Source organism: Helianthus annuus, chromosome 8 (assembly GCF_002127325.2).
Source record: "Helianthus annuus cultivar XRQ/B chromosome 8, HanXRQr2.0-SUNRISE, whole genome shotgun sequence".
Classification (NCBI taxonomy): Eukaryota; Viridiplantae; Streptophyta; class Magnoliopsida; order Asterales; family Asteraceae; genus Helianthus; species Helianthus annuus.
The window spans coordinates 5,429,317-5,490,264 of record NC_035440.2 but is presented as its reverse complement, the minus strand read 5'-3'; the positions used below and the strand labels follow the sequence as shown (position 1 = coordinate 5,490,264).

Genomic DNA, 60,948 nt, shown 5'->3' with positions numbered 1-60,948 from the left:
CATGCGTATCAAAGTCTATCAGTTGGATGTGAAAAGCGCCTTTCTTTACGGAAAATTGCATGAAACTGTGTATGTGTCCCAACCACCGGGTTTCGAAGCTCCAGGGTTAGACAAAAAGGTCTATTTGTTGGACAAGGCTCTCTATGGTCTCCATCAGGCTCCTCGAGCATGGTACGAGACGTTGTCAAAGCATCTTTTGGAGCATGGGTTCTCGCGTGGTGCAATCGACTCCACACTGTTCATTTTGAAGAAAGGGGGAGATTTTCTGATCGTGCAAATTTACGTTGATGACATAATCTTTGGTTCTTCAAATGAAGAGTTGTGTCGTGAGTTTGAGAAGGTGATGAAGTCAAAGTTTGAAATGAGCGTGATGGGCGAGTTATCATTCTTTCTAGGTCTTCAAGTGAGTCAAGAAAAAACCGGGACGTACGTGCACCAGACAAAGTATGTCCACGAGATTCTCAAAAGATTTGGATTGGAAGATAGCTTACCCTATGACACGCCTCTACCAACAAATCTCAAGCTTTCACCCGATGATGAGAAAGATCCTGAAGTGGATCCGACTCTATATCGAGCAATGATAGGTTCATTGATGTATCTTACTGCTTCACGACCAGATATTATGTTCTCTGTTTGTTTGTGTGCTAGGTACCAATCAACTCCGAAGGAGTCGCACTTGAAAGCTGTCAAGCGTATTTTCAGATATCTGAAAGGAACGCCTAAGCTTGGATTGTGGTATCCAGCTGAAGGTGGTCTGGATTTGATGGCGTATGCTGACGCAGATTTCGGAGGGTGCCGGATGAACAGAAAGTCAACCTCTGGCGGCGCACAACTTCTTGGAAACCGTCTTGTCTCTTGGCAATGCAAAAAGCAAGTTTCCGTTTCTCTATCCACGTGCGAGGCCGAGTACATTGCTGCTTCAAGCTGTTGTGCTCAGGTCTTGTGGATTCAGCAGCAAATGAGGGACTACGGTTTGAATTTTACTCGAACTCCTATCCTTGTTGATAATAACTCTGCCATTTCCATAACAAACAATCCGGTAAATCACTCACGCACTAAGCACATAGATGTTAGGCATCACTTTATTCGCGACTGTGCTGAGAAGGGTTTAATTGAAGTGGTTAGGGTAGACACCTTGGATAATCTTGCCGACCTGTTTACGAAAACATTCGATCGGGCTAGATTTGAGAATCTGGTCCGAATGATTGGCATGATCAACCCAGAGTAAAATGCTTTCTAAACTCGCATAGAAACTTTATTTTATTTTTCTGTATAGTTCTTACCGCTTTCGAAAAATTTGAAAAACTCCAAAAATATTTTACTTAGTTGTAGGATAAATTTCAGAAAAATACAAAAACATTTGAAAAATCTAAAATGAAGTCGTGTTGAGATATAAGGGAAATGATAGTACATCGGTTAGTCGTATCTGGTGCAGGACTATGGCTATATATATATGAGATTAACTGTTAAATGTGACAGCTTCATTATACGTTGCATCGGTAGGTTTTACGCGTAAATAAGAACCTGTTTTTGGTATATAAACATAATGAACTGCGTAACTCGTGTGGCGCATCTCTCGGATATATGGTCTTGGTACCGTAATTTCGTTTGATAGATTGCCGAGGTTCTGAGATACGTGGTCTTTATGCTGTTTATCATCTGGGTATCATGGTTGCTTCTTTTACCGAAAAATAACGGGGACGCAAGTCTAGATCTTCCATGATACCATACATACGTGTAAATATCTTTAATACATGATGCATCTGACCCAAATAAGTGTTAAACAATCACATGTCCCTCAAAATCTTGCAGGAGTCAAGTCTATCCTTAATAAGTGATTCTATCACAAATGACTTGCTCTTGTGCCCTTTGCATCTGAAAATCAAATAAGTGAGTATCTCACATTAGCTTATACGTCAAAAACAGATGATAAATGGTATACTCACCAGTAAGATGATCTCTCGCGCATACCTTGATACGGGAGTATATTCTGAGGTGGGTAAACATAGTTAATGTCAGCTTAATACACTTAATTCCATATCTCGAAAACAGTGTTCGAAAGCGTGCTAAAACTTAAGTGGACCACAATACCGTTGAACGTCTTGAACTGTCAACATCATTCTAAAACATTAAAGCTAAAATGCTATGGTTCCTTTGTTCGGTACTGACAGTAAAACCGATATGATTCCTTTGCTCCGATTTCGCAAAAAGATAATTAGTGTAGATACGTTCGTATGTTTAATTTCCATTTCAGTCAAAAATTGAAAAAAAAAAAACAACAAAAAGATTTTGCTTTCTTGTTTCTATGTGCGAGTTATCATATTAAGTATACTCTAGGGTTGTGAAAATTGTTTAAATAAGTTATTAAATATTGATTGTTTAATGTTTCAATTGTTCATTCTGGGGTATTAGAATTATTTTTGGGATTCAGGTTTGGGCCGATGTCTCCAGGGTCAAGTTTCTTAATTCTGGGTTAAGTGTTTCAGGTCTGGATTGTTCATCTCAAGATGGAAGATTTGGAGAAGCTGTGTGCGTTTGGATCGTGCATCTCAAGACTGGGGAAGCAGTGATTTCTGAAAAGAAAGTGACGGTTGAGATTGCTAAGGTGCTGGATCTGATTTGGCTTGCAAACTTAAGGGGAGAACATCTAAAGAAGCCTCGGCGCCTGCCTCTAAAATACAATGAAGAAGATCGTGTTCTAGCTGACCAGTCCATCAAGGTGGTTCAGTTCTGTGTGAAGAACAAGGTCTGGGCAGGAAGCAGCTCTCGAAGAAAGGATGAAGATCTCAAGTCCAATGAAGACCATGCACTGATCAAGGGGGAGTTTGTTAATGCACTTTAGGTGATAAGTGCATGACTCCCATGTTACCAATGGAAGTTTGAAGATCTCAAGTTCAATGAAGACCATGCACTGATCAAGGGGGAGTTTGTTAATGCACTTTAGGGTGATAAGTGCAAGGCTTCCAACATTTAGGGTCTTTATTGAACAATGTCCAAACTTAGTCCCTAAGAAGTTCCTAGGGAGAATTTGTCCCTAAGAAGTTCCTAGGGACAACTTGTCCAAAGTTTTGGAAGAGTTTTTGTTAGTCAGAGTTTTGTATAGTTTAGACTTTGTCTGGGTTTTGTGGCAAAAGCTCTGTGCTTGCTTTGTGCTCTATGTTTTGTCCGAGCTTTCTATTTAGTGTTGAAAGTCCGGGTTTCACCTTGTATATATACTTTAATATGGAATAGACAAGGTAACGATTTCTGTGTGAATTTCTGTGCCCTAATCATTGTGTTTTGTCTGGCGGCGCTTTGTGTGAGTGACGTCATTCATCTTCATCAAGAATACTCTGTGTATTCTTGATTTCTCTCTCAAATCCTTGCATTCTTGTGTTTCATCTACAGTGGTTGATCATCAGGTGGATTCCGCACACCTGTTGGTTGCTTTAGCTGAGTGAGATCTTGGATTAGGAGGCCTTACAATTGATCTACACACGTGTATGGTCAGGATTAGTCCACTCAGTTCGCAAGCTACACTAGTGTTCACTCTTGAACCTAATCCTATATATATATATATTTATATATATATATACACATATACATGTATATTTATACATATGTATTTGTGTTTGTGTGTGTATCATTTTAAAATGAAATGACTAGAGACAAACATTAACATTTAACAATGTTTGGTCCAAGATCCAAATAGAGCTCATTTAATTAATTAGAATTAAAATCCAATACCAATAGTCCATTATCCAATACTTAAATGTCCATTTGAGTAATTGAGTCAAAATTTCAAATACTAAAATGTGAAGCGCCAATCAATACTCAAGTCTCAACCCGTTGATTAAGAAGTGCAAGATCCTAATCAAAACCCCCCATTGGCCATCGTTATTCAATTTCTCCATCGCAACTCGCCAAGACGCCAACTCGTCAGGATTTTGCTTCAATCGATTCATTCAATTTCAAACTTTCGAAAGAACAAGGATATGTTTCAATCGGCAATGATTTATTTTCCCGCTTAGTAAATCTCGATAGAACTAGTTGAGTGTTTTTATATTTCTTGTTATTTGTTAAATTTTTAATTGTGTTCTATTGGACGAAACATCAGGGACGAAAACTGCACTCTATTCTAATAACTAGCACTCCCATCGTCACTTTCCTTGTTTATTCTGCGACGCTCGATACTCGCTCGACGTTCGTTCGAAAAATGCTCGGATCGAAAGACGCTCGCTCGACTTTGGCTCGGTTGAAAAAACGCTCGATTCGGTTCGGATCGGTTTGTAAACGAACCGAGCACGAGCAAAGGTCTGATTGGTTCGGCTCGGCTCGTAAACAGCCCTAGGCATGGCCCAGAAAGGATTTTTTTAAAAGGCAAGGTAAATATATTAAATCCAAAGAAATTCTGGAGATGATTAGATGAACTCATACAACAAAGGGGGAAACAACAAACCCTACACTAATGTCATTGGAAAAAAGGACGACTCAACTAACAAAATTACACCATCCCCATAAGAAAAGCAGCTCTTTGACCTTGTCTACCAGTTGGTGTAATGAAGTCGCCATGCCGTAAACATTTTTTTGTGCTTGGCCATCCAAGCTCTCCACATAGCCGCAAACATCACTGCTGTCAACACCTTCTTACACTTCTGATGTGTACTCCAGTTGGCCAGTTATTTACCCCGTGAAGCCAATCAACTACGCCTTCCCCGACTAACAAAACCAGGAGCCGCACCCAACAAAAAAGCTACAATGAGATAACCAATATTCTTTTTTATTTATGAATTGTGAACCAAATAAAGGGAAAAGACATTTGGAATAAGAGCCCAACCATAAACCATAACCTTTGCTTCGGCCCCTTCACAAACAATCAATTTGAGGGGGTTGGACCAGTTATTATTTTATGTATACAACAAATTTAAGACATAAAGACTACCTATAGGCTATAGCTACCCAAACATCCTACAAATCTCACCAAAGGGTAACTTCTAATGTCTGCACATAAGTAAATAGGTCAAAGTTGATATTAACACATTATGGAACAACCTTGATATTAAGATATGGTTTAAAATAACTAAGTATGACAACATTATGGAACATGGATTCATTATTGATGTTAAAAATAGAGTTTTACACACAGGGCCAGAAACTATTAGCTGAAAAGTAAAAAAAAAAAAAAAAACACATTTTTCTAATTTTTTGGTAGAAGTATAAGAACAGTTTGCACCTCTTGACCCGTTTAACCAATTTAATCTGTTTGACACGTTTCCATGATATGAATTGGTTAAAACTTAAAAATATAACCTATATAGTTGATAGGTTTTAAACCATTCGAAGGAATCCGAAAAAATAAGGAAAACTTAAAAATATAACCTATATAACAAATTCCCCTTTTAATGAACAAACTAAAATTCATAAACAAAATGAAGAACTTGATTAAACCTATAAGCGAAGACCCAAACCTGAATTAACGGGTGAGAACAAAGGGTTGAACCTAAAAGCTCCATCAACGGCGAACACTACAAAACAAAGGCAATTCCATCAGCGACGAACACTACATAACATAATGAATGTCTGATGTGAACTCCAAAGTAAAGCATATTCCATTTACAACGATTGATTATTATTTTTTATTTTTTTAAGTCAACTTTATTAACCACCAAACACAATTACCTCTTGGGCATGACCCACCAACCACATTTACCATTACAATTTAATTACTGAAACACAAATTTACTCCATTGAGTCCACTCCGATGATGCCGACTTTGAGAGTTTTTTTACCCAAAGAAAGCCAAAGTCTTTTATTTCATCCAGCAGGTTGCCGATCTCCATCTTCTATGATCTAAACATGACCTCATTTCTTAATTTCCATAGTACTCAGCATGCCGTTAAGATGACCGACTACAACACTATTTTCTCTGTTTCTGATTCCACTGCCACCTCAAGATACTTCAGCAAATCCGAAATCTGGAAGGAAAACACATTTGGAATGGAGCACCAAGCTACATCGCATGAAATGAATAAGTGCTCTGTTGTCTCTTACTCGTCGTTGCAAAGAGGGCATATAGAAGAATTAACATTAATTCCCCTGCCAATTAGTGTCATTCGAGTCTGTAAGCGATTCTGATTAAGACGCCACCCAAAAATATTACCTTTTTGGGTAATAATTAGTTCCACATAAAGGGATTCGCATCCATTTGTAGCCCCTGCCAAGCAAGGAGAGCTCGAATGGATTTAACCGAAAAGGCGCCATCCGAGCTCCCGACCCAACTCCAACTTCCCCGCTCCTAAATTGAACGCCTTCCAGAATCGTTATACATTCCTGAAGTTCATCTCTTTCTTGATTAGTAGAGGGTGCAACACTTCAGTTCCAAGAAAAGGATAGAACTTTGTCTTCCCTCCTCAATCTAACGAACAATTAAACAGAAATCAATAAGTTGATAAGGTCAAGACTGGATCAGGGTGTGTCACCGCTGCCATAGATTCGTTGCAGCTCAATCGTGTCGTCGCCGGGTACAGTGGTTGGCTATCCCATTCTCTCCGAACTATATGAGATCAACATGAGTCGTCGGACTAAGGTTTATGGAAAACCAACTTAACCAAATAGAGAACATACAATAGAAAAAAGCTTACCAAAAAAGTGTCGGAAGTGGATCGGAACCATAGCCGCTTGCCCGCCAGCTCGCCGCCGGCATCCACCATAACAATCACCATCATCAACGATTAACAAAGCCACATCAGAACCATATGAGAATGTCTTCATCACCCTAAATAGCATAAGTTAGCTAAAATACCCATTTTACCCCAAACCACGAAAGTGTACATGAGCTTAATAAATCCTCATTTTACTAACCTTAAATTTAAGCAGAGCAACCATAGGTCCATATGTTAAGCACATATAAACATTACTTGATAGTAAGCATAAAATACAAATAGGGTGAGGTTAGGTATGAAAGAAGCCTAAGAAGTATACAAACCCTTACTTAAGCCACTTTTGTATATGAACCTTAAATCAAAACAGCCACTTGTGAAATAAAGAAATTTATGACTTAAAAGAACAAAGAGTAAAGTAAAACCTTATCATTGTAAATGCAAAGATAAGAAAACTCACACTAACAACAAATGACCAGGTGTACTGCTTCGCATGAGATTTGTACAACATCCAACTCATCTATCTCATTAGAGGAATATTGGCCAGTCTCCAAATGCAGCCCAACACAATTTTGTAATCCTTTTATAGCATTTAGAGAATATGGACGTCGCAAATAATCTGTGTGCTTTGTATGCTATTAATATTCTTGAAACTAATTCAAACAGAAAAAGAATACCAGCGATATTTAAAAAGAATATAGTAGCTGACTTGTCATCCCACTATGCAAGCCGGTTGACTAAGAACATTATAGCTTGATCTATTGTCCGAGTAATATTTTTTCCTACGTAAAGGATAATCCGGTAACATAAGATAAACAGAAGAATAAGATTAGTATCAATGGCAAATCGTAACGAACCCGAACTTCTATGATAGCCAATACATTTAAGCTTGATGTAACCCCTTTCGGGTGTAATTTATTTTTTTAGCCAAAAACCGACTCATGCATTCCTTAAAATTCCTGATTAAACATCATATCATAAAACTAATATAACCTAATCTGGCACGAAAATATAAAACTTGCCTCTTGATCAAACCGTAGCCATGACTACCCAACACCACCATATCAACACCCATCTTCACCGCCACATCGTAGATCACATCCCTCATATCAGTGATATCCACTCTCATGTCCACCTTCACCTAAACAAAACAATCTAATTCACCAAACGTCATCTATAAGATTTAATGTTTGTAATTGAAATTCATTATTTTTTACCAAAACTTTTACTTAAGCCTCTTTTGTATATGAACCTTAAATCAAAACAGCCACTTGTGAAATAAAGGAATTTATGACTTAAAAGAACAATGAGTAAAGTAAAACCTTATCATTGTAAATGCAAAGATAAGAAAACTCACACTAACAACAAATGGCCAGGTGTACTGCTTCGCATGAGATTTGTACAACATCCAAATCATCTATCTCATTAGAGGAATATTGGCCAGTCTCCAAATGCAGCCCAACACAATTTTGTAATCCCTTTACAACATTTAGAGAATATGGACGTCGTAAATAATCTGTGTGCTTTGTATGCTATTAATATTCTTGAAACTAATTTAAACAGAAAAAGAATACCAACGATATTTAAAAAGAATATAGCAGCTGATCTGTCATCCCATTGTGCAAGTCGGTTGACTAAGATCATTATAGCTTCATCCATTGTCCGAGTAATATTTTTTCCTACGTAAAGGATAATCCAGTAACCTAAGATAAACAGAAGAATAATATTAATATCAATGGCAAATCGAACGAACCCGAACTTCTATGATAGCCAATACATTTAAGCTTGATGTAACGCCTTTCGGGTGTAATTTATTTTTTAGCCAAAAATCGACTCATGCATTCCTTAGAATTCCTGATTTAACATCATATCATAAACTAATATAACCTAATCTGGCACGAAAATATAAAACTTGCCTCTTGATCAAACCGTAGCCATGACTACCCAACACCGCCATATCAACACCCATCTTCTCCGCCACATCGTAGATCACATCACCTCATATCAGTGATATCCACTCTCATGTCCACCTTCACCTAAACAAAACAATCCAATTCACCAAACGTCATCTATAAGATTTAATGTTTGTAATTGAAATTCATTATTTTTGACCAAAACTTTTATTTCCAAAATTATTATTTTCGATATTGGACAGCCTTTATTCTGTCCAAAAAAAAAACTCCTTCGACTAACTCATTACCGAACTTATACGTAAAACCAAAATATCAAAACACCAAAAGGAGATTATTTAAGAAAAATAATTAAAGGCAAAGATAAGAAAACTCACGCTAACAACATTATTTTACCTAGTTGTTAAGCTAAGCACAAATCTTTAACAATTATCACCATTAAAGCATTCTTCAAATTATTTGAAAAAATTAAAAGCAACGTATACTATCTACTTTATATGGAAAGTGATAAAAAATCAAGTTTTACCAAAAAAGTTGGTTCTGAAGCAATTTATATTAAAGAAAAACTAAGATAAAAAAGGTTTTAAAATTTTATATATTCATTCGTAACAAAAAAAAACTGAATGTTAACTGAAAAATCTAAACATATTTTGTTTTTGGATGGAAATGATAACAAAATTGAAACCACAGTGACCCAGATTCAAAAGGTTTGAGTTTTGGACTAAAATAACAAAAATGACCAAACTTTAAGGACCATTTTGGCAGTTTACTCTATATAATAATTAATAATGGAAGTCATAATTTAGAGGGCTATCAAACATTTGTAAGCACTTTATTAACTTTTGGTTCCCTTTTCAGTGACAAATATTTAATCACATGTAGTGCATATAAATTGTAATATGATATTAGATCATATTGTTTGCTTTCTTAGAGTCTTAACATCAAGATGAATCAAAATTCAACACAAATGTCTACCAAAGTTGTTGTATATAATTATTTTACCTTGTTAAGTCAAGATATATCAACATTCATGTGTGCATTTGTTCAGAAAACATACGAAAATAAACATAAATATTGTGGAGAATGAATTAACAAATGAACCTGATGAGAAATTGAAAATCTCTCTCTAGAAATTATCCAAGTTTCTGCCACATCCAAATGTTGATCGAACAGATCGACACTTGACCATTCAAATAGTCTGGTATTGGATCGTCTTGGTTAAATCAATTTAGCCAACCGAGAAATTCATATAAAGGGCCCAAACACACGTTGTCCAGGTCTGGTTCGCCATTGATCTTCTCAATTCTAGAGGTCCATAAAAAGGTCACATGGAAATATACTATGGTTGAGAGCAACAGTAACAGATGCAACCAATGACACAAAGTAGTGGTATAATAAACTATACCCACAATAACATGCAAATGTAAAAGAGGTCATGTTGGTTACCTTATGATTTGCATAAAAGAGTTAACACATCAAATTGACTGTTCAAGCAATGACCATTGTAATGCAATATCAACCAATTTAAAAGTAAGTGCATTAACATGACTTTCTGCAGATTTCTATTTCATGATTTCTGTTTTTTACTAACATTTTTCAAATACTCTTGAAGAAAAATGCACGTGCAAGAAAAAGTACCAATTACATTTGTAATTTTGCAACTATATCCAATATTGCTCATTAATTCATTTAAACTATGGGGCGAATCACCAAACTTAAATAGCAAAAAGCGACACAAATGAATGAAATACAATTGCTGTTAAACACGCATATAAAATTAAGACATCAGTTACCAAAATTCAAATTACATATAAATCATCCAAAGTCGTTCAAAACATCAACCACATAAACAATAATCGTTTACATCTAATATGCTAAAATCACAATGTATCAGATATAACTCCAAAACTCAATTTGAAATACTTTACAGGCATCGTCAGTAATCGGTTGAAAGATCATTCTTAAACACAATCTACAAACTCCAAGAATCCAGATGCGACCAATCGATATATCATAAACAATGATCATTTCATAACAAAAGGTTGAAAACCTATTCAAATACCCAAAAAAATCACGCAAAAACATATATAATAAACGCCCAAATGTCAGATTCAAACACGCAATCTGAAAAGGCAAAGACGTGAACCGTCACGACACTCAAATCAGAAATTTGCACTCAACATCAGGGAATAATCGATTTTCACTCAATATAATTAAACCCAAAACAAAAGGCATCATATTATTTCATCAGTTAAATAAAAGATATCAAACTTAGTATCCGGATCGAAAGACGAAGAACAAAGGATGAAGAATGAAGTTTCTGTGGTGAAAAAAAAAGAAAAGAGAACTTAATCAAATCTCGTATCGTTAATCTAAACACATCGAAAGAACACCAAAATCATTCAATTGCACTTTGAATCAGAACAACAAAGGAATTTACGATTATATGTGAAAAACCGTATAAACATCATTAATAAAAAAGGAAAAAAAAACGATCAAAGATGGATGAAATTGAGAATCAAAATAACATATACCAAAATGATTAATACATACCGTCGATTGTAGAGTTTGAATCGTAGAACAACGAAGAAGGAGGATCGTGGTTTTGCAAAACCTGTGCTGCTGCTGATGGAGATGAGAAAGAATGCAGATGAAGGCTCCTAGGGTTTTGCAAAATAATATATAAGATCCATTTTAGGAGGTGGATGATCCAAAAGTCCGACCTAATTGTTTCGGATCCCGCGTGCAAAGAAGATTATGTGTATTTAGAATGATTTCCTCCCAAAATCAAGGTTCACTAAACCAATGGATGCCACATAAGCAAAATGGTTCCACCATTCAAAGACAAATAGCCCAAATCATCTCATTTATTAATATATATAGATTAACCTCTAACTATCCATAACTGTTGTCTAGTAACGGCTCATTAACAAATTAATTATAAGATAGACATTAGACAATAATCATCCTTGAACTTTGAGTCAGTTGCTACTAAGCTCCAAACATAAGGATGTTTGACTTTTCAATTTGACCACTTTAACTTTGACTTTATTACCAACATTCTAAGCATTTCACGTACAATTTTTGTTTTGTACGTAGACTTAGTTGATCATGCCATCTTTCTATGTATCATCTTTTATTTCTTTTTATGACTGTAACTTTTTTATTTTTCCTTTAGAAAATAAAGTTGACTTTAATAATTAATGCCAAAAGGCTTTAGATGTTGATTTCATCATACCATCTTTCTATGTATCATCTGTAGTTTCCTATTATTACTGCTAACTTTGTTACTTTTTCCTTAAAAAATAAGATTGACTTTAGGATGTACGGTGTGGCATGCGGCAAGGGGCGGCAAACAAGTTTGCCGATCGGCAAACATCGGCGCCGACTATTTGGCGAGGCGGCAAAGCAAAGCAATCGGTGACAGGTTACCAATTCGGGAAGAAGATGATTGAGAGAGAGGGTATTGTGGGTGTGGTCCATTCCTATCTCAACCAATCACACTTTTTTTTTAAATAATTTACCACTTCACCAAGTGTCTAAACCATTGCCAACACTTTTCACCAAAATTTAAACACTTTTGACTGATTGACATGGCGCGCTCTAATTGGTCGATTTTTTAGTTTGCCACTCCAAAGTGTTTAACCATTCCCTACACCCTTAAAATCAATGACAAAAGGATTTATTTGATTTTTAAAACCATGGTGACCACAAATGATTTATTTGATTTTTAAACTCATTGTCTGATAAAGTTACCTTTGTTCTAAAACCATGGTGACCACAAATGATTTATTTGATTATTAAACTCATTGTCTGATAAAGTTGCCTTTGTTAGAAAAACATTTATGATTGTAGTGACGTTTTTGTACGTTAGCTATAACTAATAATTTACCTGAATGCTTGTTTGCTGTAGGTTTTCCCTTTCACATGACTGCCGACTGCATGTGACATGACAATATCAATCAATACGTCTGCGTTTGTAAGACTATACATAGGATGTGAAGGAGGGTAGTCCTCAAAGAATGCTCCGTTACATAGGCGTATACGTAAGCAGGTGTGAGGATAGATCTAAAGGGGATGGACCTAGGGTGTTGAGAATGGGCCTATATATATATATATATATATGTATATGTGTGTGTATAAAGAAGAAGAGAGAGAGAGAGGCCCAGTGATAACGTCTTTGGCAGGACGCCAACGACGGGGACGGACCTAAGGGGCCGTTGTGTTGGGGTGTCGTCGGTCCTTGCCAGCCCTAGGCCGTTCGCACACCGAGTAGCCTAATTAGTGGTAAACTCCCCATCCATGTCCTTCTGTTTTTATGATAAATTTCTAGAGGACCATATTTTATCTTTTCAGTTTTCACCACATTAAATCCAATGAGTACTGGCATTGGTGGCCAAGGTGAGTGATGGCCACAGTGTTTGGTCTTTAAGAGGGTGATTAAGGGATGAAATTGTGATCGAAAATGTCACGGCCGGCATGGTTTTAAAAGTTTATAAGGTATTTAGTTATTTCAGCACATCATGAACATCAGTGACAACTCTTTATAAGTAACTCGGTTATAGACCCGCGTATTACATGAGTTTGTACAATATAAACGATATAATTATATAATCTTTTAAAAACTTTATATAACTGACGGCATATGTTAATTAGTAACGAAAGTTTATATAAACATTTTTTTATTACCATACGATAGTTCATACAACTAACTTGAATTCATCACAAAAACCAACCCATCTTAATTAATAACACTGAAAATACCATAATAGCCGTGTATTACAAAGGTTGAATATTGAAAAATATGTAATACGCAAATTTATATATTATTAATATAAATGAAATTACGTATTACGTTACATATAACAATGTATAAAAATAATAATAATTTTATTATTGTGTATCTATTAAATATAAGTTTTATTTAAAATAAATCTCTAAGACCTCAATTCTGTTTACACTACTAGAAAAGTGGTCATTTTGCTATGGAAATTTCCTACGCAAAAAAATGTGTCGCAAATTCTGACACATTTACTACGCATCTCCTACGGAAAAAAGACCTTGATTTTTTTGGGCAATTTGCGACACAATAGTGATAAAAATACTAATTCTAAGTATTGTGTCGGAAATGCGTAGCAATTTGCTACGCATTTACGACGGATGAATTATATTTTTTTTTGAATTATATTTAAACGTTTAATTATTATTATTATTAACTATTGCGTCGGAAATGCGTAGTAACTTGCTACGCATTTCCGACGGAACTATTATTTATTTGTTGGAATTAGATTTATATGTTAAATTCATTTAAATATTAACTGTTGCGTCAGAAATGCGTAGCAACTTGCTACGCATTTATAACGAAATATTTATTATTATACTTAGATTATATTTTAATGTTTAATCAGCATTATTATTAATTATTGCGAAGGAAATGTGTAGCAACTTTATTGTTAAAAAACCAATTTTATTGGTATAACATAAATTATATTTGTCATTCTTACTAATAATTGTTATGCGGATTTATTTAATAAATAATTAATGTAAAGTTATGATATAAGTTAAAGGTTTATATATGACTATGTCACAAATGAGTAGAAAATGAAACTAAAATTTTTGTTAGCTCTATTAAATTGAAAAGAGATTTATTGATCATAAATCAGTATAGCTACTAACCTTAATATTATCTCATCTGTAAAATTTCAAAACGTTAAGTTCTCCCCGTCAATAATTTTAAAATAGAGTTCAATAAAATTTAGACTTTTTGCGAGATAGTCCTTTTAGCTTTTATTTATATGTTAGAAAAACTCATATATCAATTTTATATATAATCTCACATATGGATATGGATGACATTTTTTTTTGTAGTTTAAACTATTTTACTTTAAGAAGTACTAAATCATAGTTTTTAAAATTATAGATCATTTATGTATATTTTTTAATCATAAAGTAGAATTAGATATTATATATATATATATATATATATATATATATTATTAATGAATTAACGATGAAAATGTCATGTGGCATTAATCGTAACGGAAATTAGAGGATAGAATATCATGTGACAGTAGATGTAATCTTTTATTAATGTTAGATATATATCTATCTCAAAAACATTTTTTTCTTTCCCACATTATCATCAGGATTAACATTTAGTTTTTGTTAACAAATGATTTATTATAAATAACTATTTATAAGTTTATTATAATAAATTTGAGTTAAAAAAACTATGTATTTTATAAGAGTAAAATGCCAAAATAGTCCCTGAGTTTAGGTTATTTTTTAACTGAAATGACAAAAATGACCTAAACGTAGGGACCATTTTAGGATTTTTCTCATTTTATAATAACTATTAATAAACTAAACTATGTATGTGAGTTTGAAAGCATCATAATTTGAGAGAATCGCACACACTCAGATTTAATTTTCAAGTAAAATTGTAATTTAAAATTGACAGACTTGTATAAAAAAAAGATGGCAACATTTCCATGGCTTCATCTTCTTGATACCAATGAAAAACCAAAATTAAATAAATAGAACTGAAAGGACACACAAGAATGTCCGTAACCCCGTCCATGGCCACAAACACGTTCGCTACGTACACAACTAGCAAACAAACTTTTATAGACAAAAAGTCATCAACGGAAACTATGAATCCGTAAAAATCCAACCAGATGATAAATTTTAATTAATCTTTCAGCTGATTACCATAGATAAGTGAGGGAACATGTTGTTGGTGATTACTATGTGCAACGGATGAATCATCAGTAATCCATTGGCAACTACTCATATAAGACTTCGAAAGTGTGACACTTAGGTGGTGTTTATTTTTCTATAAAAAATTGCGCAGCTTCTTCTGTCTACGCCGCACGGGCCACGCGCAGACATTCCCATCTGCAGACTGTTTGCTTTTCCGAAGATGTTTCATTAAAAAAACGTCTGCGCGAGCTCTTCTTGGTGCAGACTTGGCTCAGCCATTCCTAAGAGCTTCTAAGGTCTGCAGAGGGTTAAACACCACCACCATCACCACCCACCACCGTCCATCACCACCACCACCACCGTCTACCACAACCACCGTCCATCACCACCCACCGTCCACGTTCTAGCACCAACCACCACCGTCCAGCACCACCACCCACCACCCACGTCCAGCACCACCCACCACCACCGTCCAGCACCACCACCACCCACCTCTACCGTTCGTACACCACCAACAGTTTATTTTAAAAGTCTACATGCATTAAAAACAAATAACCTTCTTCTTGCAGACTGCAAATGTTTGGTCCACCTATTCTTCTACAGATGTCTGCAAATTTGGTCCCCAAACTGTAGATATTTTACCTCTTAAAAAACAAACAACACCTTATAACCTTTCAGAACATTTATTATAAATATCACTCCCGAATTTCACAATTTTTTTTCTTGAATTACACATTCTACGCTCTTGATATATTTATGGTTCATATATACCTTTTAGTTGATATCATCTAGGGACTCATGGTCAATCAATGCTGGAATGGATCGTCTCGGATAAAAGTTTGTCAATTGTGATGTTAAATCCTTCATCTGGTTGCGATGGATACTAAGCATTACACCAGGGAAGGGGTTCACTCGTGAATGCAGCTTCCGCTAGTAAATGTAGGAGGGTCACTTAGTTTTCACATCATATCATGCACACTGAGATTAAAGCATTTGATAATCTTTGTAACATTGTGATGTATATAACCACAAGAAAGACAATGTTAAGACTAGGATAAATATAAAGCTCTAATCAATGACGGACCCAGAAACGTTTTTTCATGAGGGTGGAAATTTTGAGGTTTATCTATGTTAAATTGTAGTAAAAGATGCGCTCCGATTCGGGTCAGGTCGGGTAACATAATAAAAGGACAAAATTAAATCAAATTTCAAATATATTATAAAAATTAGTCGACCGTCACTAGAAATTTATAATAAAAATAATGAAATATAATATCCATACAATAGGTTTCTATTGGTTTTCGTTTTTTAAAAGCCATTACATCTAACGGCAATAAAATTAGAAAATTTTAATTGAAGAGTCGTAACATTTCCTTTTTAGATTCATTATTATTGATCATTTATGTTTTTATAAGCAATTTTGTCTCTTATAATTCAAATTCTTACTCAATGTTTTTATTATTAGTTTAGTTGGTAATTAATGAATCTAATAAACAAAGACATTTAGTTTGAATTTTTTTTACAAACTCATTTTAGAAGACATGCTTGTATGATAATATATATATATATATATGTGTGTGTCTGTGAGAATTATTGGGAGAAATCCTATGTGAGTTACAAAAACACTGAAAACTGAATGAATGGACATCAAACTGCCACGTGTTACACTTTTTTGATGTAACATTTTTACTGATACCTGCGATATTTTTTTGACATTGACACACTTTTCGTAATAGTGGGGAGAGAAGAGAGAATGTGTTACGTTTTCCCGTTGTTCACATTATTGGGGTTTTTTTTTTATGGTGAAGCTGAAGTTTTTTGGGCTTTTTTTAACTAAGGTGGGTTTTCGATTTTCATTTCCCTATAGAGTAGGAGTTGGCTACAAAGCCAATTTTTCCTATAAGGTGTAGGAAGCCACCACATAATGACATGTGACAAGTAGTTATTCAAATGAAAAGGGAAAAAAATACTTTGATTTTATTCTATTTATGGTATATATTTATTATAACTATCACATTAGAAATTTAAGGAAACCAAATATCACATTGAAATCAAATTGACAGTTATATTATGATCGATTCATTGTTTATCATTTAAGTCGCAATTCTTCTTCTTCTTCTAAAGTGGTTCGCTGGAAAAAGAAACCACGGCATCACAGTGTGTTTTAGTGTGTTTTATCACTAAAACACACTGCTATAAACACATCTACGTTGTGTTTTAGCAGTCAGTAATTGGTTCGTCACGTTGTGTTTTATCAGTCAGTAACTGATTCGTCATTGTGTTTTATCACTAAAACACACTACTATAAACACATTAGTATCCAACATCAAGTGCAGTAAAACACAGTACCATGATCAAACTTTTAAAAAAATATGTTGTCTTCAACAAAACATATTGAATACATGTATATGCAGGATCTAATCACAATGTAGCTTTAACACATCAATCCTTAAAACAATATCAATGTGAAAAACAACACCTTTACCAAGTTAGTCACTTGTTCGTCACATTGTCTTTTATCACTAAAACACACTACTATGAACAAACCTAGTATCCAACATCAAGTGCAGTAAAACACAGTACTATGATCAAACTTTAAAAAACATATTATCTTTAACAAAACACACTTAATACATGTATATGCAGGATCTAATCACAATATAGCTTTAACACATCAATCCTTAAAACAATATCAATGTAAAAAACAACACCTTTACCAAGTCACTCACTTGTTCGACACATTGTGTTTTATCACTAAAACACACTACTATGAACACATCTAGTACCCAACATCGAGTACATAAAACACAGTACTATGTTCATCTCTTACGCTTGTATTTCATGCCGAATTTGTAATCTTGACCCATGATTCTAGCTAATTTTGGTATAGAAGATGGTTATCGGTAGTGGGTTTTAGATAGAGAGAAGGAAATGTGCTAGATTATAAGAGGTGTGTTATTTTTTATAGTTGTTCTATTGATTTAAAACACGGTAAATGACCAGACTACCCCTAACCTATTATAAAAAATTAATTAATGACAAACAAATATTACAAAAATGTTGCCAGCTTGATCTCAGCCATTAAACACACCCATCTAATGGCCAAGATCGCTTCCTATACTTTGTAAGAAAAACACACTTTGCGCAGGAACCTCACTCTTCCATATATAGGGTAGGGTTCTAGAGTGAACATTAGGTTGAGAGTGAACTGTGTGAACTAATCTAAGCCATTAATTGTTTAGATCTTGGAAATTTTAAGAATGAGAGTTCTGTAATTATTTATATATAAAAAATAAATAAAAAGGGTATAAAGGTAAATTGTTAACTAGTTCTCTCTCCAATTAAATAATTAATTACATTCTCTCTCACTTTTTTCTCTCACCAATTAACTAATTTTTTAATTCTAAAAGATATAACCATTATATAATATATTGTTTCATCTACAGCATGAATAAAAACACTATAGAAGTGAATGTACATATACGTATTATACGTATTAACAATTTGAAAACATATGTACATTAACAAATATTGTTCCATCCGATCATCTTCTTTAAGTGTACATGTCCGATTTGTAATCTGCACATATGTACATTAATAATATACTTCTTAAAAAGAAGTTAATGATATGGTTGTGCATCATGGTACATATGTGTATAGCAAGTATCTGAGATGATTGTTTGGCATTATACATATGTGTACATAACAGTCTCAACACGTATATACATATATGTACATTATCACACCTATGTACACATATGTACATTATCACACAAGATTCATGATGAGTACATGAAAAATAATCATGGATATGCAATTGTAAAAAAAATGAATATTTAATCCAAAAATAAAAAATATGTAATTAAACGTTTTGTAAATAATTCATTCTTGCATGAATATGCAATTAAAAAAAAAGAATAAATAACACAAGCATATGAATTCATTTATTAAAAAGTAATACTTCTTAGTCTTGTGTGAATATAAATATCCCTTATCAATTATTTTGAATTAAAAGAGATGGGGAAGATAATTATGCAATTTAAGAAAACTACCAAAATTAAAATTGTAACTGAAATTCAATGATTAAGATAAAGATATAAAATTAATTTATTGTATAATTACAATCCTACCCTTAACAACTAAAAAGGAAATCAATGATCCTGATTAGTTAACATAGTTCAGTATGAAGATGTTCACAAATAAACCAAATCCTATATATATATATATATATATATATATGTAATAGTTTCTCCTTTAGTCTTATTTAAACCCAACTTGTCTATGCAACGTATAATACGGTTTGGTTTGATATATTAATCTCTCCATCTTCATTATAAAAAATATGATAACTACAATTATTAGAATCTAATACTAATAAAAGATTCCAATTAAGTATACATGGCATTTTCTCTATTAGTTTAATATCTAATATATTTATTAGTATATAATAACATATAAATGCTTAGAAACCATGTCATATATTTATCAACTAGGTTATCACCCGCGAATACTCGCAGATTGGAAAATTTAATTTGCATTAATCGACTTGTCGTTAAATAAAATAAAAACACTTGTTTTCAAAGGTTTTTGATGAACACGTTTGAGAGAGAGAATATGAACAAATTCGTGAGTTCTTGATGTTATTGTGATTGTGTGACCTTTATCTCTCTAGTTATCTCACCCTATATACATCCAAATGGAAACCCTTGATTAGAGAATAAGGGTAATTACGTCCATCAAATAATTACTAACTAATCTAATAAGGAAAAAACATATTTTGATCAAATGTACAATATTAATGATAATTATAGTCTTCTAGTTGAAATAATTTATGCAGTATAAGACGTTGGCCTATCGTTTTAATTGCACCCATTTAGCTGTTATATTAAGTGCGACACTACCACCGGTTACAGCAGCAACTGCAACACCACCACCAAATGGGGAACTGAAGCCTGAAGCCTGCCGGCATCAATTAGGTCTGTGATATCTTTACCCTTGACTTCCTTCGGTAACAATTCAATTCTACCTTCACCTTCATCAGCTCCAACTATAGTTTACAACTTAAAGGTTACTTCAAATTTTGCACAAACCACATACAGGAATTAGTTGAAGTAAAAATTGTCACCCCTAGCTCAAACAGATAGCACATGTTTCAAAAAGAAAAATTAAAAATCTACGCCAAACAAAAAAAGCTTCACTCATTACATCATCAAAAAGTCATTTATCCTCTAAATGTAATGCGACCACTTTTTGTAGTTGTAGAATGTTAAGGCATGTTATCAAATATAATATCCTAATTAATCATTGAACATGAAACTACTGATGAGATTCAAGTTACTCAAAAGCCATACAATCAAGATTCAGCCCATATCAAAAATGATCAACTCAGCAATCAGATTGAATTCAAGTTTAATCATAATAATGTTAGATTAATCACTTGCATACATATGGGAAATAAAAGTCATTGTAACATTGTTGTTCAAACGCGAAATAAAACCCCACTGAATCAATGTTTTTTTTACTAAGGTAGCAATTTTGACAAAAACTAATTAACCCTAACAAAAAGAAAGCAACATATTGCTCGATTTTTTATTAATATATTAAGAGCAAAATTCCGATAGAGAAAAACACTCGAATTCAACAAACATTAGCACTCAAGTCTATAAGCAACAAAAAACGCACCTTATTGAAGCAATAATAGAGAAATTCTATCAAAACATAATCTATATTACAACATTATACTTTTGAAAGCGATAGCAACTTAGCACAATATTAACTACTTTAGATTCAATTATTTGCACAACTGCTTGACGCTTCTTTAAGTAATCTATTACCTCATCCAACATTGAAGTTTTATGCGTTTGTATAAAAACATCCCGGGTTAGGAAAATTTAGTTTTCAATAATAAAAGGTACAAAAACAATATTTTGAAACTCGTTAGTACCTTCTTTCCCTTCCCACAATAATTTATTTGTTCCGTTTCATCAGTATCCTAACTTTGTCTCCATGTGTATTCATAGTATTCGTGTAAAGCTTATTACCTTTTAATTCTTAATGAGATCTCAGTTAAAAAATGTTTCGTAAACCGATACAAAATGTTATATTGTTTGTTTTTAAATTATATTATATTATGTTTTTAGTTGAATTTTCAACTAATAAAATTCATAAACATATTATAAACAACGTGATGAAATCCTTGCACGACAAATGATAAGTTGATTGAGTTAAAAAGAAAAAAATATTGGTTAAAAAAGGATAGATTTATTCATATATATAAAAAAGCATATAAAGATCAAACAACCACGTCAAACAAACTGAAATATTCAAAAAAACCAATGTTTAAAACGTAAAAATCATAAAAACTGCTATCAATTCATGATCCGATATAAATTACATCCAACATGCATATCTTTTCATGGGAAACTAATAGTCAAATATATGCAACACTAATGATGTAGGACTATTTCTTCACATTTTATTGATGTGAAGCAGGAATTAAAAAGGTACCAATCAAGCATCTTAACAAATTACTTTATAATATCAATAGTTAATTTAAATGCTATATAAACTAAAGTTGCCATTTTTGTAAAAAAGAGGTAAAGAAAACAAAATAAAAAATTATTATAATCTCTCGTTGACAAAGAGTGTGGATGGGCTAATGTGTACATACCTCGGTGTAGTAATTGGAACCCTTGTCACCAAGAGTGACCAAGGACATAGTAAACCCCATCATCAACCGATAGAAATTCGAGCACGTTATCACTGACTTTGATCACCTTGCCTTTATCCTATATACCCGTGATCTTCTAATTGTTAACTATCAGCAAAAAACCAAAATTACAAAAAGAAATGTATAAAGCAAACATGCAAATAAAATTAAAAAACCAACTAAAAAGTAAAAAGAGATCTGGTGGTGCACCGAGGCTGTCTACTTCTTTAGGCTTCCAATACTTGCGGAGAAGGATATCATAAAGGAGATACCTGTTGTTTGTAGCGAGAAGTTGTGGCTTGACATAAGAATGAAAGTGTATGTTTTCAATTTATCCTTACACAAAGATCTAAAGTACCATCACTACCACCACCAATCATTTTGCAGGCAACTATCTTGTTTTCTCACTTTCAATTCTCAGGTCATCATCCATGTGTAAGCAACACAATATCAAGCATGTCTTCATGAATCGTACCTATAGCAACACCATCAATAGGCATTTCATCGAACACATAGATTGCAAATAAAGACGGACATATTTAGGGTTAGAATCAAACGCGAGGCATTTCATCGAACACCTGGTGGGTAATAATTTCAGTACCTGTTCGGTGATAAGCTGTTGTTCCACGGTATCTTCCATTGCACAAAAGAAACCTTGATTTTGAAGACGTGTTGCTCATTATATTCACCAGAATCACCAGCGTAAGTATCCAAGCCCAATGGAACAACTGAAACAAAAATACTAAAATACTAAAATCCTAAAATTGATTAAACCCTAATTTTAACATCAAATCGGTATTACAAAGTTAAATCAAAGCAAGATAATTGTAAAATAAACTCACATTGGAGTGAAGAATTAAGAACCCACAACACCTTCATCCTTCCATGTACCATCGTACCGTCGATTTTGACTTAGACCATCCAAGTATTAGATATAGAATATTGAACACAAAACCCTAGAGCCGTAAATAAACAAACAAAAGATGAACATAAATATTTCAAAATCATACACTGATCAAGTTGAAAGCCGACTGTTACGTGGATGATGAACACTGGAAGATAAAAAATTGTACCTTTGTTTCGCAAATCGAAAGAGATAACCCTAGAGCCCACACTTGCCACTCTTACACCACCCCATAGCAGTACAGACTACTACCGCCACTACTACAGATGTGAAGAAAACACGCCACATCAGCTGACTCCTCCCCCTTCATGAATAGAAACAGTTGTGGGTTTACTCCGGCCTCTAGCACATAATATAAATTAAAACGCAGGTTATATGAAAACTAAATGAAAGTCGCTAAACTGGCCAAACCGCAGGGATAAAAAGAGCATTTTACATAGAACTTTAGTGGTTCTGGTCAACTTTTTGCAACAGAACACTTGGACATCTAGCAATCTCATACTATCCTCTTGCAAATGAAAACATGTGATAATCATGCAAAAATGATTTAAGTCCAAACATGTTTAAAAACTTAAAAGTTAAAACTAATGGAGACCTGCCAACAGATCAATTCTTCGAAAACCTAGCCGTCATTGCTGGAGGCGACGGTTAGAGCATTGTGTCCCAGTTTTCAGATCTGTAAAAAAAACCACACCAAGAATGATGGAAAGAATAGTATACTAATCAAAACCCTAAAAACTTACATGTATTCATCTCCTGCGTTGCTGTGCTTGAATCCCTCAATTGCATGCTCTAGACAAATTAGGAAACATTAACTAAAACCTAAGCGAAACAAAACTACCAAATTAATTCAAAGTTAAGGTATAGGGCAATAACAATATACAAAAAACACAAAAAATCAAGAATAAAACTCATATCAATCAGGTTCTTCAAACCACCAGCGAAATCAAGTGAATCAAATGACCCGACATATCATTGTTACATTCGACATCAGTTTCTGATGGAACAAAACGCATCAATTTTGTAACAAAACTCATACGAAAAGACTCATGTTTTATACCAGATGTTTTCAAAACATGGATGAAGAACAAAGAAATCTTTAGTCGAACGTTTTCGAATTCGATCAAAAATACAACCAATTCAGTTCTAATCGGAACACGTCAAACTGTAATTATGATTTCAATCAAATTTTCATCAATCGATTGTTCTAAACTGCTAAAATCTATTTAATTCAGACCTGGTCAACTACAAACTCTCACACATAAACTGATCTCATTTTTTTCGTTTTTACTGTTTGAAGGAAAACAACACAGACCAACTCTGTTATTACCCCGTCGGCTTTTTAACTTCTTCTGTCGTTACTACGATATCTGATTCCGTTCAAATTTAAACAATCATGATTCGTTTTAACGCCAACTTGAAATAGGATCCGAATTGTATGATATGCTACAAATCGGGTTCGCTGAAGCTGCTGTTAACAACAATCACAGCTTAAAACAGATCTAAGAATTCGCAGACTCAAATTTATTCAAAAACACCGCTATTCCTCTCAGATTTGAAATCTCGATGATACACAAGAACGTAATGATATAACAATGACGTTAAGCAATGCAGCAATACTCTTCGAACAATCAAGTATTCGTTTTTTACAAAATAATAGAAACAAATCAGATTTTTTTTTGTTCGAATAACTACACTAAAGTAATAGCAGATCTGAGTTCATCCATTTTTTTTTATTAGATTGCTTTTTTATTGCAGTTTCAAGAACAAACGACAACTTCCAAAATACATCTTTAGAACTTACCCATTTTTTCACAAAAGTTACCTTTTATGAGCAAGGCCAAAAAGAAGATTATTCTTGCTGGCAAGGGCTAAACCTTGAAATGACAAACACCAACATCAATTAGTATCCCTATGATTATAGGTGATATATTTAAAAGGGATTAGGTATCAACTATACAACTCACCTTTCTGCATACCACATTATCCAAACATGACATGAGAGGCATCATCTCCACATTCTCTATGTCATATGAAACATCAATAACAAAGTCAGTAATCAAAGTGTATATCATATCCATCATATAGTCAGAGTATGCATTATATAACCAGTACTAAAATATAATTAAGTAATCATGACCGGCTCGTGCTCGTGTTGGAAGAGCGGCCATTAATTAATTACAAAAAATCAACATGCCTATTCAAGATCCAATAAGTTTACAACAATGTAGTCGAATTCCAGATTCACAAACTTCAAAACATAGACCGAATTTTCACAAAAATAAAGCTCAAATTGCAATAAAAAAGCAATCTAATAAAAAAACATTATTTAAAATGTGCCGCAAACAGAAATTCAACTCGGAGTAAAGATGTAATAATACACAATAAAATAATAAAAAAGCTTTTTTTTTGTAGTGGAACCACTCGTATCTTTGTCTAATTTCCAGTGGCATCCTACAAATAAACGCCACCCATCGTCCATGTATACCTTCACCTCAAGAAAAAAATAACTGTATTTATGAGGGGAGTATACCCGGATCCATGAAATACAAAAAACGAATAATTGGTTAGTAATTGCTTAAAACAAAGATCTTTTGCAATGTAAGCTGCAGCTGAGCTTGATTCGGAACGCAAAACTGACGACTGAATGCAAAAAAAAAAAAAAGAGATTACAATTTGAATATTACCAGATCTTTTCGGCTCTGTTTCTTGATTTGATCTCCATTTTCAATTGTTTCTCAAGCTCAGCCACCTGCATTTTTCAAGAATCATTAGTCGTCGTAATTTGGCATGAAAAATACATGCACTTTCCGATCTAAGCAGGATAACACCTGTTTTAGGGTCACCAATCAGGAACTAGGCACATTAGAATTGCAACAACGTAACTGGAAATTGTAGCACCTGATTCGAGTTCCACGAAGTTCTCCGCCATCTTTAAGGTAGTCAACGGGTTAATAGTGACTGGCAGCACATTCCACTGATGTGCCTATAGAGTGGACTTCTCCAACACCCTCATATCCCCCAACCACAGGCACCGGTAACATCACAGAGTACACACCTACAACACAACATAAAAACCCAATGTACATATGTCCAAACAATAATATGTATACACATCATGATCTTATACAATTAAAAAAACACTCATTAGCAGTGTCTTTGTTCACATAGACATTTCCACAAATAGGTAGGCTACATGTAAATGATGAGATAGCTAGGGCTTCATACAATTCAAAATTAGCTTCTTATATGAATGAATCAGTAAACCAATAATGATGTGTAACATGCAATCATCTTTAAAATACAGACTGGTTTCAGATTTAATTTCAACAAAATAAGTAATCACGAAACAACTAAATAACACAAACAGATTCATCGATTAATCAATCAAATAACATAAGGAGATGATAAAAGGTGTATAAATAGAGGAGATTGATCATACAACTGGTCCGTGAACGGGATCTGAAGCGATGAATTCTTGCACATCGGCGGCAGACCATGACGGAAGAGGGTTTTCACGGCGGAGATAAGGGTGATAGCTATCCAAGATCCTGAATCTCTCACTCCAGAAAACTTTGACTCCTTGAAATAGCGATTGCTCTGAAGCTCTTTCTGTCGCCATTTTTCCGATCTATCTCCAACTCAAACGCACTTTCTTTCTTGCTTTTTATATTATATTTCACGATTGCTTTTTGTATCTCCAACACAATGAAGACTCGACATTCCACCACCAATAATTGTGACATCAGGGTCGTCAAATACAGGGGCATTGAAAGCAAATAAAACCTGAGTGAATTTAGAAAACCTCAATGATGATTGAATCGTTGCAAACCCTAATTACTCACAAATCCTGATTAGAAAACCTGTAGGTTTACATACCTGATGGATTGTATTGTCTGGATCGTAGATGATTCAATCAGAAGGAAACGCCGTCATCTTGTGATCTTGAGGAACTGATGGAGGATCTTGGCGGTGGCGATAGGAGGGAGAGAGAGCTGCAACTATCTTTTTAGGGTTTGTAGATGAGTAGTGTGAAAGAACAATGAGAAAAAAAGAAATATAAAGGATCCGAATAACATATCACGATGTATTTGGAAACCGTTAACCCGACCCAAATCTATTCGGATCCTGCCACTTTTTTGTTAAAATCGTGAATGTAGAAGCCATTTGAGAATTCCCTCCTAAACTCACCATGAAAAGTTGCCACATCAGCAAAAATGGCCAAAATCAAATGCCACCTAGCCCAAATCCATCTCATTTATATATATATATATATATATATATATATATATATATATATGGGGCTGCTAGAATGAGAACCACCTCGAGTTGTAAGAACCGCGAGAACTACACCCCACGGAGCGCCGTTCGCCATGATTTTATTTTTACAAGTAGATGTGTATATTATAAACACAGCCGTAAAAAATCATGGCGAACGGCGCTCCGTGGGGTGTAGTTTTTTACACCACAAGTTTGGTGTTTTTTAATTTTTTTCTTTTTTCTTTTTTTTTTCACCAAACTTGTGGTGTAAAAAACTACACCCCACGGAGCGCCGTTCGCCATGATTTTTTACGGCTATGTTTATAATATACACATCTACTTGTAAAAAAAATCATGGCGAACGGCGCTCCGTGGGGTGTAGTTCTCGCGGTTCTTACAACTCGAGGTGGTTCTCATTCTAGCGGCTCCCTATATATATATATATATATATATATATATATATATATAGATAGATTGAATATTTTATATATTCTATATAAACATTATCAAGATAAAACCATCTTCAATATCAGTGACATTAATATCATCTTAAATATTGTTCAAGTATAAGTATTATGCATGGAATAATGGGTTTTAATAATCCAAACTATTAGCCATTGGCCAGAAACGGCTTCAGCTTCAAAAATAACTAGTGGTGGTCCTACATTTTTCACATATTGTAAACTAATAGACCTTTACCAACAGAACCTTAATTTCTTTTTGTCCCCTTATGCTTTTCGGTTTAGTAAATGTCCATTGGTTTACAATATATGAAAATGTGAGAGCACCATTGGTTATTTTTTAAGTTGGAACTGTTGTTGGCCAACGGCTAATAGTTAGGATTATTAAAATCTATTATTCCTATATATTTTTCTTGGTAAAACTATAACACTCTAAAAGAAAATTTCATTCTCGAAATTACTAAATAAATAAAAATACTTACAGGATGTGTGAATAACGGAGACACAAAACCTAAGTCAATAGAGATCGTTAAATAGTTCAGAATATCATACGTCTATAATGGATGAATATGAACACCATTTATAGTGATAACATAACTTATACACATATACTAACCCGACATCTACTCATTTCCTCACGTGTTTTATTTTAGGAAAAAAAAATCGATAGGAAAGAGTATGAGCTCTGATAACATAATTGTAACACTCATGCTCATGAAATTATAACCTATTGGCATCTTAGGGGTAGGATGAGGCTTAAGACCATTAGGTATTGGGTTCGATTCTCACAAGGGGGGGGGGTCCTAGATTTATTGGGTTTCCTCCTAAATTGATATATAAGAATTATTACCTAATGGAGATGGATATGATCAGGTGGTTCTACTGGTGGTACTTTGATACTCTAGTGCTCCGTCCTGATCCAAATTTTCCATAAAAAAAAAATTGTAACACCCATATTCGGTAAGGACTCATATTTATTTGTTGGAATATTTCACCTTACAAAATTTATCTCATCCAAATTTATTCATGACCCTAAATAAAAAATTATTTTAATAAAGTAAGAAAAAGTAACTTAATCGACTCTAAATAAGTAAATGTTTTTATATAATAGGAAAGGGTGACTAAATCATATTTTAATGTTATTAAATTTTTTTTCTATCAATTTTTGACATAATAACTTAACCATTAGTTATGAAAATATTTTATTCAACGTATATAAACCGCTAATTTAAATCTTATTTTTATAATAAGTAACTATTAATTAAACCCACATATCAATTATTAATAAGAATAACAAAGCTAATTTGTAACATACCTATAAATTTATTTTATTTAGTTTAAGTAAAAGTTATATTTAAAAAGATACATAACATAAAAAATAATATTATTCATTTACAATATTATATGTAATTTCAATCATACGAGGAATACATGTGTTAGTATGTTACATACTTTTAGTATTCGGCTCGTGTAATACACGAGCTATTATATAGTAATGCTATTTCAGTGTTACCAATTAATATAGGTTGGTTTTTATGGAAGATTCAAATTAGTTGTATGCACTGTCATATGGTAAAAAAAATGTCAATTATACGAAATTTTTTACAAGTTATATAATAATATTATTTTATTGTACAACATCGTTTAAAACGGTTTATAATCTGGTGGCAAATAAAAAAGATGCCGGGGAATTGAAGTCATTTATCAATATCATTTATAGTATTATAACTATTGTGATACGGGTCAAGCATCATCTAGGCCCAGTGCCCAACAGACTCCACAAGAAACCGACGATTCATGGATTAGGCCGAAAGCAAGGGGCGTGGAAAAGAAGAAGTTTTATTAGTCACATGTTTATTATATGTTGCATGAGTAATTTAGTCTCCATGTTTATTTCAGTATTGCATATTGTGGGTAGTGGTGCATTGCATATTCGCATAATAATGAACGTGAATCCATAATATGCAGTTGTTAGCATATTTATATTCTGTAACTTGCATGAGATATGCATCAGAAAATTGCCCCATATCAATCTCTTCTTGTACTCTAATTTTCTTGGAGTCTAGCCTACTCACAGGCCTTATTGTATTGCAATTGCAAGATGATCATTTACGTAAATAGCATCCTAAAAGCAACATTTGTATAACTTAAACCAATACTCAACTATATAGATATATATATATCCTAATTCATATGGTTAAACAAATTAACTAAATATCCACGAGATTCAAACATTTATTGAATCAAACACACAACAATGAACAGAACTCAAATTTTGGTCAGAAAAGCAAGGAATCAATATATACATGTAGATTGTTTGGTTTCATGTTGCAGAACAATTTTGAAACACTTCTCATTAAATGAAAAAAGATGCCTAGAACTGCTAAATATTGTTATAGTAAAGAATGACGTGCATCTAACCTCGTATAAATGGATTGCTTACCTCAAATTCAATGATGGCAAGAACGAAAGCGACCCAAAGAACGTGAAGAACTTCTTCATGATGCTAGCAATTATAAATTCCAGGCCGCCATTGTTCGTCTCCGCCCATACCTACGCCCGCTGACCACAACCGTAATCGGTGTTGCAAAGGTGACAGACCTCCAATGAAGACAATGACAAATTAAATGGGTTGGGGGACAAGGGGGTTTGGTACAAGTAAATGACATAAATAGTCTGTATCATTAGCAGCAGATTTCAGAGACTTTATTATATTTTTACAAGGGTAAAATACTTATTTTATACAAAAATCAAATATCTTAACAAAAGTTAGCATTAGAACACAAAAATGTTAAACTAACCTCAAACATGCAACTTTTCAAGTTTATTTCGTGAAAGTATTAGTTTTTATCTAAACTATGGACTATCTATACAGTTAAAGCGGTATGGAAAAAATATTTACTAAGGTGTAAATACCCTTTGTATATGTTGTAATTTCCTTGCCCTTTGCCCGTTTGGGTCGGGGGTGTTGTTGTGTGTTTGGCCTTTTGCCCGTTTGGGTCGAAGGTTGTTTTAATGAAGTTGATTTTTCAAAAAAAAAAATCTATACAGTTAATCATCATTTATATTTTGTTCCTAAAATTTTAATCATCATTTATACTTTGTTCCTAAAATTTTTAATGTTACTATATTTCAATCCGCACAAAAAGTCCGTTAATAAGGTTTCATCATTCAATGGGGTCTCTAATCGTTTGCAGGACTGCATTCATCCATGTGTCATGGACCCATTTGCAGGTTCACATTTAAAACATTTTATATTGCGTCATATGATATGAATATATGATGTAGCTTTGTCGTCACTTTCTATACAATATATATGTTTGAACAAATGAATAATTAAATAAAGGAAGAAAAAGCGGTATGGAAAAAATATTTACCAAGTAAAAGGGTGTGGCTTAGCGTCACCCCGTCAACTCATCCACTACTAGAAAAGTGGTCATTTTACTACGAAAATTTTCTACGCAAAAAAATGTGTAGCAAATTCTGCCACATTTACTACGCATTTCCTACGAAAAAAAGACCTTGATTTTTTTGGCAAATTTGTGAAACAATAGTGATAAAAATACTAACTCTAAGTATTGTGTCGGAAATGCGTAGCAACTTGCTACGCATTTATGACGGATAAATTATATTAATTGTTGCGTCAGAAATGCGTAGTAACTTCCTACGCATTTATGACGAAATATTTATTATTATACTTAGATTATATTTTAATGTTTAATCATCATTATTATTAATTATTGCGTAGGAAATGCGTAGCAACTTGTGCTACGCATTTGTGATGGAAAATTTTTTGCGTAGGAAATGTGTAGCAACTTGCTACGAATTTACGACGAAATATTTATTACTATACTTAGATTATATTTTAATGTTTAATCAGCATTATTATTAATTATTGCGTAGGAAATGTGTAGCAACTTGCTACGCATTTGTGATGGACAATTTATTGCGAAGGAAATGTGTAGCAACTTGCTACGGATTTACGACGAAATATTTATTATTATACTTAGATTATATTTTAATGTTTAATCAGCATTATTATTAATTATTGCGTAGGAAATGTGTAGCAACTTGTTACGCATTTGTGATGGAAAATTTATTGCGTAGGAAATGTGTAGCAACTTGCTACGCATTCGTGATGATGGGTGAAGGTGAAGGGGTGGATGTGGTGGTGGGTTAGTGTGACAACCGGTAATTTACGCCTCTAATTACGCGATTAACAGATGTTTAAAACGATAATAAATGGTGTTTATGATGCGAACTAACTTAATTAGACCCTTGGAGTGCCTAGGAACGTCTTTTCGACTTTACAGTGCACGTATGACGATCTGCGAAAAATATGCGAAATATTAAACGGTAACGAACGCACCTACAACAAAACTGAGATTTTATGATATATTTTGCTTCGTAATTAAATTTTAATAACCGTAATTGAAACCGGATTGAAACGGCGAACGACGCAACTTTACGCAATTATTATCGTAAACGACAAGCAAACACGCCAAACGCGACTACCGACTCTATTTTTCATAATTGATCCTAAAATTTTATTCTACAACGTTACGGAGTGTTCGGATTTTAAAAACCGGTTCGTAAATAAGTTCAGGCCGCTTAAACGCACGAGATTAGGCTTGTGGGCCTTGGGCCCAAGCCCAAAGCCCACTAAAACAACCCTAAGTATAAATTTTTAACTAGTGCCCTTACACATGGCCTAACACCCCATACTTTAACCTTCTAAATTTAAACTTGAATTGAAAAAATATTTAAATGTTTGAAAATGTTGCACGTTATGTCCTTTAGGTGCGGTGACGGCAGTTGATTTAGGTTCAACGGCGCTCGTGATGATGGGTGAAGGTGAAGGGGTGGATGTGGTGGTGGGTTAGTGTGACAACCGGTAATTTACGCCTCTAATTACGCGATTAACAGATGTTTAAAACGATAATAAATGGTGTTTATGATGCGAACTAACTTAATTAGACCCTTGGAGTGCCTAGGAACGTCTTTTCGACTTTACAGTGCACGTATGACGATCTGCGAAAAATATGCGAAATATTAAACGGTAACGAACGCACCTGCAACAAAACTGAGATTTTATGATATATTTTGCTTCGTATTTAAATTTTAATAATCGTAATTGAAACCGGATTGAAACGGCGAACGACGCAACTTTACGCAATTATTATCGTAAACGACAAGCAAACACGCCAAACGCGACTACCGACTCTATTTTTCATAATTGATCCTAAAATTTTATTCTACAACGTTACGGAGTGTTCGGGTTTTAAAAACCGGTTCGTAAATAAGTTCAGGCCGCTTAAACGCACGAGATTAGGCTTGTGGGCCTTGGGCCCAAGCCCAAAGCCCACTAAAACAACCCTAAGTATAAATTTTTAACTAGTGCCCTTACACATGGCCTAACACCCCATACTTTAACCTTCTAAATTTAAACTTGGATTGAAAAAATATTTAAATGTTTGAAAATGTTGCACGTTATGTCCTTTAGGTGCGGTGACGGCAGTTGATTTAGGTTCGACGGCGCTCGTGATGATGGGTGAAGGTGAAGGGGTGGATGTGGTGGTGGGTTAGTGTGACAACCGGTAATTTACGCCTCTAATTACGCGATTAACAGATGTTTAAAACGATAATAAATGGTGTTTATGATGCGAACTAACTTAATTAGACCCTTGGAGTGCCTAGGAACGTCTTTTCGACTTTACAGTGCACGTATGACGATCTGCGAAAAATATGCGAAATATTAAACGGTAACGAACGCACCTGCAACAAAACTGAGATTTTATGATATATTTTGCTTCGTAATTAAATTTTAATAACCGTAATTGAAACCGGATTGAAACGGCGAACGACGCAACTTTACGCAATTATTATCGTAAACGACAAGCAAACACGCCAAACGCGACTACCGACTCTATTTTTCATAATTGATCCAAAAACTTTATTCTACAACGTTACGGAGTGTTCGGATTTTAAAAACCGGTTCGTAAATAAGTTCAGGCCGCTTAAACGCACGAGATTAGGCTTGTGGGCCTTGGGCCCAAGCCCAAAGCCCACTAAAACAACCCTAAGTATAAATTTTTAACTAGTGCCCTTACACATGGCCTAACACCCCATACTTTAACCTTCTAAATTTAAACTTGAATTGAAAAAATATTTAAATGTTTGAAAATGTTGCACGTTATGTCCTTTAGGTGCGGTGACGGCAGTTGATTTAGGTTCAACGGCGCTCGTGATGATGGGTGAAGGTGAAAGGGTGGATGTGGTGGTGGGTTAGTGTGACAACCGGTAATTTACGCCTCTAATTACGCGATTAACAGATGTTTAAAACGATAATAAATGGTGTTTATGATGCGAACTAACTTAATTAGACCCTTGGAGTGCCTAGGAACGTCTTTTCGACTTTACAGTGCACGTATGACGATCTGCGAAAAATATGCGAAATATTAAACGGTAACGAACGCACCTGCAACAAAACTGAGATTTTATGATATATTTTGCTTCGTAATTAAATTTTAATAACCGTAATTGAAACCGGATTGAAACGGCGAACGACGCAACTTTACGCAATTATTATCGTAAACGACAAGCAAACACGCCAAACGCGACTACCGACTCTATTTTTCATAATTGATCCTAAAATTTTATTCTACAACGTTACGGAGTGTTCGGATTTTAAAAACCGGTTCGTAAATAAGTTCAGGCCGCTTAAACGCACGAGATTAGGCTTGTGGGCCTTGGGCCCAAGCCCAAAGCCCACTAAAACAACCCTAAGTATAAATTTTTAACTAGTGCCCTTACACATGGCCTAACACCCCATACTTTAACCTTCTAAATTTAAACTTGGATTGAAAAAATATTTAAATGTTTGAAAATGTTGCACGTTATGTCCTTTAGGTGCGGTGACGGCAGTTGATTTAGGTTCGACGGCGCTCGTGATGATGGGTGAAGGTGAATGGGTGGATGTGGTGGTGGGTTAGTGTGACTGCCGGTAATTTACGCCTCTAATTACGCGATTAACAGATGTTTAAAACGATAATAAATGGTGTTTATGATGCGAACTAACTTAATTAGACCCTTGGAGTCCTAGGAACGTCTTTTCGACTTTACAGTGCACGTATGACGATCTGCGAAAAATATGCGAAATATTAAACGGTAACGAACGCACCTGCAACAAAACTGAGATTTTATGATATATTTTGCTTCGTAATTAAATTTTAATAACCGTACTTGAAACCGGATTGAAACGGCGAACGACGCAACTTTACGCAATTATTATCGTAAACGACAAGCAAACACGCCAAACGCGACTACCGACTCTATTTTTCATAATTGATCCTAAAATTTTATTCTACAACGTTACGGAGTGTTCGGGTTTTAAAAACCGGTTCGTAAATAAGTTCAGGCCGCTTAAACGCACGAGATTAGGCTTGTGGGCCTTGGGCCCAAGCCCAAAGCCCACTAAAACAACCCTAAGTATAAATTTTTAATTAGTGCACTTACACATGGCCTAACACCCCATACTTTAACTTTCTAAATTTAAACTTGAACTGAAAAAATATTTAAATGTTTGAAAATGTTGCACGTTATGTCCTTTAGGTACGGTGACGGCAGTTGATTTGGGTTCGACGACGCTCGTGATGATGGGTGAAGGTGAAGGGGTGGATGTGGTGGTGGGTTAGTGTGACAACCGGTAATTTACGCCTCTAATTACACGATTAACAGATGTTTAAAACGATAATAAATGGTGTTTATGATGCGAACTAACTTAATTAGACCCTTGGAGTGCCTAGGAACGTCTTTTCGACTTTACAGTGCACGTATGACGATCTGCGAAAAATATGCGAAATATTAAACGGTAACGAACGCACCTGCAACGAAACTGAGATTTTATGATATATTTTGCTTCGTAATTAAATTTTAATAACCGTAGTCGAAACCGGATTGAAACGGCGAACGACACAACTTTACGCAATTATTATCGTAAACGACAAGCAAACACGCCAAACGCGACTACCGACTCTATTTTTCATAATTTGATCCTAAAATTTTATTCTACAACGTTACGGAGTGTTCGGGTTTTAAAAACCGGTTCGTAAATAAGTTCGGGCCACTTAAACGAATGAGATTAGGCTTGTGGGCCTTGGGCCCAAGCCCAAAGCCCACTAAAACAACCCTAAGTATAAAATAGTAGTTTAACCCTAATTCTACACATTGTTCAGCCGCTCCCAAACCCCTCAAATTCCTGCATCTTATCTTCTCCATCTTTCCCTGAAGAAAACCCTAACAATCTCACCTACAACACGGTTCTTCACCTATACACCTCATACATGACACAAAATCTCATTTCACTACCCCCACCCCCCTCCGGTTCCCTGTAACCCGACAAAACGGAGCACCTCCGGTCGGTTCACCGGCCACACCCCTTCGACTCCCCCTTTTCCGACCACACCCACCACCAACCGCCCTCTCGTCTCTCTTGATTCCGGCGGCTGACGAGGGCGAGGATGGAGCCGCCATGAATGATGATGATGGTGGTGACGAGATCAGATGAAGACGATGATGTTTCGAGGGCCGGCGACCGGAGACGCCGCTCACGGCGGCGGTCTTTATCCCCGACCGATAAACTTCACAGTAAACCCTCCTGTTTGCGAGAAATTTTTATTTCAGTAAACCGGATGCTATATCAGATCTGGAGTATGGATCTTGTTCATTTAGCTTAGAGTATACAGGCTAATCTTGTTGTGTTGCGTTTGTAAAAAGATGATTGTCTGATATTTATCGGCATCAATGGAGAAGTTGTTGACATGTTGCTTGGCACCTCCACTTCAACCATCCGTGTGTCGGATATGCAAGCAAGAATGAATCTAAGTTACCATTTGGATTTAGATTTCGATTGGGAATGCGATTCAACCATCTGTGTGTCGGATATGTAATTTTATTTTCTTTATGCACGTAGATTTTATACATTTTTTGTATGTAAGTTTGTATAAATTTATGATTAATGTTAATGAATTTTTATAGTTTTTAGTTTTATTTGCTTTTGTATCCGATCTCTCGGATGTTTTATAAATAGAATAAAACTAGAAAAAATATTAAATTTCGTGATAATTGTGTAGCAAAAATTAAAAATTAACTTCCGTTAAATGGGTAGGAAAATGCGTAGCAATTTGTGACAGCCTTTTTCTGTCAGAAATTGGTAGGAAAATGCGTAGAAAATGCATAAAGAAACCAGTTTCCTATGAGTAGTTTAACTACATATGCATTTCGTCACAAATTAGTAGAAAATTAATTTTCGTGACAATTGTGTAGAAAAAATATAAAAATTAAATTTCATGACAATTGTGTAGCAAAAATTAAAAATTAACTTCTGTTAAATGGGTAGGAAAATGCGTAGAAAATGTGTAGCAATTTGTGACAGCCCTTTTCTGTCAGAAATGGGTAGGAAAATGCGTAAGAAACCAGTTTCCTACGAGTGGTTTTCCTACATATGCATTTCGTCACAAATTCGTAGAAAATCGCGAGTTGTGACGCATTTCCTATGAAAAATGGTGTCAGAAATTTTAATTTTTCTAGTAGTGATCGATTTTAGCGTCCTATGACGCCATCAACCACCCCCCGCTCGTTAACAAGGGGGCGCTATCCCCTTGTCATCAGCACGCTAACGGACGAATTTTGGGTGGATCAAGACATTTGGTCAACATAATTGTTAAAGGGGGCGCTAGTGGGGCTTTATCCCACACCATGATTGTTTAAAGGGGCGTCATTTTTATCTCAAAATCTACGTGGCGCTTACGTGACGTGATAAAGCCCTTAGGGGCTTTAAACCATACCCACCAGCCTAATATATGATGTTCTTGAAAAAATATTTACTAAAATAGTATTTTGATGATTTAATTTTTTCTCACTCCTAATCTCATTGATTAACTCCAATTTATTAAATAACTATTAGTTTAATCATGGTATTGGGTCTCTAACATAATTTATTTATTTTTATAAATATCAGAATGAACCCTTTTTTAATAAACTTGCTTTAAAAAATAGTTTTCTTAAAAACCTATGTATATGAAATAATTGAATGAACGAGAGAATGAAATAAACAAATTAATTGAATGTACAATGGAATGAAATGGACCATTCAATTCCATTGTGATGTTTAGTTACTCATATTTAAATAGAATGAATCATTACTTTGTACACTTTGATTTAAAAAAAAGACGAAGTAACCAAACACAATTTATTCAAAGCGACAAAAATATAATTGCCTCAATAATAATAATAATAATAATAATAATAATAATGATAATAATAATAATAATATGATGTTTTTGTCCATTCCTTGAGTGAATGAAAAAAAAATACCACTTCACCAAAGAATAGCAATTCTTATATTGGATTCTTAAGATATATACAACTGTAGGGTAGGGTGGGGTTTCGCTACAAAGTCCATTTTTCCTACAAAGTGTACAAAGTCTTAAAACACCACAATTTTAGCAAAAAAAAAAACACACTCAAAACCCACAAATAATAGAGTGAAGATCACTAAAACACAATATCCAAACCCTAACAATCTATAAAAATTTCAAACACACCATCATAGAATTATGAATATAAAACACAACATGATAATCAACTTAAAACACACTAATGTTAGTCATTTAATAATCAAAGCCTTATCATCCAAAAAACAATACAAAACCCATAAATATGGTGTTTTAGTAATCTCCACTATGTTATTTGTGGGTTTTGAGTGTGTTTTATGGTTGACATTATAGTGTTTTATGACTTTGTACACTTTGTAAGAAAAATGGACTTTGTAGCCAACTCCCACCCTATAACAGCATGTCAATTTGCTTATCATCAGATGGCCAATTTGTGGGGCACCATTGATGTGTAATTGGATGGCATCCCTACAAGAGTACACAGTCGACAATTGGATGGCATCCCTACAAGAGTACACACTCGATTGGCCTTTACTTGATCTGTAATAGGATTTCATATCACTTGTGCTCCACACATGTTACAAGGAGGGCGCCAATGTGGCTCTTAGATACAAGGAGGATGATGACATGATGTGCTATGAGCGATCTGAATTCCTTAATTACTTTAATTTTATGTCAAAGGACACGTGGTGTTGTCGTGGTTTTGTGGCGTTTAGATCTTTTCACGTTGTACACATCACACCGGACACGGTGTGGAAGGCCGCGTTGTCGTTGGGCAGGGCCGGTCCTAGAATTTTAGGGGCCCAAAGCGAAATAAAAATTCGAGGCCCTTTTTAATTTTTAGGCTCGTAATTTCGGTTTGTATCTGACATGAAATATACTAGGAAGAAACTTATAAAGCACTTAACCATTATATAAATTAGATGATTTCCCTAATCAATAAAGCACTTAACCATTATATAAACTAGATGGTTTTCCTAATCAAATAATGTTGGAATCTAATACATAAATCAAATCTAAGTTGGTCAAAAGAGTTTAACCTAACAAATAACAACTTACATTATGTGTGAAAAGAATTAAAACATGCTACTTATTTTAAGTTTTTTTTAATACTTATTTGAGAAAAATGCCCGGATAGTCCCTGTGGTTTCGCATTTTTTCACCTATAGTCCCCAACTTTCTAAAACTACCTAAATAGTCCCCAACTTTTTATTTTTTGTTCCCGGATAGTCCCTGGGTCTAACTTCAGTTTGTTTTCTCTGTTAAGTGGGTGTGAAATGACCAATTTACCCTTTCCTTTAAAAGGCCAAACCACAGGGACTATCCGGGCATCTTCTTCATTTTTAGAGAAAAACCCCACCACCACACTTCATCTTCAACCTCCACCCACCATCACCCTCCTCCACCCTTCACCATCACCTTCTTCCGACGGTTTGCATAAATGATAAAACCCCCCATTGTATTCATGCCAGAAAAACTTGTGGTATTGAATATCCCGAAAGGCCAAAACACAATCAGGTGGTCCCTTTGATTTTACATCAGTGACCCTTTTATTTATTGCCAGAAAACACAACATAATTAGTGGTTGGTATGAGCATCAGTTACCAGTAGGGTTTATTACAACAACAACATCCACCGGCGGCACTGTAAGTGTATAATTTTTGTATCATTTCTATCAGTTTAGTTGTTAATAATCCTATAATGTTCAGTTTAATTTGTCTGTTGCGTTTGTATCGTGGTAATTTTTGTAATGCACACCAACTGTTTGTGTTTTTGTCACAGTGATTGTAGTTAAGATTTAAGAGCATATGGCATTGTTGAGTCATGTTTCATCATCATGTTGGCCAAGATTGTGCTCTCAATTAGCAGCACATGATGCAGTTGTAGATACAAAGTCTAGGGTTTGCTTATCAAGAGCATCATCTCACCTTCAACGCAGTTTGATTCATAAGTAAGATTTGATTTATGACTCTGTTAATTGATGTTGACTGTTAAAGCTCTAAAGTTATGAACTTGAATTGAAAACAAATGTTATTTGGATAAAAGAGAGTCACATGGTTTCAAAGTTTTGGCTTCGGCTTCGGTTACAGCAGGTTTAAGTTTGAGTCTTTTTCTTGTTAATTACAGGTTATAGGTGTGTTTTTATATAATTTGTTTGGTTTTATCGCTTTAACAGAGGTGATGAGGGGGGTGGGGTGTGAGGTGACTTGGGTGTTTTAGGGTTTCTTCAAAGAAAATTGCAGAGAAGAAGGTGATGGTGGAGGGTGGAAGAGGGTGATGGTGGATGGAGGTTGAAGATGAAGTGTGGTGGTAGGGTTTTTCTCTAAAAATGAAGAAGATGTCCGGATAGTCCCTGTGGTTTGGCCTTTTAAAGGAAGGGGTATTTTTGTCATTTCACACCCACTTAACAGAGAAAACAAACTGAAGTTAGACCCAGGGACTATCCGGGAACAAAAAATGAAAAGTTGGGGACTATTCAGGTAATTTTAGAAAGTTGGGGACTATAGGTGAAAAAATGCGAAACCACAGGGATTATCCGGGCATTTTTCTCTACTTATTTTAAGTATACTATTGTTATTAGTTAGAAACGATTTTTTTAATAAAAATTTACATGGACGTATCATGTTAAAAATTGTGTTGACAAAATATTTTAGTTTATTAAATTAAGAGTGGTGATTAAAAAAGATGCATTATAACCCTATAATAGAAGAGTGAGTGACCTGATTAATAATTTTGAAAATGGATAGCAGGTGGAATTCGAACCCAGCCCTCTACAAAAACCAAATCTTTTTCTTACCACCAGACTACATTTTTTTTTAATGTTAATAAATATCATCGTAAATATAATATTCCTTTTTTATAAATATAGATTTATTTTTTTTAATTTTAGAGGCCTATTTTTTCGGAGGCCCTAAGCCGTCGCCTAGCCCAATTACACTAACGGGCCGGCCCTGTCGTTGGGGCAGTACATTTTCCACCGGCGTGTAGGCAATGGTTGAGTTGACGTGGCGTTGGGCTATTGGTGTGGCTTATAGCCGTTGGACCCCAACGACACATTTAAAAAAAATATTAACTCCCCTATACAAGAAAACTCAGCCATTTCCACCTTTTTCACCTTTTCACTTTATAAAATCTCTCTTCTTTTTTATAAAAAGTAATGCATCCACTCAACCACAACTTCGATCGAACAACCCTAATGGTGTGGGTGAAGTACTCAACACCACTTCGCCTCAAGCGTCTCAACCAAACCAACACCAGTATCCCGATCAGAACATATTGGCGTACGACCAACTTCTTGTGAACCTACCTTCTATGTTTCCACCACAAATGCAACAACCGCTCACTCCTCTATCCCACATGCCCCTTACACCCGAATCCTCTACGCGACAAAAACGAAAGGAAAGGAAGTCGGGTATGAAATTTCTCGCTATGAATATCTATCACCTTGGAGACGAAGAGAGGAAAATGTACGAGAAATTCAAAGAAGAAATAAAGGCAAAATATCGTACTTAATTTCGGTTACTTTTTTTTTCAGTTTCGGTTTTTTTTTTAAATTATGTAATCTTTTTTTTTTTTAAATTATGTAATCTTTATATAGTTAAATTATGTAATCCTTTTTATTATAGTTAATTATTATATTAGTATTAACGCTGTTTTAAGAAAATTAATAGACTTTATATAATTTTTAAATATAAAATAATAATAATAAAAAAAAGTGTGTCACGTGTCGAATAACGCCACACTTTCACGCCCTGTCTTACGCCTCCTGATTTTGCACCATACCACTTTTCTGACACGTGATGATGTGTCCTCCACATGTCACGTAATACCTCATTTTCATGCCCCTCCACACCGGCATGCTCACCCCTCATCTTGTGCTCGTGTCAATTTTTCATGGCACAAACCATGTAACACACGCTTCCCGAGGTTGGGTCCCATCCTTTACACCCCCTACACATATATAAACATATACTTGTGCTCGTGTCAATTTTTTCATGGCACAAACCATCATTGTATATGTTAAAAGCTACATATATAAACATATACTATTGTTTATGTCCAAACCCTAAGTGGTGGTGCATCTTTTAGTACTCAACCTCTAGGACGTCTCTCCAATGAGACCAAGGACTACGAAACGAAACCCTAAATATTGTTGTGATCTCTCAAACAACATGCATTAAAAACTAGTCACGGTAAGATAAATACACACAATAAACATTAGTTTAAGTTAGTTTGTCAATATTTTCATGCCGCCTCATTTTGCTTAGACTCTTATAACTTAAGCTCGGTCCATCATTAGGATTACTAGGTAACTGCATCGTACTATGTGATCCATGTCCTAAACTCGGATTGGTGGGTTGGGAGCCATTACCATAAATTGTTGTGTCATTTGCCATGGTCAGATCTAGACCAACATATCTAGTGGTGTGGATTGCAAATTTGCAATCAGATACTCATTGTTTCGGATTGTGATTCACCATCACCCTACAATGTGAAGCATTAGACGGTGTTTAATATTTGTTTTAGACGGTGTTAAAATATTAACCCGTCTTAAAATCAATTTACATTGTGCCAATTCAATTAAAATATTCAACAAAATTCCATATAACCCCGTCTTATGCTTATATATGCACCCTTTAGACGGTGTTCCCTTTGAACATTGTCTCCAATTCAAAATCACAGTAGATTCGACAACCCACTCATCTTCTTCATTCAATTTGTGTGTGCGACGAGGGGAGAAAAGGAAGGGGAGAACAAGAAAACCAAGAAAAAAATGAGTTAACCTTCAATAAATAGCTTCAAAATCTTGTTACCTCGTCGATATGCTTTCAGTTGTAAGTATTATTTTCTCTATTTAAATATTCATTCATAAACCTACAATCATTTAAATGGGTTTTGATAATTTTGAGTGAAATATGGTGTTATTGACTTATTTCTAATGGAGATCCTCAGTCTGGGGCAGAGGTAGTGTATTAGAAGGGGTGGCACGGGCTACCCTCAACCCCGTTTCCGTACTGTTTTTGTAGTGTAAAAAAAAAGTTCCGGTTTTATACAAAGGATACTCCTGATTCCCAAAAACATATTAAATTGGGACGCCCCTGAATTTTTGTGCTAGCTTCGCCACTGGCAGTATGTTTGAGTGAAATGGGTGTGCACGTCACCTCGATCTACTTGACAACTCCCCTTAGCCCAATGAAAAAAAATACCTATTTGTCCTCCAAATCACGTACCGCTACACCCTTCTCTCTCCTCCCTCTTGGATCCACCGATGACAACATTAATTGGGTAATCAGTGTTTCACAAATGGGTGAGGGACGAGGGGGTTTGGTTTTTTTTTTTTCAAGTCATTAGCAGATTTCAGACACTATCTTAATGAGGGTAAATATTCTTTTACCGAATAAACAGCTATCTTAACCAAAATTAGTGTTAAATCCCAAAGATGTTATAAACTGAACATGTAACTTTTTTTTTAAAGGTAAACATGTAACTTTTTAACTTTGTATCCCAAAAGGTTTACTTTTGCCAAACATTATATTGGTAACTCTTCGCTCTATTAATTTATAGTAATGATCATTTAAACTTGGTTCCTAAATTTTTTAGTGTTACAATCCTTCAAACCTCACAAAAAGTGGTTGCATGTGGTGTACCTAAAGTCGTTACAGTTTTATCATTCCATGGGGTCTCTAATTAATCGTTTCAAGAACATGTAATAAGGTACGGTCGACATGCATGTTGTCGTGGACCCATTTTTACAGTTCACATTTAAGACTCTATATTGTGTCATATGATGTTGCATGGATGATAGACTAGTAGGGTGTATTTGTCGTCACTTGCTGTATAATATATTTGTTTGAACAAAAGAATAAAAATTAAGAGCTTAAGACTACATGGTATGGTGATGGACCATCTTTGGAGGATGATCCGCCACGTAGGCGACACATCATAGTCCTCCCAAGGATAGATCATCCTCCAAAACTAGGGGGCATGGGAGGATGGTCCTAGTTATCATCCTCCACCACTTTTATATTTTTTTTACTTTTTTTAATCTTCAACTTTTTTTAAACATTTAACAAATAAAGTAACAAATAACATCCTCTTCCGAAGACGATGAATACCACTCGGACGAAGACGATGAAGACATAGAAGAAATTGAAGAAATGGAAGAAACGGGTGAAGCCATGATAATTTTTCAGCGAGAGATGGGGTGGTAGCGGGTAAAAATTGGTACAAAATATGATGATTTTTTTTATAAAAAGGGAAGAGTGGTTTATAAAATGTGAGAGAGATGGGGTGGTAGTGGGTGAAAAGTTGTGAAAATAGGGGTTAAAGATGTGAGTATTTATAAAAATGGAAGTGAAATGGGGGTTTTATTTGAATATAGCCGTTTGAAAAATTCTTTTTTTTTTTATTTCTAACGGTCAAAAGGTGAGGGACCCACCTCAATTGCATCGTCGCAAACGGCTAATTTTGGACGGATAGGACGGGGACGATAGGGGGCGGCACGGTGTTTGGACCGTCGTCGACCCGCGACGGGCCGGGGCCGACCCCCATACCGTGTAGCCTAAAAACTTTAAAATGTTAAAGGACGTCATGGGTCATATGCTCAAGGATAGATAGCAGACAGGAGAACTTAATTCGCTGAAAAGAGAGTAATATGCATGCACAGTACACCACGTACAACACTTGGTTATAAAAACTCCAAAAGGTCTTCCTCAATTTTAGACTAAAAAATGAAAATATCATTAATTCATTTTAACAAAAGCCCCATTTGATTTCACTTGTTATTTAGATTTATATCTATACTGTATCATAATGCATTTAAGAAGAGTAGTTTAATTTATATCTCTAAAAGTTAAGATTTTTTTAGTTTAATACTGTATTATAATGCATTTAAGAAGAATAGTTTAATTTATATCTCTAAAAGTTAAGATTCTTTTAGTTTAATAAATAAAAATAAATCGTATCATCTTCACTAAAATCTCCTCGTAGTATCTCCATCGAAATCTCATTCTCAACCAGCTACTGCTGAATCACTCTTTTAACAAGTCGGGCTCCAAAGTTCGGGTTAACCGAAGCCCCATTTGATTTTACATGTTATTTAGATTTATATTTATATATATACTATATTATAATACATTTAAGAAGAGCATTTTAATATATATTTCTAAAAGTTAAGCTTTTTTTAGTTTAATAAATAAAAAATAAATCGTACTAAAATCTCCTCGCAGTATCCGCATCGAAATCTTATTCTCAACCGACTGCTGAACTAAAATTAAATAAGGGTAAATTAATCTTTTGAACACTAATTATATTTTAATCTCTTCATCTTAATTACAAATTAATCTCTTATATTTAACCAAATTCAGGTAATTAGTTACAAGTTACACTGTACCCCTCTTATGAAAAACTAACAACCATACGATTTTTAATCAGCAATAACTTTTCCGTATGTTAATATTTTTTTTATAAATATTACAACATAAAAACGAGCATTTTATTCTCTCTGATTTCAGTATAGTTTTGCTATATTTTTAATTAAAAAAATTGATGTGACGTGATTAACGGTGTCTTGGGGTGAGCAATAACTAAATCATTAATCGAAACCGAATCGAGAACAGATGAAATCAAACCAAGATCAATCAAAAACTAAATTAATTGAAACCGATTAGCCGAATACAGAATTAACCAAAAAATTTATTCAGGTTAGTGCTAAAGGAAGTATAGTGTAACAGGTTTTGCAAATAAAAGATTATGACTGTATTATTAAAGTTAAAGACTATCCGTTGCAATCCGGTACAAACATAAAAGACAAAAAGTGTAATTTACCCAAAAAAAAAATAAATACGTATTACAAAAAATGTCGTTACTTTAATCTCATCAATCCAATATATTAATATAATGATCCACATAGCTCTTTAGCCTTTTAGAGTTTTAGACACAATAGACTTTGTAGGCTAAACAAACCCTATAACAATATATTCAATGCAATCCACCATTTATGGTCCAGTGGTATGGAGATTTAAGTTTTTCAATGGAGACTTAAGTTCGATCTTTATTTTTGTTACTTTTGTGGATTAAGCAATGATAGATAGAGCTTAGCTTCCTTGCAGAGGTGTTAGGCTCTATCCTGAGCTCACGCGGGTTTTCGTACCACTATGTGTCATACTAAAGAGTTATGCTCTTGTGGTGGCACAACGACTGTCAAGTGACAGCCGACAGTATGGGCCAAACTCTCAAGCCAAACCCTGAAGCCAGCGTGGGCCCCGTTAAGACAAAATAGTCTAGCCGGAGTGGGGCAACGAGGCTCTCAAATTTGGGGAGTGCGTTAGCCTAATACAAGAAAGTCGCCTTTTAAAAAAAAATAAAATATTCAATGCAATGCAATGAAAAAAAGTTGACAATTTTTAATCTCTTGTAGTTTGTTTATTCGTCGATACGTAGTTTCAGGTCGTGTCAGAAATTTACACCCCTAATTTTACTACTTGAAACTTTTAACTTCTTCGTAGTTTGTTTATTCTTCAAATTTTATATTTTACTACTTGAAACTTAACTTTTCAATATGCTCTCTTACACAATCAATGACTAAAATTTACTTATTTTTAACTATCTCATCTAGTATTTTAGCCAGGTCAACCTATGGTTTTGATACATTTTAGCTAGTTGCTACCAGTGATAGATAAGACACACTGAGTTTACATATTATTATTTGGGACTCATGGCGTTCAATTTTGGATGCGAGTAACGGGTACCCGCTCTTACACAATCAACGACTAAAATTTACTTATTTTCAACTATCTAATCTGGTATTTTAGCCAGGTCAACCTACGGTTTTGATACATTTTAGCTAGTTGCTACAAGTGATAAATAACACATAGTGAGTTTACATATTATATGGGACTCAGGGCGTTCAAAATTTTAGATGCGAGTAACGGGTACCCGCTCAGGTCACACCGTAGCTGGTCCGGCGGGTGATGTTCAGCGGGTGGGGTTGGGGTTGCTAGAAGCAGTTAGGGTGAGGGGAATTATGGGGGAAAATTCATTGTTTTGGGGTAAAATTACATTAACCTTGTATTATTGTGGGGATTGTTTGGGTGTTTATGGTGATGGAGGATGGAGGATGAAGGAGATGCAGTGTGTTGAAAAAGATGATTGTTTAGGATTTTATTTTTTAAATAGCTTTTAATATAAATGTTTTATATTTTTATAAAACATAAACTTAATTTATTTTTAAAAACTTAAACTCTAATCAGTCTTGTCTACTGAATCGTTTTTGTGTGATTGAGATTATTTTTTAAGAATGTACAGGTTTAAGATTGTGTGCTGAATGTTTAATTTTAATGTTTAGGAATGTGGTAATTTTAACTTTTAGGAATGTATAAATTTTTATTTAAAGTTACCTTACAAAAAAAAAGTATAAATTTTTATTTTTAGGAATGTATCAATTATATATTTCTAGGAATGTATTAATTTATGTGTTAGTTATATATGTGTTAATTTATTTGTGAAAAAAGGAAGCGGGTAGCATGGTCTAACTAAAGATGGTAAGAGAAGACAGTAAATGATCTAAATGACGTGGAGCAAATAGATCGAAGGAAGTTAGGCTAAAGGGTCCCCTCCCTTATTAGAAAGATGCCAAGAGTTTGGGGGAGGGGGAGAACAGTTCTCACTCATTGGTGATCAAATGGCATGCATTATTTTCATGGGAAAAGATCAAATATAAACTTTATTTTGGCTAGGAAGTGTATGAAGCAATAAGATTATGACTTGTGGCAAAATTTAAAATAAAGAGGAAGGGTATTTTAGTCAATCATATTCTTTTCTTCTTCCTTCTTCTTCCCAATAACATCAAAACCCACCATTTTCAAAACCCACCATCTTCAACCATTTCTTCACTTTCTATCTCAATAATCACTACATTATAGCGCGATTTTCGTCACCAATCAATGATTCAAACACCCGATCAACGTGTTCTTCAGCTTTTTTTGAAGAAAACTCAGTTTAGTTTCATACAAAATCTCGTTTTTTCTGGTGATTTTGAAGATAATCACTCGATTTGTTCGACTCGATCTCTGATAAGTGTTTCAATCATTCAAATTTCGTCAATCGTTGAAAAAACCGACTTTCGATCCATGTAAGAAGTTCTTTAATTTCATTTTTATTATCTGGGTTTTTGATTTAGTCATTGCGTTTTATGATCTTGGCGGGGGTCCGGGGGCGGCAGCCCCTGGTAGCAGGGTCCCAGGGGCGGCAGCCCCTGGCGGGGTCCAAGGGGCAGAGCCCCTGGCTGGGGTTGAGCTCTAATAAAAATGCATCAGAAATTTAATTTTCCAAAAATTGCCTCATTTCGAAGACAGTAATTCATAGACAGTTTTTTGATTTGCTACTCTCTAGTTCAGACAGATTCACAGACAGGTCAGCTTGTGTCCATTGCGTTTTAGAAATAAGAGAGTTTTATGTGTTTTCTGCCCATTGCGTTTTAGAAAAAACACATTTTTGAAGTGTTTTTAGTTCGTTGCGTTTTAGGTAAACACATTTTTATTTGTTTTCAGTCCATTGCGTTTTAGAAAATACACTTTCTTTTGTGTTTTTAGGCCATTGCGTTTTAGAAATAAGACATTTTTTTGTGTTTTTTGGCTATTGCGTTTTAGATAAACACATTTTTGAAGTGTTTTTAGTTATTGCGTTTTAGGTAAAACACATTTTTGAAGTGTTTTTAGTTATTGCGTTTTAGGTAAAAACATATTTTTATAGTTTTTCAGTCTATTGCGTTTTAGAAAACAGCCATTTTAAGTTTTTTCTGGCCATTGCGTTTTAGAAATAAGACATTTCTTTGTGTTTTTTGGTGCATTGCGTTTTAGGTAAAACACATTTTTATGTGTTTTCAGTCCATTGCGTTTTAGAAAGCACACTTTCTTTTGTGTTTTTAGGCTATTGCGTTTTACAAATAATACATTTCTTTGTGTTTTCTGCCATTGCGTTTTACGAATAAGTCGTTTTTTTTGTGTTTTCTGCCATTGCGTTTTACGACATTTTTATGTCGTATGAAAGAGTTATTAACGTTTAAAAAATGGGGGGGGGGAATTGGAGGAGAGAGAAACTATTGGCTTGGATTGACTAGAATGCCCCTAAAAAAACTCACGCGCCTCTTTTCTTCCCTTTAATTTCCCTAATTTAATCTTAGTCCTTGATTAAATAAATGGATTGTCAAAATCACTTCCTAGCTTTCCTAGCCAAATAAACTTCCTATTGTATCTCCACCCTTATTTTCATTCCCTTTTTTCGTTTTTCCCCTACCAAATTTATGTTATATATGCGCGAAATGGAGATTGTAGTAAAGGGTGAGAGTTGGCTACAAAGTTCATTTTTTCCTACAAAGTCCTAGCACACTTAAAACCCACAAATAACAAAATGAAGATTACTAAAGCGCCATATTTGTGGGTTTTGTGTTGTGTTTTGGATGATAAGCCTTTGATTATTGAATGACTAACATTAGCGTGTTTTATGTTGATTATCATGTTGTGTTTTATATTCATACTTCTACGATGGTGTGTTTGAAGTTTTTATGGACTGTTAGTATTTGGATATTGTGTTTTAGTGATCTTCACTATGTTATTTGTGGGTTTTGAGTGTGTTTTATGACTCTGTAATTTTAGCCATAAAACACCGCAATTTTAGCCATAAAACATAGCTGTTTTCGCGCGAAAGGGAACTCCTATCGTCCCAATAGGACTGTTTCACTACGTTCCGACATTTCTAAGTGTTGAATGATTATTCAGATCTGTATTTTCAACAAAGGCGACTCTAAAATACTAGTGTGTGATCTATGGAAGCCCTGGCTTCCAATCTAATTCCACCACCCTACTTAGGGGAGTGGGGGTGATCACTAGTGATAGAATTCTATCACTCACAATATCCAATCATGTTCCGCCATGTCATTAGCCACTATTCTATCACTCACAAACATTTTGTAGTGGCGGTGGTCATCACTAGTGATAGAATTCCATCACTCACAATTTTTTTTAATTTTTATTTTAAAATTATAAATTAACAATAAAACACTAAATTATAAATTTCATTCAAATTAAAAAATAAATTACTGGAATGATCTGGGATTTCAGTGAGGAGCGTTAGGAAGTTGCTGGCCAAGATTCTTTATTTCAGTAATGTAATAAAAGTAATTAGGATCTTATATTTAATGCTATGGATTGGTTTTAGTTTTGATATCTGTAAGAGTGACACGTCAGCCCTAGCGGGGTTGGGGTGTTACAATTAAACTTGTATACTCGCCAAAACTTTTGTATTGAACCATGTATTTTAAACATATTTGCAGGATGATGATGATATTAAAATGGGCTTAGCGAGGATGCTTTAGATACACACTTAGAAATTGTTATACTATTATGTTGTATTGTACCTTGTCTTATTTTGTATTTGAAACAATGTTGTATTTGATTTCGTATGATGTAAAGTGACAATTTGTATCAACCAAATAAAATCAGTTTTATTTAAATATTGTTGCAAATAGTGTTATAAAGTCTCTAACAATCTCGTTTCCGTCTCACTCCGATGTCTTCGCCATCGGTTGGAACTCTATTTCCTTTCTCCCTCTCTCTTTCATATATATGTTCCCTTTGTCCATGTATTCTTCCATGAGGCTACAAGCCACTGATTGTAGATGCTCTATTAAGAAAGAACCTCTATATTTTTAAACGTTTTTCAGAGATCTATAGGTGATTGTTGACATATTACTACCTGAATATATCATTAGTTTGGGTTTATTAGTATGAGCCTAGATGCCATATTAGGTGTTTAGGGTTTCTTATGATCTCTATTGACTCTAGGACAACCTTTAGTAATCGATATCAATTCGGTATTTCACTGACTTACATGGTGTCATAGCTTGCCTCTGAGTAAACCCTAAATGTTGTTGCCACTTGCTTCACCGTTTTTGATTTTTTTTTCAGATTACGATCACCAACATCATCACTATTGCCATGTTTAGTTCAAATTCTGATGCTATGGAAAGATCATTACTCCATCTCTTCACCTAGTTTATACGGTTACTAACAATTAGAATAAGGTCTATCTTGACAATACCAAGGTAGCCTATTCATATTGGGTGAAGCTATTCACACTTCATGCAAAGGGGTATAAGGTTTTAAATCACATTAACGATGTTGTTTCTCCTGAGAAGACCGATCCAATATATGAGTCTTAGGTAGAAATGCATGTCATAGTTCTCCAATAGATCATGGTGCCCTCTTTGAAGATCTTTTGTTCAGGATTCTGGATACGCTCATTGGTACCCTTGTTGTGACTAGCACGACCACACCCCTTGGTTATGTTCTTTGGTTGTTGACCACCATAGGATGAAGCTTGGGAGGCGGCTATGTTCTTTGGTTTTTATATGTGATCAAGGGTGAAGCTTCATGGGGCCTGAGGGCTCCCCCCCTCCATCCTCACTTCGTAGTATCATTTTACTGAAAATTTATAAATTATCTTCATTCAAGCTCTGTCAATGTAATATATTGTAATGTAACATCTATAAAAAATTAGTTTAATCAATGATTTTATCTTTTTATTTTGATTTTAACGATTTAAACCCTAAAATATTAAAAAAAAAAAACCTTACATTTACGGTATCTAATTATTTATTCAAATTCTTGATAAACCAGTACATTTGAATTATATAGAAAAGAATCATATGATAATCTTATTTAGAATAATTTAATGCTGAAAATAAATAAAACAAATAATCATTTGAAAGATATGGTTGCTTACGTTTAAAACTAGCATCATTAATTAGTGAATATCTTTAATTATATTTATTCTAATGTTGTTAATCTTTCTTCCATCAATCTCAATAGATATATTAAATATATAAATATATCATTCTGTTAATACTGTTAGAAATCGACCATGTGTATGGATATATATGACACTCTATTAATTTATATGTATTAGTATTTATTAAACATATATTCTAAATTACAATGTGGGTTATAGGATGTTGATATCAAAATCACCGGTATATATTATTTTATTTTAATAAAAAAATATTATTAACTTAATCGATATGTACTCCGTAAAGTATCATCGGATCATTATAGTTTATTTTTAATATGGAAATTTTCCAGATAATATGTATTTATATAAAAAAGTTAAATATTAAGAGTTTAAGTAATTAGTTGCAATCACAAGATTATCATAGAGATATATCTATATCTTTATTTTCATAATTATGTTTTAAATTTACTTATATCTCTACTCTATTCAAACCTTAATCCATAAGCTATAAATAGGAGTCTCCACCCTCATTATGTTTTACACCTCAAACAAAAATCCAAAAAATTCTAGAGCTCTCAAATTTCATTCTCTCCTCCAACCTCTTCAAGATTCAAGAAGTTTCCACTTCAAGTAAGTTTTAATGTTTTTTCTGTTCTTCGTGTTCATACCTTTCCATTCTTGTTTTACAAAAATCTCACATAAGTAGCTTAGTTCTATGATTGACTAACATGTTTTAGTAGTAATCATAGATTTAAGATGAATCGAAACTCAAAATTTAATATTAACCATCAAAAGTTTTTCTTAAGAACATAAACAAATTTTTCAGCAAACTGATATGTTTTTTTGACAGCTAAAACCATGTTTAAACGGCCCCAAATGGGTTGGATTTTCTATGTTATTCGTAGTTCGCCGAGTTAGGTTCGATTTGATATATGGCTTACTTTCTAATTCATTCGAATGAATTTTTGGTGATTTTTAAAAGATCAGTGCGCAAAACTATCTTCAAAGACGAAAATTTGCTTTTAAATCTAAACTTTTTCATGAATAAAATCTAGATAAAAACAAGTGTTTTTAAAGGTTGGTAGTTTTTAAACAGTAAAATCCAATTTTTTTACATAATTAATTAGCTTATGAAGATCTTCAAATCTCCTTATATTTCTTAGGAAATCTGAAGATGTTAAAAAAACAAGTAAAACTTTTATATTTTTTTTCTTTAATCTAAAACATATATTTTAGTTATTATCTCTTAAGAACTTTATAGAAGCTTATCGCTTAACCTATAACTTATCTATAAAACTATCTCCTAACTCTACACGTAATCTGAATCCTCTCTTAATCAAATAGGATAATTCGTTGGAACTTTCAACTTGTCTCCATCACCGTATATCTGTTTGTGTGCGCTATCCAGGTGAGTACATAGTTCCCCCTTTGCTACTATTTTTACACTTTTTGAGGTGTTTTATGTGTCCATTATCAAAACATACTATCTTACACAACTACTTGTACAATTCAATTCAATAGTTGCTTGCTATCTTATTTGATTGTTGTACTTGTTTGCCAAATACTTTATAAACCAATGTACATTCATTAACTCCATACAAGCCGAATGGTAGTACATGATAGATCTATTGGCCTGACAACCCATTCCCTCCCCTTGGCCTTTTTAGGGGGGGGGGGGGGGAGATCCTTTTAGGAATGATAGAAATTGAAACTAATAACCAGTCAACAAAGGTTTGGATGTACCACTTATCTATTAACTAAGTTATACAATTGCTATCTGATGCATGTTATACCATGAATTGTGAACTTTTATCTATTTATTATATGTACTAACTGTATGTGCTCACCGACTTTTTAGTTGACCTTTATTTTACACATGTTATAGGAAATAATCCATGAAGATGCTTACAAGATATCTGATCACATAGGATGACGTCTGATTTAGTTTAAAATTTGAATTTGGTTTTATGTGAACAATTTGTCTATTTCTTTTGTATTGGATAATACGGTTTTAATGTAAAATTTAAACTTTAGTTCCATGTAAGTTTAAACTATTTACCAAAGTAATGCCCCAAAACTTTGTTAAAACACCGGATCGATGACGAACATCAACATTGCACTTGATTCAAGACGCGAAACATCAAAATATGAACAAGATAGAAATATGTAGAAGATGAATATCTTTATTATTGAATCAGTCATCATAGGTTACAAACCAAAAGAGTATACATCATCTACAAGCTGGTTTAGATCACTAAGATCTAAACCAAGCTTTCTCTCACTAACACATAGTATCCCCCTCTCTCTCAAGAATGTGCACACTGATGGAGGATGGATGGGATCTTGTGAGAGGTGCCCCAAGCTTTCTCAAGGGTTACCCTAATCTACCCTATACAACACATATATATAGCTAGGGACTAAATCCGGACAAAACATATTTTCCGGGATACAAAATAGATAATTCGGATAACAATAATAATCAACATATTTCAAGTTTAACATATATATATATATATATATATATAGGGAGAGGATCATGAGAAAACTAGATATAAATGAGAAAACTAGAAAACTAACTAAAATCCACTAAAAAGGAGGGGTAGGGAGACTTTTAATGAAGGAGGGGGGACTTTTAATGAAGGAGGGGTAAAATTGGAAAAAAAATATATATAACTTTTCAAACATTTCCCATTTCTCCATACATTATCATTTTAAAACAAAAATGGCACCATAAGATCACAAATTTTCTTATCTTTCATTCAAGTATATTCGAGCATATTTTTTATGACATAAAAAAAGATTTATGGTGTCGTCTTGTTTTCAACACTATTATTATAGTAGTGCACATGTGCAATATAACATGTACTACAATTGCATTACATGCTTAAAATTAGTTTTTTGAGTCTAGTTTAGCTTTTAGGGTTAGTTTTTTTTGGAGGTTTAGAATTAGGATTATGTTTTTGGGTGTGGGGGGAGGGGGGTTTAGGTTTTTTTTTTTTTTTTGGGGTGGGGGGGGGGTTGGGGTGGGGGGTTTAGGTTTTTTTTCGGGTTTATGTTTAGGGTTTAGTTTTAGTTTTTTTTTGGGGGGGGGGGTTAGGCTTTTGGTGGGAGGGTGAATTTAGGTTTTTGGGGGGTGGGGGTGGGGGGGGGGGTTTAGGTTTTTGGGGGGTGTCGGTGGGGGGTGGGTTAAGTGGTTTAGGCTTTCCGTATTAGTGCACATGTGCAGTACAACAAATTTTTTTTTTTTTTTGAAAATTTTTTTCCATACATAAAAAGTAGCGATTTTTCTTTAAAAAATTGTAAAAAAAAATTGGTATTTTTTTGGTATTTTTTTAGGTTTTTTTAGTTAGTTTTTTGGTTTTCTCATTTAAACTAGTTTTCTCATGATCCATCCCCTATATATATATATATATATATATATATATATATATATATATATATATATATATATATATATCTTGACTTGGCTTGGACTTTGTTGACCATTGAACAGAACTGATAAAGCACAGTTACCCGGCAGGAATTGCACTTACAGACCCCCCCTTAATTGTTGCTATCAGTTCTGTCTGACACTGATATCTTCAGTCACCGGATACTACACTTACAGACTCCCACTTGACTGATGATATCATGCCTGCTTTCAGCTTTGGCTGAGACTTGATCTTCCGGCAGAGCATAGTGATCTTCAACCCTTCTGATAAAAGACTTGCTGATGATCACTTAAGGCTGCTTTGAGAAACCTGAAGAATCCAACATCAAACACTGCAGATCCTCCCCCTCAAACTACTCCCGAATCAAGTTAACGCGAACCGACCTACAACCACATGTAAGAATATTGCTCGATACATTAATCCTCAAACCTAATCGGCACCAGAAAGAAACATTGGATTTCCAATGTCCATCCTTGAACACTTCAAACTTCACTAAGACATGAAGTTTAGTTCGATAACTTAATAACAAACTGAACTCCGTAAAAGTACATCCACCATATTAATCAAAAGTCTTCAACCCTTCATTTATGATCTCATCTCGTCATGTATCCTCATGAATAAATCTCCTATCTTCACAAATCCGGTGAATCCCCGATGGCCTTCATCTCCGATCTTCCCCTCAAATCAAGAAGCCCCACATTATTTCGAGACCAAAAATACTCTTCTCTACTCTAAACAACAACTTAATAAGGCTCAATCTTCAACTAGTCGTCAACCGAGAATTCAACTTCATCACGTCAACACTTAATTAATAAGATAAACACACGTGACAAAACTCCATCACACACGAGCTATTTCACGCACAAGCTTTAGATTTACGAAGAAAATGGGAAATTTTTACTCCCCCTATCTCTTCGTAAACCGTCAAAGTCCAATCAAGTCTTATCTTATTCACCTCAAATGCTCGATAATAGTCCCAACTTGTTACACGAATCTCTAGTAAGAACCACATTCCAACACTGAGAATCTTATAAATAACCATGGACTGCCTCTCGTCATGTATCCTCATGAATCAATCTCCTATCTTCACAAGTCGGCTGAATCTACAGAAGTTGATTTTACCTCAATGCCAGCCATGAATGCACATGCTTCATTTCCTATGGAGTCTTCTTCCAACCTTTTAGCTTTTGCATCCGCAAATTGCTGCATTTCGGCTGTGGAGATCTTGAACTCAAAGCATTCTCCTTTTTCTCCATCTTCTGTTTTGTTAGACTATTCAACAGACTCTTCATTCAAGTTATTTTCATTCTCAGCAACATTACCCGAATCCAACTCTTCCCCAAAAACCTCGGCTACAACTGCAAGTTCCTCAATGCTAGCCTCTTCGATAACCTCTTCACACACTTCTTCGTCGACAATTTCAGCCATAAAGGCTTGTGAAACAATAGCACCTAAAATTTCTTCCAATGCACATCCCCAGTCGTAAGGCTCAGTCACATTTTGTAGAGGTTGAGCCACCATAGCATTGTTTGTCGAAGGTGTAAGATTTTCAGAACCACTTGGATGAGCACTTGAGTTTGAAGTAGTTGCTGCATTGTTGTGAGGTCTTGAGTTGTTTCTTTGAGAGTTGTTTTCTCTGTTAGATCTTTCCATTTTAGGCTTCCGACAATCACGTGCGAAATACCCGTAAATGTTGCAGTTGTAACATTTCACCTTTGACATGTCAACTGTAACACCTTGAAAATTTATGTCCAATAATGTATGAACACGTGTCATAAGCTCTGAACGTGTGAAAGAATACTTTAGAGGGACTAAAGTTGACAAACGGGGAAACTATGTAAATATAAGGGTCCAAAGTGTCAACGATGGATAATTATATTCAAAAATAGCCCCACACAATGTTTATACCTTCAAACGAATAAATCTTGGATCATACGAAGCTAAATATGAAAGAAAGTGAGGAATTACAAACTACAGGGGCTAAATGTGTCAACATGTGCAAAGTATACCTCTGAGACCCAAAGCTTTGTAACGATAAAATATACTCACTAGAATATGTGGTTAAAATTTCATAAAGTTTCGTTATCGTATGAGAAAGTTATGATCAAATTCGTGTACAAGGGGTTAAAAGCGTCAACGTTGAATTCTAAGGCCTTATGAGTGGTTACAAGGTTAGTCAAGGACTTAACCAAGTTAGTAAAAGTCCCAAGGCCTTTAAAAATCAAGTTAGAAGGCTGGAAATGCAAATTAAGGGCTTAAAACCACGTTACAGAGGACCAGGGACCGAAAATGCAAAGAATGAAACTTGTTTGGCTGGTTCTGACAGGCCAGGCGACCCGCGTAAGACCCCCTTATGGGTTTATGCGGGCCGCGTCAGAGTGCCAGCGACAGAAAACACCTGCAGGTGTCTGTCCAGCCCGTTGCACCATCATAAAACCTTGTTTTTACATACCAGGGGCTGCACCAACAAGTTTTCATGCATAGGGGGGCACTTGTCTTGATCTCGAAGCATTGGTAGACCTCTTTGGCATGATCTCCTTGAATTAAAACCCATATATAAGAGGATGAATGTTGTAACCATTTGGGCATTCATTTGCAAGAAGTTCACAACTCATCTTCTGGAGATCTCTGGACAGCAAGCACCATTCTTAGTGATCCCTAAGCATAATTAGGACTCTTGTAAGTGTCCTTAACCCTTCTTAATTCGTTTTAGCTTAGTTAATTAGCTAAAAGTCAAACCGTCGTAATTAAGGTTTGACTTCGGGATTAGTCAATAATTACCCACTAATATCCCGAATTAAAAATACCTTTAAGTAGGTGATTATGTGGGTAACAAATCCTTAAAAGGGTATTTCCAGAATCCCACTCTAACTATGTTAATTGTCGAGTCAAAGCTTATTATAAAAAGTCAACAGAAAGGTTATTTGCGAATAAATGCATAATTAGCAATGTAGGATACATGCAACCTGTTTGATCATTAAAATAACTTGGTAATTGATGTAAGAACATGTCTCAATATGTTCAACTCGACAATTTTCAGTATTAGGCTCGGTTTGGAACCGAAAGTCGCAAAGTTTGACTTCTGCTTTGACTTTCAGTTCTGAACCGCTTAAGCCAAGATTAGGGTTGCCTTAGAGCTTCTCTTGGACCTATTTGCATGTTAGTATAACTCTCTGAGATTATACAACTTGGTTCATTAGATATCCTATTCGCATGCATGTTTCCGTTAATCGCTTATATGTTGACCATTATGCCCATTTGACCTTAAAATGAGATTTTTTGAAAATATAAAAGGGTAGACACCTTAGCTACTGATTTATAAACTTGCACCTAAAATTTGAGATCAGTTTGAGGTGTAGAATAAGAGTTATGCTCATTAGCGTAAATTAAAGCTTCTTTAGTGATTAAATGGCGTAAATTGCATATAGCCTATCTAAACCCAAACTTTTATACAAAACCTTATACCTACTATTATAAATAATATTTTTGGATTTTTGGAGATTTTTATTTATTTTTAGGCTGAGCATAACTTAGTATTCTAAGATTAATTTGGTTTATGCCGGTTTTGCCCTTTTAAGCCATAAAATGAGTTTTACAAATCCTTTTGACCCCAAACCTTTTTCTACTGATTTGTTATGTTAAATATATTATTTGAGCCTGCTGGAATATCAAAAATATCTGCTTTTTACAGAAAACCCGGAAATGGCTCCAAATCGCCTTTTTAAGCGTTTCTAGCACATAAGTATGCACTAGAACCTTGTTAAGCATAAGGGGCTGAACTTACTGATGTAATTAGTAGAATTTTATATTTTAAACAGTAGGGAAATAAATTAATTCAGATTTCCAGTTTTGACCCTTTAGGCCTATGTGAAATTACCAAAATGCCCCTACGGAGCATAGAATGGTTATAAGTTATAAATTTCACATATAATTGATATCCTACTGATATAACATGATAAAATGAGTATACTTACTGATTTATTCAGACCTGTAACTTAGATTAATATTTAAACTCTTTTACACCCTTTAAAATGACCAAAATGCCCTTATGAGGCATAGTTTTGGTTTAAAACCATTTGGGGCATAATGGAAGGTATCATTCTGATATCACAACATATTTTAGGCATACTAACTTCAGAAACATGTATATGACTTTTATGGTTACTCGTTACGCACTTTACGCGTTCGGATCGGCTTATGTAACTAGTTTACCCATTTTAGCCGAAACGGGTCTAACCATATCTTTTCGGTCTCAAAATCCAGAATGTGATTATATTACCCATATTAAACAAGCATGCAAGCTTGTTGGGTCAAAACCACATTCTAAAACGGTCTTCGCCTTATCGTGCGTTTAAGACCGTAATCTTCATACAAAACTAACCGGTCTAAGCTTAAGACCCGTTAGGATTCTAATAGGTTATTAAAACCTTAATTTCCAGATCTAGGAGCCCAGTAAAAGCTACGTGCACTCACTGTATTTGAATTATACTTTGCTCAGGTAAATACGTTTAACTTATTTTCCCTATACGGGCTTGGGGTACGGTATATAAAATACCGCTTGGTCGGGGAATTGACCTTAACCAGTCGGTGGTTAAGTGTTGTCAAATTAACCCGTTTAAAAATGCTGTTTTGTTTGTTTAACGCCTTTGGGGGTTTAATGACCATGTCCCGGATATCCTTGGCATCATTCAAAGAATGGCCACGACCTTAGCACACGGGTGTAGGCGTACACCCGTAGTGCATTTCAATAAAGTATAATCGTCGGTCGAGAGAAGTCTCGCGGCGGAATTATATTAAGTGGTGTGTCTATTAATCTTTAACCCGGCACGACCCGGGCAACTGAACGCATAACAGACATGTAATTCTTTTACAAGATTATTAAGCAAATAATTATCCCAAGTTATAAAAAGTTTTGTGCCACGGGCATTTAAATCAATTTTAAACATTTTCAAAATGAGTCAGTTGAATTGTATTTACCAGTGTAAACTGACATATTTTCCAAAAAAAGGCTAAGTGCAGGTACTACGCGTAATAGGCTGGCCACTCCTTAGCATCCGTAGAAGTCTCGCAAGCTTAGGATGCATGAAGTCTGTTGAAATAAAGTTTCCTTTTTGTTTGGATCCGCCTGTGGATCTATTTCGACTATTTTGTGATACTTGGATATTACAATATTATTAAGTTGAAATAAATCTTTCTTTGCTTCCGCTGTGCATTTATATATTGTATGTTTGACTATGACGATATCAACTACGTCACGGAACCCCCACCGGGCCCACCGGTGACACGTGGAAAATAGGGGTGTGACATCAACTCCCATCTGAGTCTTCGTCTGACCTCCTATGAACTTCCTACTCGTTCTTAATAGAAATTTCTTTGCTCTTCGGACTAAGAGTGCCATATTGAGTTGTAGATCAAGTTTTTCCATTTCGTCTTGGTCTATCTGGTCAAAGTCCCCATCGAGACTTAACGGTTCAACGAGCTTTCCAAGACAGAAGTTCACATAAGCAGTCATGAAGGACGCCAAAAGGCTCATGTTTTCTTCTATCAACTTTAAGCAGCTTGCATCTAACTTTGGAATGTTCAAGTTTGTCGCTTGAGATTTCTGAGCTCCACTAGAAGAGTACATTCCTTGATTGGAATTTGTTGTTCCACTTGAACTAACATTGTTGCTTATAAGGGCATGTTCATTTG

The 60,948-nt window shown here is 34.6% G+C and overlaps 3 long non-coding RNA genes across 3 annotated transcripts; all 3 read right to left on the bottom strand.

The window, feature by feature from the left end:
• Positions 1–20,051: 20,051 nt before the first annotated feature.
• On the bottom strand, positions 20,052–23,868 carry LOC110871831. The gene is made up of 7 exons (XR_002553960.2): positions 23,607–23,868; positions 23,459–23,539; positions 23,033–23,167; positions 22,802–22,915; positions 22,561–22,687; positions 21,921–22,434; positions 20,052–20,297 (listed from the first exon to the last, which is right to left on the bottom strand). It is a non-coding gene; the product is annotated as an uncharacterized LOC110871831 (long non-coding RNA).
• Positions 23,869–25,018: 1,150 nt separating this feature from the next.
• On the bottom strand, positions 25,019–26,295 carry LOC118481153. The gene is made up of 3 exons (XR_004864594.1): positions 25,765–26,295; positions 25,551–25,615; positions 25,019–25,351 (listed from the first exon to the last, which is right to left on the bottom strand). It is a non-coding gene; the product is annotated as an uncharacterized LOC118481153 (long non-coding RNA).
• A 209-nt stretch (positions 26,296–26,504) lies between these two features.
• LOC110871832 lies at positions 26,505–30,220 on the bottom strand. The gene is made up of 3 exons (XR_002553963.2): positions 30,028–30,220; positions 26,743–26,868; positions 26,505–26,649 (listed from the first exon to the last, which is right to left on the bottom strand). It is a non-coding gene; the product is annotated as an uncharacterized LOC110871832 (long non-coding RNA).
• Between the last annotated feature and the right edge of the window lie 30,728 nt (positions 30,221–60,948).